Source organism: Drosophila miranda, chromosome 3 (genome assembly GCF_003369915.1).
Source record: "Drosophila miranda strain MSH22 chromosome 3, D.miranda_PacBio2.1, whole genome shotgun sequence".
In the NCBI taxonomy this organism is placed as follows: domain Eukaryota; kingdom Metazoa; phylum Arthropoda; class Insecta; order Diptera; family Drosophilidae; genus Drosophila; species Drosophila miranda.
Genome location: NC_046676.1, coordinates 4067771 through 4123960, shown reverse-complemented (window position 1 = coordinate 4123960; position 56190 = coordinate 4067771). Strand labels below are relative to the sequence as shown.

The 56190-nt window shown below is 47.8% G+C and overlaps 5 protein-coding genes across 17 annotated transcripts; 3 read left to right on the top strand and 2 right to left on the bottom strand.

The window, feature by feature from the left end:
• Positions 1-2099: 2099 nt before the first annotated feature.
• Positions 2100-18074, bottom strand: LOC117187884. Of its 9 annotated transcripts, none has more exons than XM_033390810.1 (6): positions 9578-9938; positions 9292-9525; positions 7017-7619; positions 6268-6453; positions 3366-3497; positions 2100-3307 (listed from the first exon to the last, which is right to left on the bottom strand). In XM_033390810.1, exons 3-5 carry the CDS (start codon positions 7591-7593, stop codon positions 3481-3483), a joined length of 780 nt encoding a protein of 259 aa, XP_033246701.1. In that variant the 5' UTR covers positions 7594-7619; positions 9292-9525; positions 9578-9938; the 3' UTR covers positions 2100-3307; positions 3366-3480. The 9 variants fall into 9 exon arrangements, with proteins under 9 accessions (XP_033246701.1, XP_033246700.1, XP_033246697.1 ...); XM_033390809.1 differs by having other exon boundaries at positions 9292-9519; XM_033390806.1 differs by having other exon boundaries at positions 9407-9685; positions 9726-9938.
• On the top strand, positions 10304-12952 carry LOC117187883. The gene is made up of 2 exons (XM_033390803.1): positions 10304-12388; positions 12446-12952. Exon 1 carries the CDS (start codon positions 10838-10840, stop codon positions 12149-12151), a length of 1314 nt encoding a protein of 437 aa, XP_033246694.1. The 5' UTR covers positions 10304-10837; the 3' UTR covers positions 12152-12388; positions 12446-12952.
• An 8114-nt stretch (positions 18075-26188) lies between the features above and the next one.
• LOC108159752 lies at positions 26189-41452 on the top strand. 4 transcript variants are annotated; one of them, XM_033390959.1, is made up of 8 exons: positions 26189-26742; positions 30743-31245; positions 31809-31994; positions 33991-35135; positions 35267-35405; positions 36689-36919; positions 40511-40629; positions 40693-41452. In XM_033390959.1, exons 2-8 carry the CDS (start codon positions 30747-30749, stop codon positions 40804-40806), a joined length of 2433 nt encoding a protein of 810 aa, XP_033246850.1. In that variant the 5' UTR covers positions 26189-26742; positions 30743-30746; the 3' UTR covers positions 40807-41452. The 4 variants fall into 4 exon arrangements, with proteins under 4 accessions (XP_033246850.1, XP_017148786.1, XP_017148785.1 ...); XM_017293297.2 differs by having other exon boundaries at positions 30643-31245; positions 35270-35405; XM_017293296.2 differs by having other exon boundaries at positions 30643-31245.
• Positions 41180-46422, bottom strand: LOC108159753 (angiogenic factor with G patch and FHA domains 1). Of its 2 annotated transcripts, none has more exons than XM_033390960.1 (9): positions 46090-46422; positions 45923-46034; positions 43565-43701; positions 43299-43394; positions 43147-43228; positions 42091-42576; positions 41879-42002; positions 41700-41805; positions 41180-41625 (listed from the first exon to the last, which is right to left on the bottom strand). In XM_033390960.1, exons 1-9 carry the CDS (start codon positions 46285-46287, stop codon positions 41464-41466), a joined length of 1503 nt encoding a protein of 500 aa, XP_033246851.1. In that variant the 5' UTR covers positions 46288-46422; the 3' UTR covers positions 41180-41463. The 2 variants fall into 2 exon arrangements, with proteins under 2 accessions (XP_033246851.1, XP_017148788.1); XM_017293299.2 differs by lacking the exon at positions 43147-43228 and adding an exon at positions 42682-43084.
• Positions 44452-45923, top strand: LOC108159754 (hexokinase type 2). Its single transcript, XM_017293300.2, has one exon. The coding sequence runs from the start codon at positions 44524-44526 to the stop codon at positions 45886-45888; it is 1365 nt and encodes a 454-aa protein (XP_017148789.1). The 5' UTR covers positions 44452-44523; the 3' UTR covers positions 45889-45923.
• Positions 46423-56190: the final 9768 nt, after the last annotated feature.

Below are 56190 nucleotides of genomic sequence, written 5' to 3'. Positions count from 1 at the left end.
CCAATAATTTACAAAAACGATGTTTGTGGCAGCCCGGATCGCAGCCCCTCAGCAACACTGATCTTAGAGTCGTTCGCTGGTGTGGCAGCACCGGCGACTCTGACAAGCGGTCTGGCATCTTGATCTCTGACTTCGACGCTAAGCACAACAAATGTAGTTTAAATAATAATTAATAAAGATCCATAATAAGAACTCAAGCGTACATTGGCCAATGCGCCAATGTTTTGTTTGTGTGGCGCCATCTATTGCTCAGAGAGAAAAGCGAACGATAAAAATTCATTAACATGAAAATTCTCTGTGGGAAATTCATCCTGACCTGTTAGAGGACTTTCCGCCCGAAGGCTGTCGTCCAAGAAAGAGCCAGGATAGAGCCAGGGGACCAGAAAGGAGCCCGAGAAGAGGGTCCAGGGAAGAGCAACTGGGGAAGGAAAAAAGGCGCAATGTATGTATTAAGAAATTATCGGTTTTATAGTATTCGGTTTATAGTTTTTGACAAGGGGCATGGTTAGAAGTTGCGAAAGCTCAGAAGCAGTCAGCTAATATCGCTGCCAAGCGAACAGCATCCAGAATCTGGGCTGTCTTCCTCCCACCTCGGAGAGAATTTAGTGTACAGATGGAATAGAAGAAAAAAATGCTCCAGTGAAAGGTGCTACTAATATTTGGTTAAGTAGGATTTAGCATAGTGTGAAGTGGATTGGGTAAAATTTTGTTTCCGGCAGTGTTTGCTCACAATTCTCGCCGAGCAGTGGCTATGATATTCCCGTCCCTATGCCCTTTTAATTATTTAACATCCACAGCATTGTTGTTATATTCAAGGGCTAATATATTTTTATTTATTCTTTTTTTTTTACTTATTTTATATATTCAATGTTTTTGTTTTGTTTCTGTACGCTTACAACCCATGGGAAATGGTATGTACTGGTATGTATTTTATAATGTTCTAAACAGCGTAGAGTTTGACATCGGCTAAGCCCAGGCCGTAGAACAGGGGCATTTGGATTCTGCCTGGGGGCAGACTGACCAATGGAAGGGAGGACAAGTCCGGCCTGAGATCGAGGCAGACTAACAGAACCAGCAGAGGCAAACGGATTGAGTTCTTCTCTTGTTTTTTTTGGGGATAACGAAATCAATGTTGAGTGGTATTCTCTATCCCGTGTAACGCTTGGATCAGCCGAGAGAGCTAGTTCGCAGCGCCATCTAGTGGTCGGCACCGTAATGTCCGTGGCAGAGCATACACCCTCTATGGGCTAGGTTTGGGAGGTCACGAAAAGGGGCATAGGAAAGGGTGATAGATTTAACAGCCTAGATTGTCAACTTTCTCTGGAATTTCCCTTGTTCTATGAGAGGGCCCGAGGGTTCTAGCATGTTGAGGGGCTTGGCTTCGGTCTCTTTCCGTTTTGGCGCTCGACCCGAGCATTCGTTTTCTTTTATCAGCAAAAAAAAAAAGAATATATATTTTAATCTAAGTGCTTCAGAAACGAGAAAAGGTTGAGTTAATCCGGCGTTAGTTTTTCCAAACTAGGTAAGATGGAGAAGGGGAGAAAGTAATTGGTCAAACTAGTTAGAACAGTCTGAGATTTGGCGGGGTCTTTCGAGTGGCGCCGCGAGTGATCGTCGGAAACAGTCCGATGGCGGAAGGTCGAGAAGAGATCCGGAAGGCAGAAATTTGAAAAAAAAATAATATGTGTGTTGTCGAGTGTTTAATGTTAATTTAAATAATTTTTTTTGCTAGTTTTTTTGTGAAAAAGACATCGGCAGTCGGCAAGGGGCGGCGCGAACGAGAAAAGAAAAGGGGCGAGAGTCTCCTCCGGAAAGCGCTTTCGTCGGTGGACATGCGGATCTGCGGGGGAGTGTGAAAGAGAAATGTAAAAAGACTCAACTCAAACGGTTTAACTCGAGTCCCACTGAAAAAGTAAAGAGAAGAGGGTCAAATAATTTATATGCTTCCCCCCTTACTGTTTCTGTTTCTTCCCCCCCTTTCGGTCTGGCCGTTGTTAGACTTTTTATATGTGAAATAATTATTCATTTTATTTATCATTATTATTAAGTCATTTTATAAATATTTTATTTTTGAAATTCCATCTATGTTATCTGTTTTATGCGTACCTTTTTTTGGGTTAGGTTTAGTTTTAGTTTAGAAATTGGTTTATGTAGGATTCAATAAATTTTATAATGTTCTAGAATATAGTTTTTTTTGCCTTCGGCTAGCCAGATGCCCCTGAGAGCCCCATGAGAACGCAGAGGGGTCATTCCATGAAAATTGTGACCTAGGGATGGCCAAGGAAGGGAGGGTCAATCCGCTTCAACAAGATCTGAGGCGAGGAAAAGCGTTCGGGGACAGGTCGAAGAAAGAGCCAATTATGTGTTCAGTCGAGTTTTAGGTCCAAATTAACTCTCGTCGTAGCACAGATTATAACCTTGTAATAATGAGAATGGGCATTAAGTGAGAGGAGGGCAAGATCACCACCCCAACTAGCCGACGAGCATCCCAGCCGGGAACAACTGCGTGCCCCCTTCTCACACTCCCCGACACCTGCCTAATTCGTTACACCCTGAAATCTAGCTTCTCCCTACCACGCAAATCATTCAGAAGTAATAATGAAGAAAGACGAGCCTCAGCCGGAATATCCCGAGTGCGCCCCTCGCCCATGCCCAAAAAACAAAAGTAATATTTTTACAAAATTGTTGACGGGTTAAATGCAATGCGGAACAACCAAATAAAAGAGCGCTGCCATTTCATCGTAAAATATAAGTTAAACAGCTTTATGAAACCTCCCATGATCAACAAGTACAATTTTTAACGGCCTATTTTTAGGAGGTAATTTCAAATTAACCGTTGAATTTTACAAATGAAATATGAGGAAATTAATTGCACAAGCGCTTGTGCAACCACAAGCGAATCTTTGTGGTTCCGGCTGCCTTCCTGCTGTTCTCCCGCCAGGAGCACATTGGCCGCATCACGATCGTGACTTTCTTAATGGCTCCTATGTGCAAAGGATCGTGGCTCCGGGTCTCGTTGGGCCGGATGGCATTGTTATTGCTATCGACTGGTTGGTCGACATCTAATGTTGTGCCGCTCCCGCTGTACGGCAAGAATATCTTTGCTGTTCCCGTTTCAATGGCCAGTTTGGCCATTCGCACTCCCGCTGGATCGTTTTGCAGGATTTCCCCGGCGAGCCTTTGAAGCTGCCGTGCGTATATCGCATGCCAAGGCCATTTTCCGACCACCACCCAAAGCAGCGCCATCCAATGCGGCGATTACGGGCATCGGAAATTGTTCAATGCTAATGAACTCAAACTCAAATGCCTGGAATCAGAATAACACTGTTGAAAATCTTTAAAATTACATTGAATGTAATTTGTACCTGTACGCTCCTTCAAATCAACGCCTGTACAGAAGATGCCCGGTGTGAGACCCAGTTAATTTCGTCTAAGATTTCGCCAAAGGCATCATTTGTGGAGGATCAAATGCCAATATTTCTATTTTTGTTTGTGCGCTGTACCAGACAAGATAAATATAAATATATAAAATTGATATTTTCTGGAACCGAATATTAAAAGCGATGAATATGATGGAATTTTTAAGAAGAATAGAAAATGTTATGTCTCAAATGTTATAGTATAGTAAAATTAAATAAGATTAACCTTTTAAAATTTAAAATCTTGTTCGATGTTAACGATCAAATTTACCACAAGAATTCCAGTAGAATTTTTAACAAGAATTCTTGTAGTAAATGAGCTCCAAAAGTGATGTGTCATGCACAAGCACACATATGTACAGCTAATCCTCAGCCGCATTCCAGAGCGTAAAACCAGGTGCTTACACAGGAATAGACATACATATGTACATATAGGTCATTTCCATATATGTAATAGGGAAAGTTATGGTCTGAATGACTATGAAATATGAACTATAGAAAACTCAAATAGGCGGCTAATATCTCAACAATATATTTAATGTATTTAATATATTCCAAAAATATTCAAAAAATTACCACTAAAATATACATATGTTATATGTATATATTAGTCTATAAAATCAATTTTTTTTGAGTTATATTATTGTTAAGTGTTTTGCCCAAAGTTCATCTATTTTACATAGGATAGGGTAAGGATTAACAGAGTCTGAGGAGATAAATGATTCATAATCCTTCTTTAATTCCAGATGGAAGGCAGTGAACGCCTCTTGGCCAACACTATACAGCCCTTCGACTTTACCATCGACATCTTGGGCGGCTGCTTTTCTGGACTTGCTCCTCCGCGTAAGAAGCGAGTATATCCGACCCCATTGAGTATATTTATTCCTGATCAGCATCAAAAGCGGATTTGATATACCCGTCCGGGCTTGGTGAAATACACCCCGCTCTAATGTTAATTTTGCACTTGTATATCCCCTTTTCAAGACTGTTTCCATTTTTCCTCTATTGGTAAGTTTTGGTATTGATATGTTTCTGGCAAACAAAAACTGCTAACCTGGTTACTTCGTAAATATACAGCATGATCTAAATGCCTTTATTTTTTCAATCGCTCAAAAGATCTTCTAAAAAGAAGCAAAACGACGCTAGAAAGTGCGCGAGTTAAGGAGATCAAAACATCTTAAAGGCAACACCTGTCTAGTTAACACATCTGACAAGCTATAACAGTTATATATATCAACGTTCCGATAACCGAATCGGGCATGTCATATAGTGTTAAATTTGTGTTAATGCAGCAATTATGATTTGTTTTGTTATATAAAAGGCGAGCAAAATGTATCCGTTTTGAAAACGGCGAATCTTGCTTTTTTTGAATACAAATCGGACCATTTTTGTGATCAAAGCCAGAGCCTACCTCTATGAGTAAAATGTTTAATTTTGAACAATCTTTATCTAATTTTACGTGTCAAATGGCCTTTAATAGCCTATTTTAAAACTCATTATTTTAGCCCAATACTATCGATGGATCGATTTTTTAGGTCAAACCTGTCGAATGGCGCTAGCATCGTTGGATTAACGCCTGTAGTATAAAGCTCACAACGTTCCCACTCGTATTTTGCATGTGAATTTAAATATATGAAATCTGTACAACTGGTTTTGCTTACTTTTTGTGGAACAAAAATCACTTTGATCAATTAAATTCCACAATTGTGGAAGTCGAGTCTCACTGACTGTAAGCTTTGTATTGAAAGCTTTTGGTTGATACAAATAAATTACTTGACATGGCTCTGTGGCTACATCTAACGACTACGATATAAACCAGAAATTCTACATTACCTATACATAATAATACACTAATACGAATACAAGAGTTATTCATTAGAAACATTAAATTTATTAGATATTACGTTCCATATGGATTATTATTTTACAGACTAGGCAAAAAAAGGTGCAGCGCAGTCATACATTCTCAACTCACAGGACATTGACAAATAGGCACCCACGCTCTCGATCTTTGTAAGAGCATCTGGATGGGATAATAGCTAACATTACGTCTCACGGCGCAGGAAAGGGAAGATCCCAAGAGGTATCACATCGGCCCGGAACAGTCGAGCGAGCCAGGCAGCCGCCTCTACATAATATACAGCTACATAATATACAGCTACATAATATACGCTATATACAGCGAAAATGACCATTAAACATTCCATATCGATCCGAAAAAATCAACATATTTTATATTATACACAAAAGTAAATATGCACCGGAACAAGGTTCAATTTTGACAATGTAACTTAAGTCTTCCTTCTTCATGAAAATATCCTATTTCGTTCAGAAGCTAATAATTTAGCGAGCTGAAATGGCCGAATGTCCCACTGTGCGTCGCGTGTCAGGTGTTTTTTTCTCGATTTGGGACTATAGTATATAGTATAGTCTATTCGTAAACACTTTTAGGGAGACTTGCAAGTATGGAATGGATGCCAGCAGAACTCAGACGCAGCTCTACGTATTCACAATGATTTTCGACCTAAGAGTTATAGTGCCGGATTTATCCGGAAGAGTCGGACACGAAAAGACCCTGTCCTTCGGGTACCTGCATAAGTACCTTATTTGGTATATTAGATTATCGTTTCTTTCGTTTTAATACTTTTTTCTAGCGACCCCCACCAGACAATTATCATAGCTGATTTAATCGCTGTATGATTTGCCTAATCTTTACTTCTCGTCCCACGAAGCTCGCTGCTACTGATCCCCATCTCTTCCAAAATATCGGCCATGTACATAAGGTAAATAGTATCTTACTGATATGTAAGGGCGCACCCTTACTGGTGGTACCTCGTTACGCACTTACCAATGCACGGAGCGCACTCGACGCCGCCTCCGATGGCCGTCGCAAAGAAGTACTCCACGCTGCTCAGCTCGCGATCGGTGTAGGAGAAGGTCTGGCTGGCGCCACAGCATTCCGACTTGGTGATGTTCGTGGAGAATATCTGGCTGCACTTGCCGCTGCCCAGGTGGGTCTGCCAGCAGGTGCCGGCTGCGGAGGAAGGAGAGCAAGATTTGGGCAGAATTTTATTAGAATTAGAACGAAACAGTCGACCTTAGCGATACGACATGCGCTGGGAGATTCCATTGAATCCTCCCCTCCAGATTTAGAAGGCCTGGAAATAGCCACCGTAAATATTGGCGTGTTTACTAAATGGAAGGCAGAAGTCGTTCCAACGATCCCAAATATCGCAGCATGCTGGAGGGAGAATTCGCGGGCCGGTCTTTCTGATCTGTTGATCTGTTTGTTTTGTTTTGATCGACCCGGCATGCCAAGCAGTGAATGCGATACCGCCGACCGTCGCCGTAAACAAACAACAGCTCTGCCGTGAGAAATTGCGTCATATTTGAATAAAATGTGTCACATTTGTCGTTCGATCCGCCGGGGCAAGGGCGAGCGACCGACGCACAGCTGCAGGCACGAAGGGAGAGGAGATACATTTGGAGACACAGATGGGATGCCATGAACGGATTCAGGGAAATATCTCGATATATGATTTTGGGTCATTCTCTCCTCAAGCAAGTGTGAGTCAGAAAAAGTATCTGGAAACTTACCCGCCGCCGGCCGCATATTCAGTAGCAGCAGTCCGAAAGCAAACAGAGCCATCGACCCCGCTTGAGAAGTGGCTCGCAGGCGGCTCCTCCTCCGATGTGGACTAGAACCAGATAGGGGTTTCTTTTTGCCTTGCTGCTTATGGTGTTCACGTGCCATTGACACCTCGTCACTTGGATCGCGAGTACCGGGCGTGCGTCTATGTCTCACTCGGTCCGCATTGACGTCACGACCATGGTCGCCAGCAGCCCTGACACAGCCATCGTCATTCCCGTCACTGGCCAATTCTTGCAGAGAGTTCCATGCGATTACTATAAATAAACTTAGAATTGATCTACTTTTGTGGCTAGTAGTTGTCGTCGATGTCGATGCCACTGCCACTGCCGTTGCGGCCGATTCTGATGCTGCTGACGTCTTTGACATTGTTGCCGCTAATTGGTTCGGTGGTGTACGCGCTTCCGCTGATGCCACAGGCACAGGAAGTGCGCGGATCGTCGGCATATCTCTGCGTTTGAATTTGTAATTTGATTTTAAAAATGTCAAATTGTTGTGGCTGTTCGTTTGATGGTGATGAGGCATGACCAGGCGATGGAGAACGGCCAAAGCTGAGGATAAAAGACGCACGCGCAAAAAAGAGGATGAGATGAGGCATGAGTTCAGTTGCAAGTTCCAGGTTTCATTATAAAATGCACAAAGTTCTTGGGATGGAGCTCTTGGGCATCGCTCTTGCAATGCAGGGAGGGAGTGCGAGTGCAGCCACTTGGCCGAAGAACTCGCTTCGGGCACACAATCTTTTGTACAAGAACGACAAAACGGCAGAGAGCCAACAATTAAGTCTCAAACGTTAAGTTGACATTGAGCAGGCGGTTTTCAAAATGCGACTACTAAAAATAAAGAACCTGTTGCTGTCGCCGCTTGTAGTTGTCGTGGCGTTGTTGCCTTGCCGCACATTATGCAGCCGCGTCCACCTCCGTCTGGCTCTGAGAGTCCGTCTCTGCCCCCACCTCGGTGTCTGTCTGTCTGTCTGCCTGTCTGTCTGTCTGTCTGCTTGGTTGTTTGTTTGTTTGTTTGGTTGTTTGCTTGGGTCGCTAGTTTGGCATTTGCTTTACTTTGGCTGCCATCGCGGTTGCCATTGCAATCGTCATGACACTAAGGACGTGCTCGAGACAACATATGCAGGGATGGGGCAGGCCGGAGCAGACATGCAACAATTTCTGCACAGAGAGGCCAATGAAACGTGACTGTAGTGTGGTTTTTCTCAAGAATCCTAATTTGGCCGACTCGCGAACGTCCTTGAGGCGATGACAACAACCGCCTCCTCGTCCTCACGGAGGCAGCGGCGAAGCCCTAATAGATTAGCCCACTTGAAGCGGTTCCCCCGAGTGCGGGCCGCCATTACCGAAAGTTCAGCAGCTCGAACGGCTCCTGCTGCGGATGTTGCCGTTGCATGCAGCTGCAGCAGGCACCACCAGCATGCAGGCAGTCGTGCTGCCTGCCCTTTTCAGGTGAACACTTAATGACCCACTGCGTCATGGTTCCTGTCCAAGCCGGTGTCCGTCGCTCGGACCGAAACTTATGGCGTTAGCATGCGCTGTGATATTTTGTAGGACGCTCCAACTGCAGTTTCCTCTCTGAGGAAACTGAGGCAGGAACATCCACACAGTTGCACTGGAGCTGGAGCTGGGGCTGGGGCTGGAGCTCAAGCTGCATTCCTGCGTTGGAGCGGAAAGACGCCTGCCCGGTGGCTATTTTTAGACCTGGTGCAGTCAATGGGTTTGCACTAGCATAACCCCTGCGGAAGCTATCGCAAATAACTTTTTTACTACTCGTACCGATGCACCGACACGTGCAGAGAGAGAGGGAGTCTCTCCTCAGGTGTCTAACGTTTAGATAGATCTGATATGATCTGGAATATGGGTCTTGGGGTCTCTTCATGGTCCTTCGAATGATCGGTATGTGTCAGCAGAGCTTTTGTTTGCGTGCGAGTCGAAATTTTGGGCCTTTACTGTACTCGGAGATATCGCGAATTCCTCAAAGCTTGCAGGCATTTCTTTCGGGGCCCATGGAGCCAACAGTGAGGAACGGAGCGGCCACGCCAGAGGCACAGCATCCAAAAATGCAAGGAGCGCCGCAGCAACAGAAAGCAGCAAGCAGCAAGAGCGGACAAGAAGGAGGGCATAAAATGCATTCTCGCCAGCAGCAACTGCATTGCCAAACACAATATCACGCATACACAACCGCAATCCCACAGATAAACACACACACACACACACACACAGAGTGTGAAAAAACCCGGGTCGGTCGCGCGCCTCCGTTGCTCCTGTGTTTGCGCCGCGCTCCGTGTGTCTGCGGAGCCGCCGCGGCTGGAATAGGCCCTGGGCTGACGAGGTACCGTTCTGGCTATCAGGGCTGGTCGAGCTCCTCCTCGTTGTGCCCGCCTCCGATCCAGGCTGGCGGTGCTTTTCTTCCGAGTCGGCGGTAGCAGCCACTGAGTGAAGTGACTGGCTATAACTCAAAGAGAGAGTGATCAACGGTAAGCGAGCGTACATCCACCCATACTTACCCTATGGGCGCGATGCCTACTGAGCTTTACTCTGGACTTCTGGCCCGAGCAGACCGTGTCCAAACCCAAGAAGGTCGTCAATCAGGATTTTAAAGCAATCTGCCATGGCTAAATTAATTTGGGGTTTGTCACTCAAACTCCAACTCACTCATAACACTCACGAAGCTCCCGGGGTGAGTTTCTCTCCTCCTCTCACCGGCCCAAGATGGATGGCGACGGAGTTGCCATGTCAGGCAACTGAGTTGCCTGCACCGCGCGAGTATGCGGTTGGCCGTTTTAAGGCCCGACATAATGCACCAGTTGCCTCAGCTTCTTTAGGATGAGCTCCACGTTTTTCTGTATGTCTATTTTCCTGATCAGAGCAACAGCTGCTGACCAGGGCTACAAGACGGCGATAGCCTACTCATCGCAGGCGTGTCCCACCGTCAGAGGGTGCTGCTACGTAGCACGTAGAGGAAGACGAGCACCGGCAGATGGCGCTGCATCATACATCCTAGAAGTATACCACGACTTTTCGGCCCCCTCACCGCGGGTCTATAGGATGTGGCAAAGTGGAACTGATGGGGATATTTAGAGGCTCACACTGCACATCGGCGCTTTCTGAGGCCATCGGGTACACAACGGGTCCCGGAGCTGTCCTCCTGCCAACCCCAGCGCTACGGCGGCGTACCCTTTAACGGGGCGCTGGATATCGAGAAGGGGCGGTATAACCCCAGCGACTATCGTCTGGATGAAATTCCCGGCCATCGCGGGATGCCCAGGATAAGCCTTTATAGTGGACCCATCGGTGCCATAGGCGCCTTGGTAGGTACTATACCGCCCGTAACACCGAGACCAGTAAGGTGTTACGTACGACCCACTGGAACCCCCCTTACGTACATTAGACTGTGGGCTGACGGCGTCGGCATTCTATGACCTGAGTAGGCAGGCTGAACCCCTGTTGAAATGGCTCATAGGTTAATGTCTCCACCGCCCCCGTCTCGTTAAAACCTTGGCAGGCCTCGTTTAACGCTTCCTGGCCGTCCCACTATGGTGGTTGCGTAGGCTTGGTTGATTCATATCCCAACTAGCACCGATCTGGCTCTGAACCCTGGTGCTCATAAGGCCCAGGGTCAACCCTCGCATGGACCTCACTCCACGGAAAGACACCCATGGGATCACCACGGTGACTACGTACTGCGGCCAGGAATAACGAACTCGAGTGGAGATTCTTTTTACCTGGACAACACCCCCCACACACCAAACACACAGATAGAGAAGATGACTGAGGAAGCAGTCTTTGGTAGGCGCAACGCCCTTACCAGATCCCCACCACCGTCAGCACCTGCGAAAGCTCAGGGCTCGAGCATGTTCAAGCCCGGCCCGGATGGCAAAGAGAAGGAGCGACCGCACTCTGACCCATTAGAGCTGCTAAAAAACCTGGGTACTCGGGCCAATGAGCTGGTCAAGAGGATGAACGACCAGCGGCATGTGGACAACGTGATGAAAGATTTAGCCCTGAGAGTGGTAACCCTTCAGGCCCTGGTGGTCAACAATTTCGAGAAGCTGCACACCAGGACAATTGAGACCGCCACTACTGGTACCCAAACAGCTGCGAAGGCGCCGCACACCGGCTCAAAGAGGCTGCGCGAGTCGCCTCAAATGGCTGCGGAGCCCACAAAGAGGCAGAGAGGCACAAAGCTTCAACAAGCGTCGACCCAGCTCAAACCGCCGGTGCAGTCCCAGGATGAACTAACCCGCTCGGGTACAGTGGACCATGGTGCCACCCCAGCCGCTAAGAAACAGCTCAAGTGGCAGCAGGTGGGCCCTAGGGTAAGGAAAAAAAGGGAGCCCCGTGAGCGCGAGCCAAGGCCAGACGCAATAATCATTCAACCCCAGGGCGAGCTTAGCTATAGCGACATCCTCCGTATGGTCACCAGGCGCCAGGATGGCAAGCTTCAGGAGGTAGGGGATAATGTTAACAGAATCCGGAGGACGGCAAAGGGCGAGCTGCTGCTCGAGCTCAACGGCGCGAGCAAAAGCAACACAGCTAAGCTCAAGGAGGATATCAGCGCGGCACTGGGACTGCAGACGGGCATCAGGGCGGTGTCAGAAGAACTCTGCGTGGAGGTCAGGGATCTCGACAGCCTGGTTGAGAAGGAGGACATCGCAGCAGCGATAGCTGCATCGATAGACGCCCCCAGCGTGGACACCAGCGCCATTAAAAGCCTGAGGCCATCGTTCGCTGGTACGCAACTGGCAGTTGTGTGCCTGCCGCCCGTGCAGGCAAGAGCCCTGCTCATGGTGGGGAAACTTAAAGTCGGATGGACAAGCTGTAGGATCCGGGAGCGGACAGCTCAACGACGATGCTACAGGTGTCTGGAGTTTGGGCATCTAGCAATCAGGTGCAAGAGCGCGGTGGATCGCACCGGATGCTGCCTCAGATGCGGCGTGAACGGGCACAAGGCGGCAACCTGTCAAAGCGATCCGCGGTGTTTCATCTGCACCGCTAACAACAGCAATGAGACGAACCATTATGCGGGTAGCAGGAGATGTCCAGCAGCCAGGAGCGTGCCCAGCTTGCCGGCCCAATAATGAAGGCTATGCAGCTCAACCTCAACCACTGCGCTGCGGCTCAAGACCTGCTGAGCCAATCCATAAGAGAATTGGCAATTGACCTCGCCATCCTCAGCGAGCCATATCAAACTAGGGAGTCCCCTGGGTTCATCTTGGATGCCACCAAAAAGGCCGCGATATGGCTATGCGGGGCCACGCCATTGCAGCTTTCCCTCTCAAGCGCTGCTGCTGGGTTTGTGCGCGCCAAGGTCGGAGGTGTGTGGATATACAGCGTCTACCTTGCCCCAAGCCTGACGCTCTCCGAGTTCGCAGGTACTCTAGACAACCTAGCGGCTGATGCTAGAGGACGTCACCCAATAGCCATTGGAGGGGACTTCAACGCGTGGGCTGAGGAGTGGGGAAGCGTGGCGACGAATGCGAGAGGTAGAGCTCTGCTGGAGATCATTGCGCCCCTGGACATCGCGCTCCTCAACGAGGGAAACCAGCATACCTTCTCCAGAGCAGGAACAGGATCGGTCATCGACCTTGCATTTGTCAGCAGCTCACTTTTTAATTGATCGGGCTGGAGCATCAGCAACATCTACACAGGGAGCGACCACAGGGCAATTATATGGGACACAGGCCAACAGACGTGTAGCGTAGAGACAGCTGCGCCCAGATGGAGATGCTATCGCGCCGAAACGCTCAATACGGCCCTGTTCATGGAGCTTATGTCCAACCTCACGGCGAATGGAAATGCTGAATGCATGGCCAACCATGTCATGGAGCATCTGGAGGCAGCATGCACTGCCACCATGGCGTAGAGGAAGCACTACGGTCGCCACCACCAACCTGTGTTCTTGTGGAACGAGGACATTGCCGCGCTACGCCGGGAATGCAACCAAGCTCGACGCCGCTACCAGCGCTCGCGCGGAAGCACTGCCTTTCCGCAATGGCAATCCACGTTTAGGGACTGCAGAAGGGCCCTCAAGGCGGCCATTAGGGATAGCAAGCGCCAGTGCTTTCTCAAGCTATGCGACTCTGCGGAGCAGGACCCATGGGGAAGGGCGTACAAGTTGGTGACGAACAAACTTTGCGCCAAGAGGCAGGCACCCCCATCGGACCCCGACACGACAAGATCTATCGTGGAGGAACTCTTTCCGCACAGGGCTGACCACATCGGGGATGTCCGTTGCCTCACACTGCAACCGCACAGTCAGGCACACATCGAGGAGGTGTCACTCGAGGAAGTCGAAAGCGCAGCCAGGAGCATCAGCCCGAACAAGGCTCCTGGGCCGGACTCTATCCCGAACAGAGCCCTCTTGCTCGCCCTCTCCACGCGTCCGGACATCTTTGCGAAGCTGCTAAATCAGTGCCTTCGGGAAGGAGTGTTCCCTGTGAGGCGGAAAATACAGAAGCTAGTGCTTATTCCCAAGCCAGGCAAGCCGCCGGGGACAGCGTCGTCGTATAGGCCTATCTGCCTGATCGACACCGCGGGTAAACTGCTTGAGAAGGTGGTCTGCGCGCGACTGGAACGCTCCATCGCGGAGGCTGGCGACCTCTCACCGCACCAATACGGCTTTCGCAAGGCCCGATCCACGATAGACGCCGTTCGTAAGGTGGTGGACATTGCCTCCGGTGCAATTGCCGGCACTCGGTGGAAAGGCGGCGGGAAAGAGTACTGCCTAGTAGTCACCCTAGACATTAAGAACGCGTTCAACACGGCGAGGTGGAGCTGCATCCTAAGGGCGCTGGAGAGTTTCGACACACCCAGGTACCTGCAGCGGATGGTACAAAGCGGATGGTACTTTGAGAGAAGGCTGCTTTTGTACGACACGCAGGCTGGCACGGAGGAATACGAGGTATCGGCAGGCGTCCCGCAGGGTTCAGTGCTTGGCCCCACTCTGTGGAACGCAATGTATGACGGCATCTTGCGACTCAGCCTCCCCCACGGAGTACACATGGTGGGTTTTGCAGACGATGTGGCTGTCCTAGTGGTGGCAAAAGACCTGTCCGTCGTGGAAACGACCTGCAACCAAACGATAGCGCGCATTCAACAGTGGCTAGACCTGGTCGGGCTCGAACTCGCACCCCACAAAACAGAGGCAGTGCTGGTATCCAGCCGGAAGAAACTCGAGACGGCCAACATCTCAGTGGCAGGTACCCTGGTTTCGTCTAAGCGCGCTATCAAATACCTTGGTGTCCTGGTGGACACACGTCTCTGCTTTCGGGAGCACTTGGCCTACATGGGCACGAAGGCGGCGACCACCAACGGTGCGCTCTCGAGGCTAATGCTGAACACCCGAGGACCAAAGCAATGGCGGCGACAACTGCTAACGAGTGTCACGAGATCGGTGATGCTATATGCGGCGCCAATCTGGGCAAAGGCCCTTCGAACAGCGAGCTACGCACGGGGTCTGGCAGCCACGCACCGCCTCTCTTCGATTCGGATCACCAGTGCCTTCCGAACGGTCTCGGACGAGGCAGCACACGTGATCGCGGGCATAGCACCCCTGGAATTCCTGGCGGATGAACGGTCCACATACTACCAGGAAACACATGGCAGAGAAATGGACGCGGCGGCGAAAAGGCAGGTACGCATGGCGTGCAAACAGGAGAGTCTCAGAAGGTGGCAACAGCGCTGGGACACGACCACTAAGGGGCGTTGGACCCACCAGCTTATCCCGTCCATCGACGCGTGGGTAAGCAGGAAGCACGGGCAGGTCAACTTTTACCTGACTCAGCTCCTCAGTGGTCACGGCTGCTTCCGAAGCTACCTTCATCGCTTCGGGCACGCGGACTCCGCAGAATGCTCTTGGTGCGGGCACTGTGGAGGAGGATGCCGAGCATGCGATATTTTCGTGTGGCAGGTTCGCAGCGCAGCGCCAGCGGCTAGAAGAAGCGCTGGGTGGAGCCGTAGTCAAGCAGAGCTTGGTGCCGTGCATGCTCCTGTCCCCGGAAAACTGGGAGGCGACGAGCTGCTTCGCGGCGACCATTATGAGGGAACTGCGCGCTGTTGAGCACCAGACAAGAGTCCAGTTAGTCTAAACGAAGCCTGCACATGTGTGAAGCATTGCTTCACGGCCGTACCACACATGTTGGGCTTGCATAGCCTAACCTTTAATATAGTTTGCTTTAAGTATAAAATAAGTTGTAAATACAAGCAATTAAATGGAATTTAAAAAAAAAAAAAACAAAAAAAAAAACACACACACACAGACAGACACACCACACATACAGTTTTGGAGAGTTTGGGGTTTGGGTCTGTCTGGATACAGCGAATGCCTTCTCGAGATGCAGTTTGACCGTTGGCCGCCGCTTCAAAAGACCTGTTTTTATGTTTTTGGGCATTTATTCTGGATCTTTTTTTTGCTCATTTCTGTTTGTATTGAATTGCATCTTTTGCTGCGCCGATCAGAGTCTGCTGATGCACTTGGGCAACAAGTGCATAATTTCAACCTTAAGACCGGAGCTGGCCAAAAAAAGCATCAAGCGTGGTGCTGAGTTTCACTGCGGTTCCAGAGCCTCCCTTGAAAGGTATTCCAGTATAGGAAACGTACCGCCTTTAGTTACATTTGCATTTTGTATTTTGCATACTCGTATTAGATTAGCCCGCTCGCATGTCAACTCTCAGCCCGGTCCACCACTGCCCAGTGCGTATCATGTTATGAGTCGCAAGGAGTCGGAGTCTAAGGCGGAGTCGGAGTCGCAGTCGCAAATGCATGCACTGAAGCACGTGCTATTCGTGTAGCCAGAAAACTGATCTCCCAGATAGAGCTCAGTACATTTGGGAAACAATGTTGCGCTGCCCAAAAAGCACAGCGAGGAAGTTGAACCCAGCTCCAAGCTGTTGAGGATGGGATAAGTTGGGATTAAGTTGGTCGACAGCTGCAGCACCCCGTCCCCCGTGAAGCCACTCAGCGAGTGACTTTGAGCCCCATTCCTGTGCCCCCATTCCATTCACGCTTTTCCCAGGCTAGGCGATTGCGCAATAGGGCGCGGGGGGGGGGGGGGGGGGGACTCAGGAATGATCCAGCTATTTAAAGCACTGTCCGTTCCGCGGAACGCCGAATGTCTTATGTTTACGAGTGTGTGCTCTTCTGTGTGCGTTTGCCCTGCCCTGCCACACTGACGTGTGGGCTCAAATCAGAAAAGGGTCAACATATTTGGTTTCATAAATAACAAACAGCCCGCCAAACCGATACCGTTCCAGACTCTCTGGAGTGGAGCTTCTAAGGAAACTGTTTGTCATCTGCCGGGGCGGACGCGGAGCCAGCAAAAACAGGAAACTCATTTCGACAAAGTCAGCAGTTTTGGCGCGAGATTAATGACTTCTGGACAGCGCCCCCACCCACGCGCCCTTTCAGCGCCTGCCCCTCATTCCACCATTTGCATATGACAACAGCAACAGCAGCAGCAACAACAACAGCAGCAGCAACAGCCATAGCGGCAGCAGCAGCAGTAGCAAAAGCAGGAGCTGGTCGTTTGTTATGCAAGCAGTAAATTTTCAATAAATATACATAGGATAGGCCCACAAACAAACCAAACCAAACCAAAACAAAAATTGAATTGATGGACTGCCGGCGCGGATGCCACAGCATCCCACCAGAACAGCAGCTGATACCCGGGACGGAGGGACAGGCGACTTTGAGCACTTTGAAGCCTAAGTATCCAAGAAGATGTTTGTTTTTGGTGAGCTCACGCATCACGTCACGCGTTTGTGGGCGCACTGCACATTGCACATACGCAGCGTTGGCCGAAAACCCGCCACTCGAGAGGGTCTTATTTGATGATGGTCCCGTGTCTGCACCGTGCACTGTTCGATCTGAGGCCAGTCGACTCATTTACAGGCATCAGCGGGAGTGGAAGCGGGAGCGGGATCGGTAGCCGCAAAAATACAAAAAGTAAACAGGAAATCGTCAGGATCGCAGAGCTGGAAGAGAGCGTGAAATTGCTGTTTGCTTTTTCTGGAATGGGATGCTATTGGTTTTTCCTCCCATTATTTTGTTGCCCTCTAATACTCCGTAGTACTCGTACTCGTTTCTGTCTCCGAGTCGGACAGGCAGAGGCAGGGCTTGCAGACACAGCAAACCGCACAGGCCCAGGCACAGGCATAAGACTGTAGGACCGTCTCGTCGGGCAAATAAAAATAAATATCGGCTCACATGAAATCCGAGCTCTTATTGAGTCTGTCGATCGCGCCCTTCCCTCTGTTGACAACTATGCAAGAATTTTGTTATTGTCTGAGACGTGCAATTATCGTAGAAGAGTTTTTCTGCCACTGCAGTGGTACCAATAAGTGGGAATGAAAATGGCGACCTACTCCGAAAGTTGTGCCCACGCAATGGTGTCAATGAATAATGAAAATTCCATCCCCGAGAGCGGACCTCCTCTGTCTCTTATCTCACCTTTTCAGCGTTTGTTTAGCGATGATTAGCCCCGCTCTGTGGCGGCTCACAGACAGGCTGCGACCACGCGAAAATTGTCGATGGGTTTTGGCTAGTGGCTAGTGGCTAATGGCTAGTAGTGGCTCTACTTTTACATCTTGTTTTATCAGCTCGTTGGCCTGTCTTCAACACTTGTGGCAAATGCAACTCAAAAAAATGATAAAACCGAATGAACCGAATACAACACAAAAATATTTCGTGGCCAGAACAGAAGTGAACAAGAAAACGTAACTGAAAATGGGTAATTGAAAATGGAAAACTGCAAGCTCGACAACGATTTGTGTTTTGCTTCCGCTAGCTGATCGCTCTTTTCGCCGAGCTTTCTGAAGCAAAAGATTATCGGAAGTTTTCGCGTGCTCCGCACTTGTCTGATTTGGAACACTACTCTAATATAACGTCTTTGCCGAATCACAGAGTACGGTAAGTACTGAACGTTTAACTTTAACGGCGTTAACTGTCCGCGGCGACACCAATTTCCGTTGTTTCCTTTTCCGCGGCCGTTAAAATTGTGCCACACAGTGCGGCAGTGCTAACATTAACATCCAATGAGTGGGAAAAAGTCTCTCAAGTCGGAGCTGGATTCGGGTTTGAGTTCGACGTGATTGCGTTTTGCATGGCAAAATCACTCAAAGTCAAAACGCATCGAACCGCATTGCTCAAACCAAGTGGTTGCGTTGCGTTTGAACAATCACGCTCAAACCAAACGCTCACACCACAGAGCGAGAGAGAAAAATGTAAGAGTCTTTAACATAAAATTTAACATTGGACGTGTTTAACTTAACATTGGCCATGCACTATGAATGAACTTAAAAACAACATATAGTGGCTGCCAGTATAAGAAGTATAACAATAAGATCGCTTTAAAAAAGTGCGATAGTTGAGGCAACCTTTACTATTTTTAAAGATTTTTAAACATTAACTATATTTGTGTATTGGTAGAGGTAAGGGATTAGTTTTGTGGTGGATTGAGTAGTACGCAGGAGAAATCGGCATCAATAGCCGACTCGAGTGACTGTCGGTCAGTCCGCTCTTCTTGTTCGACGCCTAGTCCTCTGAGACTAAGAGGAAAAGCAACAATTTTGTTTGTAGACACGTGAGATATCGCCGCCTACCCCACCCACAAAAGGCGAAATTCTGTGGCATCCACAATTTGCGTATTTCTATACTCATAATCATAACGAATGACCATATCTACCAGATGGCTGAGTCTGGCAGAGATGGCAGCGAGATATAAAGGCTGGTGTTGGTAGCGGAATACAGAACAGTATCGCAAAAATGGCCAGAGATAAAGTATTTTAAGACTCTAATCAAATAGGTCATTAGACGGAAAAAGGATTAACGAAGTGCAATAATTAACATTAGAGCAGATGTAGCTTGCGGTTTTATGTCTATAGCTATGTCTATCTCTCTATGTAATTCCCGCTCCTGACATGCCAAATTGAGATCGCGGTCTGCGTTGCCTTCCCTACCAATAATTCCCCTCCCCATTAACCCACATATCAATTAGTCCCTTTTGCGAACGGCGATACCAATATATGTAGATATATAGAGAGAGAGAGCATGTGGCAGTCTTGGGTTCCGATGCCAATTCTAGGCCTTTACGTGTAAAATAGATTGAATAGTTTACATAAATTCCTAGAAAAAATGGCCATAATACCTCCTGGTACGTCACCGAGCCATAACGCAGCATCACATCATATCGCTCAATATCCAAACGTGCAACTGACGATCTAATATGTTGTTAGCACATACATACCTTCCCAAATTCCGTGGTAGGAAAAACTCGCCCAAGCCATAGCGGAAGAGCCACGCTTTTCCTCCATTTTTCTAATCGTCTAAACTTAAACCGTAAGAATTGTTTTCTAAAGCTTCGTGTCAGTAAATTATAATTTCTTCGGCTTATTCTAACGGTTTCAATAATAGAGTCCAAGCTAACACTTTTTAAGGCTCCTGCAAGGACAGAAGCGGGGCTAACTTCATGGTTCATGATTGCGTAAAGGTAACAACAACAAAAAACGAACATGGCCCATATTAGTACTACTATTGTCTTGACCGCAACTGTATGTCCAAATCTCGTCCAAAGGTTCCCACAAGTGCCGGAGTGTCGACGCTCATTAAATCCAGCGAAATCATGCCGCGACTGTATAGAAAACATATCGCTGCTATCCTCAGCCTTAACTGTCTATTGTTTGGCCGTGCAAAGCGGCATGCAGCGCGAAAAACGATTTCTTTATGGTGCAAACAGCGTCATAAGTTAGATGTATTTGCCAGATACTCGCAGATGCGAGTCGCTGCCAAGATGCACCTCTGAGGGAAATAAAGACATTGAATGGCTTGGATGTCATTGCGGCGTGGAGCGTTTTATTAGGAAATGGCGTGCTGGTGCGTATTAAGCCAGCCGTTGATAACGGTGGCAACTCTTTACTCTACCCTGGCCACCATCCACCATCCACCATCCACCATCCTCCCGTTCCCACCTTCGACCCAGCTAATGATAGCCGCCAGGCAGTGCCTTGTGTGTGCCTGGTGCATGTCTGCCACATTGACGGGTATTTATTGAAAGTGCATCTGATGGGGAATAGGGACAGTGCTCGAATCTGTGAGACAGCGAGGCAGCGGCGGCATGCTCCCCAACCTTGCTCGTGCATGAGTGAATGGAATCACGTTCGCTTGAGTCATGCCGATGCACACATATTTATATTTGGCGGTGCATCCACCCCACCCCTCTGAAATGCCCATTGAAAATCAAAATTCAAAAATCGAAATTCCCACTAATTTCAGTTCTCTACGTGTTCTGCGTAGTAGTTCAATAAATTTGATTTTATGAATGAGATTTTTCTTTATGTCTTCTGTGCGGGCGTCACATCCAATCAAATCAAAATGTTAAATTCACTTCAAAGCAAACACATTTTTGCAACTTCCGTCCGTCATATTTGAGCTGCAGCCGGAAATGATGAGTGGGAAAAATATGTACGAGTATAAATCTTCATAACGTTTACCTATCAGTCACACAGATCGAATGTTGTCGTTCATTGCAGCGCAATTTCAGGATCTTTGGCGATTCAGTTTACGTTTCTCACGACAATTAGTACCAGCAAGTAGCGGGTGAGCAGGAGAGCAGGTGAGCAGCAAAGGACACTGTAGCTGGACTGGGGCGGCTCAAGTGACGGTAATTTGCGGTGCCTCAAGGATATTTGATGACAAAAGGAAATTGCTTTGTGCTAATCTGTCTGCCTGCTGGCCCGTCTAGACTATGAGTGATTTCTGCCGGCCTGATGTATGCCGGCCGTGTGTGGCACAGTCCGCTTAGGCTTTCTTGGCTGTCGGCACTTTACATCAAAGTAAAAGCCATTGCGATTGGCTAGACAGCGCTTTATAATCCTCTCCTCGTTAGTTGGATTACATTCGGTTTCCCCCACAAATGCTTGTGTGTTTGTTTATATTCATTCACACACACGCACACGACACAAGATTGCCAATGTAAATGAAATAAAGCAAAAATTAGCAAACGAAATAATATATCTTCTCACCAGGTAAAAACCATTTTAATACCCGATGCTCAAAACGAGTATGGGTGTATATTAGATTTGTGGGGAAAGTGGATGTGTGTAACGTCAAGAAAAAAAGCGTTTCCGACCCAAAAAAATCAGCATCAATAGCCGAGTCGATAGAGCCTTGTTTGTCCGTCCGTCCGTCGGTCCGCCTTGTCAGACGCCTAGTTCTCATAGACTATAAGAGCTGGAGCAACGAAATTTTGTGTCCAGACTCCTGTGATATCACACTGTTACAAGTGGATATCAAAATTTTGAACCGCATCCTTCCGCTCCAAAAGAACGAAAATTTAGGAATATTGACTTAGTATCGGGTATAAATATAGATTCGCGGCCGTAGCGTCGACTCACAACGTTACCCCATTTTTAAACCCGATACTCAAAATGAGTGTTGGGGTATATTAGATTTGTGGTAAAAGTGGATGTGTGTAACGTCCAGAAGGAATCGTTTCCGACCCCATAAAGTATATATATTCTTGATCAGCATCACTTCCGCCCCCACAAAGGGCGAAAATCTGTAGCATACACAATTTCAAAGATACAAGAAAACTAAAAAAAAACGAGGGGGAACGTTGTGAGTTGCTGCGGACACCGCAAATCTACAGTTATACCCGATACTAAGTCAGTATGGCTCCCCTCCGGCAGACGCCGCTAATATTAAACGACACGACAAAGAGTGCGTGCGAGAGAGACAGAAAATCAGTCTGAGCGTGACGTCGGGCGCTGCGTAGCCACTGCAAATTGATTTCTTGCTTTTGGCTACAAAAATGATTCGATCTGATCCAGATTCAGCAATCTGATATATATGATCATTATCTATGATTCTACGTTTTTAGTTTTCTCGTATTCTCAATATTTTGGATGCAACAGATTTTCGTCCTTTGTGGGGGCGGAAGGGGGTGGGGCGAAATTCTGAGATATACGTTTTATAGTGAGATCTAACAGAAGTGCGGATACCAAATTTGGTTACTCTAGCCTTAATAGTCTCTGAGATTTGTGGATGCCCCAGTTTTTCGTCCTTTGCGGGGGCGGAAGGGGGTGTGGCGAAATTTGGACACGAAACGGTCAAGGTCCGATATCACAGGAGTGTGGATACCAAATTTGGTTGCTCTGGCTCTTATAGGTTCTGAGATCCTTGAACTCATATTTTGCAATTGGCAAAGCCGACCATGAAACCTGTGTGTTAGAGAGAGACAAAGCGAGAAAGAATGAAATTGTTTTCTTGATTCTGGCTATAATAATTATACGATCTGGTTGAGATTTTACACTCTAGAACATATAGTCATCTTCTACGATTCTGCGTTTTTGGTTTTATCGTATCTTTAAAAATGTGGATGCCACAGATTTTCGTCCTTTGTGGGGGCGGAAGTGGGCGGGGCAAAGTTTTGAAATATTTTTGTAGCAGTGACATTTCACAGATGTCTGGATCCAAAACATCGTTGCTCTAGCTCTTATAGTTTTTGAGCACTAGGCGCTAATAGGGACGGACAGACGGACAGACGGACGGACGGACAGACGGACAGACAGACATGGCTCAATCGACTCGGCTATTGATGCTGATCAAGAATATATATACTTTATGGGGTCGGAAACGATTCCTTCTGGACGTTACACACATCCACTTTTACCACAAATCTAATATACCCCAATACTCATTTTGAGTATCGGGTTTAAAAATGGGGTAACGTTGTGAGTCGACGCTACGGCCGCGAATCTATATTTATACCCGATACTAAGTCAATATTCCTCAATTTTCGTTCTTTTGGAGCGGAAGGATGCGGTTCAAAATTTTGATATCCACTTGTAACAGTGTGATATCACAGGAGTCTGGACACAAAATTTCGTTGCTCCAGCTCTTATAGTCTATGAGAACTAGGCGTCTGACAAGGCGGACCGACGGACGGACGGACAAACAAGGCTCTATCGACTCGGCTATTGATGCTGATTTTTTTGGGTCGGAAACGCTTTTTTTCTTGACGTTACACACATCCACTTTCCCCACAAATCTAATATACACCCATACTCGTTTTGAGCATCGGGTATTAAAATGGTTTTTACCTGGTGAGAAGATATATTATTTCGTTTGCTAATTTTTGCTTTATTTCATTTACATTGGCAATCTTGTGTCGTGTGCGTGTGTGTGAATGAATATAAACAAACACACAAGCATTTGTGGGGGAAACCGAATGTAATCCAACTAACGAGGAGAGGATTATAAAGCGCTGTCTAGCCAATCGCAATGGCTTTTACTTTGATGTAAAGTGCCGACAGCCAAGAAAGCCTAAGCGGACTGTGCCACACACGGCCGGCATACATCAGGCCGGCAGAAATCACTCATAGTCTAGACGGGCCAGCAGGCAGACAGATTAGCACAAAGCAATTTCCTTTTGTCATCAAATATCCTTGAGGCACCGCAAATTACCGTCACTTGAGCCGCCCCAGTCCAGCTACAGTGTCCTTTGCTGCTCACCTGCTCTCCTGCTCACCCGCTACTTGCTGGTACTAATTGTCGTGAGAAACGTAAACTGAATCGCCAAAGATCCTGAAATTGCGCTGCAATGAACGACAACATTCGATCTGTGTGACTGATAGGTAAACGTTATGAAGATTTATACTCGTACATATTTTTCCCACTCATCATTTCCGGCTGCAGCTCAAATATGACGGACGGAAGTTGCAAAAATGTGTTTGCTTTGAAGTGAATTTAACATTTTGATTTGATTGGATGTGACGCCCGCACAGAAGACATAAAGAAAAATCTCATTCATAAAATCAAATTTATTGAACTACTACGCAGAACACGTAGAGAACTGAAATTAGTGGGAATTTCGATTTTTGAATTTTGATTTTCAATGGGCATTTCAGAGGGGTGGGGGTGGATGCACCGCCAAATATAAATATGTGTGCATCGGCATGACTCAAGCGAACGTGATTCCATTCACTCATGCACGAGCAAGGTTGGGGAGCATGCCGCCGCTGCCTCGCTGTCTCACAGATTCGAGCACTGTCCCTATTCCCCATCAGATGCACTTTCAATAAATACCCGTCAATGTGGCAGACATGCACCAGGCACACACAAGGCACTGCCTGGCGGCTATCATTAGCTGGGTCGAAGGTGGGAACGGGAGGATGGTGGATGGTGGATGGTGGATGGTGGCCAGGGTAGAGTAAAGAGTTGCCACCGTTATCAACGGCTGGCTTAATACGCACCAGCACGCCATTTCCTAATAAAACGCTCCACGCCGTAATGACATCCAAGCCATTCAATGTCTTTATTTCCCTCAGAGGTGCATCTTGGCAGCGAATCGCATCTGCGAGTATCTGGCAAATACATCTAACTTATGACGCTGTTTGCACCATAAAGAAATCGTTTTTCGCGCTGCATGCCGCTTTGCACGGCCAAACAATAGACAGTTAAGGCTGAGGATAGCAGCGATATGTTTTCTATACAGTCGCGGCATGATTTCGCTGGATTTAATGAGCGTCGACACTCCGGCACTTGTGGGAACCTTTGGACGAGATTTGGACATACAGTTGCGGTCAAGACAATAGTAGTACTAATATGGGCCATGTTCGTTTTTTGTTGTTGTTACCTTTACGCAATCATGAACCATGAAGTTAGCCCCGCTTCTGTCCTTGCAGGAGCCTTAAAAAGTGTTAGCTTGGACTCTATTATTGAAACCGTTAGAATAAGCCGAAGAAATTATAATTTACTGACACGAAGCTTTAGAAAACAATTCTTACGGTTTAAGTTTAGACGATTAGAAAAATGGAGGAAAAGCGTGGCTCTTCCGCTATGGCTTGGGCGAGTTTTTCCTACCACGGAATTTGGGAAGGTATGTATGTGCTAACAACATATTAGATCGTCAGTTGCACGTTTGGATATTGAGCGATATGATGTGATGCTGCGTTATGGCTCGGTGACGTACCAGGAGGTATTATGGCCATTTTTTCTAGGAATTTATGTAAACTATTCAATCTATTTTACACGTAAAGGCCTAGAATTGGCATCGGAACCCAAGACTGCCACATGCTCTCTCTCTCTATATATCTACATATATTGGTATCGCCGTTCGCAAAAGGGACTAATTGATATGTGGGTTAATGGGGAGGGGGAATTATTGGTAGGGAAGGCAACGCAGACCGCGATCTCAATTTGGCATGTCAGGAGCGGGAATTACATAGAGAGATAGACATAGCTATAGACATAAAACCGCAAGCTACATCTGCTCTAATGTTAATTATTGCACTTCGTTAATCCTTTTTCCGTCTAATGACCTATTTGATTAGAGTCTTAAAATACTTTATCTCTGGCCATTTTTGCGATACTGTTCTGTATTCCGCTACCAACACCAGCCTTTATATCTCGCTGCCATCTCTGCCAGACTCAGCCATCTGGTAGATATGGTCATTCGTTATGATTATGAGTATAGAAATACGCAAATTGTGGATGCCACAGAATTTCGCCTTTTGTGGGTGGGGTAGGCGGCGATATCTCACGTGTCTACAAACAAAATTGTTGCTTTTCCTCTTAGTCTCAGAGGACTAGGCGTCGAACAAGAAGAGCGGACTGACCGACAGTCACTCGAGTCGGCTATTGATGCCGATTTCTCCTGCGTACTACTCAATCCACCACAAAACTAATCCCTTACCTCTACCAATACACAAATATAGTTAATGTTTAAAAATCTTTAAAAATAGTAAAGGTTGCCTCAACTATCGCACTTTTTTAAAGCGATCTTATTGTTATACTTCTTATACTGGCAGCCACTATATGTTGTTTTTAAGTTCATTCATAGTGCATGGCCAATGTTAAGTTAAACACGTCCAATGTTAAATTTTATGTTAAAGACTCTTACATTTTTCTCTCTCGCTCTGTGGTGTGAGCGTTTGGTTTGAGCGTGATTGTTCAAACGCAACGCAACCACTTGGTTTGAGCAATGCGGTTCGATGCGTTTTGACTTTGAGTGATTTTGCCATGCAAAACGCAATCACGTCGAACTCAAACCCGAATCCAGCTCCGACTTGAGAGACTTTTTCCCACTCATTGGATGTTAATGTTAGCACTGCCGCACTGTGTGGCACAATTTTAACGGCCGCGGAAAAGGAAACAACGGAAATTGGTGTCGCCGCGGACAGTTAACGCCGTTAAAGTTAAACGTTCAGTACTTACCGTACTCTGTGATTCGGCAAAGACGTTATATTAGAGTAGTGTTCCAAATCAGACAAGTGCGGAGCACGCGAAAACTTCCGATAATCTTTTGCTTCAGAAAGCTCGGCGAAAAGAGCGATCAGCTAGCGGAAGCAAAACACAAATCGTTGTCGAGCTTGCAGTTTTCCATTTTCAATTACCCATTTTCAGTTACGTTTTCTTGTTCACTTCTGTTCTGGCCACGAAATATTTTTGTGTTGTATTCGGTTCATTCGGTTTTATCATTTTTTTGAGTTGCATTTGCCACAAGTGTTGAAGACAGGCCAACGAGCTGATAAAACAAGATGTAAAAGTAGAGCCACTACTAGCCATTAGCCACTAGCCACTAGCCAAAACCCATCGACAATTTTCGCGTGGTCGCAGCCTGTCTGTGAGCCGCCACAGAGCGGGGCTAATCATCGCTAAACAAACGCTGAAAAGGTGAGATAAGAGACAGAGGAGGTCCGCTCTCGGGGATGGAATTTTCATTATTCATTGACACCATTGCGTGGGCACAACTTTCGGAGTAGGTCGCCATTTTCATTCCCACTTATTGGTACCACTGCAGTGGCAGAAAAACTCTTCTACGATAATTGCACGTCTCAGACAATAACAAAATTCTTGCATAGTTGTCAACAGAGGGAAGGGCGCGATCGACAGACTCAATAAGAGCTCGGATTTCATGTGAGCCGATATTTATTTTTATTTGCCCGACGAGACGGTCCTACAGTCTTATGCCTGTGCCTGGGCCTGTGCGGTTTGCTGTGTCTGCAAGCCCTGCCTCTGCCTGTCCGACTCGGAGACAGAAACGAGTACGAGTACTACGGAGTATTAGAGGGCAACAAAATAATGGGAGGAAAAACCAATAGCATCCCATTCCAGAAAAAGCAAACAGCAATTTCACGCTCTCTTCCAGCTCTGCGATCCTGACGATTTCCTGTTTACTTTTTGTATTTTTGCGGCTACCGATCCCGCTCCCGCTTCCACTCCCGCTGATGCCTGTAAATGAGTCGACTGGCCTCAGATCGAACAGTGCACGGTGCAGACACGGGACCATCATCAAATAAGACCCTCTCGAGTGGCGGGTTTTCGGCCAACGCTGCGTATGTGCAATGTGCAGTGCGCCCACAAACGCGTGACGTGATGCGTGAGCTCACCAAAAACAAACATCTTCTTGGATACTTAGGCTTCAAAGTGCTCAAAGTCGCCTGTCCCTCCGTCCCGGGTATCAGCTGCTGTTCTGGTGGGATGCTGTGGCATCCGCGCCGGCAGTCCATCAATTCAATTTTTGTTTTGGTTTGGTTTGGTTTGTTTGTGGGCCTATCCTATGTATATTTATTGAAAATTTACTGCTTGCATAACAAACGACCAGCTCCTGCTTTTGCTACTGCTGCTGCTGCCGCTATGGCTGTTGCTGCTGCTGTTGTTGTTGCTGCTGCTGTTGCTGTTGTCATATGCAAATGGTGGAATGAGGGGCAGGCGCTGAAAGGGCGCGTGGGTGGGGGCGCTGTCCAGAAGTCATTAATCTCGCGCCAAAACTGCTGACTTTGTCGAAATGAGTTTCCTGTTTTTGCTGGCTCCGCGTCCGCCCCGGCAGATGACAAACAGTTTCCTTAGAAGCTCCACTCCAGAGAGTCTGGAACGGTATCGGTTTGGCGGGCTGTTTGTTATTTATGAAACCAAATATGTTGACCCTTTTCTGATTTGAGCCCACACGTCAGTGTGGCAGGGCAGGGCAAACGCACACAGAAGAGCACACACTCGTAAACATAAGACATTCGGCGTTCCGCGGAACGGACAGTGCTTTAAATAGCTGGATCATTCCTGAGTCCCCCCCCCCCCCCCCCCCCCCCCCCCCCCCGCCCTATTGCGCAATCGCCTAGCCTGGGAAAAGCGTGAATGGAATGGGGGCACAGGAATGGGGCTCAAAGTCACTCGCTGAGTGGCTTCACGGGGGACGGGGTGCTGCAGCTGTCGACCAACTTAATCCCAACTTATCCCATCCTCAACAGCTTCGGAGCTGGGTTCAACTTCCTCGCTGTGCTTTTTGGGCAGCGCAACATTGTTTCCCAAATGTACTGAGCTCTATCTGGGAGATCAGTTTTCTGGCTACACGAATAGCACGTGCTTCAGTGCATGCATTTGCGACTGCGACTCCGACTCCGCCTTAGACTCCGACTCCTTGCGACTCATAACATGATACGCACTGGGCAGTGGTGGACCGGGCTGAGAGTTGACATGCGAGCGGGCTAATCTAATACGAGTATGCAAAATACAAAATGCAAATGTAACTAAAGGCGGTACGTTTCCTATACTGGAATACCTTTCAAGGGAGGCTCTGGAACCGCAGTGAAACTCAGCACCACGCTTGATGCTTTTTTTGGCCAGCTCCGGTCTTAAGGTTGAAATTATGCACTTGTTGCCCAAGTGCATCAGCAGACTCTGATCGGCGCAGCAAAAGATGCAATTCAATACAAACAGAAATGAGCAAAAAAAAGATCCAGAATAAATGCCCAAAAACATAAAAACAGGTCTTTTGAAGCGGCGGCCAACGGTCAAACTGCATCTCGAGAAGGCATTCGCTGTATCCAGACAGACCCAAACCCCAAACTCTCCAAAACTGTATGTGTGGTGTGTCTGTCTGTGTGTGTGTGTGTGTGTGTGTGTTTATCTGTGGGATTGCGGTTGTGTATGCGTGATATTGTGTTTGGCAATGCAGTTGCTGCTGGCGAGAATGCATTTTATGCCCTCCTTCTTGTCCGCTCTTGCTGCTTGCTGCTTTCTGTTGCTGCGGCGCTCCTTGCATTTTTGGATGCTGTGCCTCTGGCGTGGCCGCTCCGTTCCTCACTGTTGGCTCCATGGGCCCCGAAAGAAATGCCTGCAAGCTTTGAGGAATTCGCGATATCTCCGAGTACAGTAAAGGCCCAAAATTTCGACTCGCACGCAAACAAAAGCTCTGCTGACACATACCGATCATTCGAAGGACCATGAAGAGACCCCAAGACCCATATTCCAGATCATATCAGATCTATCTAAACGTTAGACACCTGAGGAGAGACTCCCTCTCTCTCTGCACGTGTCGGTGCATCGGTACGAGTAGTAAAAAAGTTATTTGCGATAGCTTCCGCAGGGGTTATGCTAGTGCAAACCCATTGACTGCACCAGGTCTAAAAATAGCCACCGGGCAGGCGTCTTTCCGCTCCAACGCAGGAATGCAGCTTGAGCTCCAGCCCCAGCTCCAGCTCCAGTGCAACTGTGTGGATGTTCCTGCCTCAGTGTGCGTGTACGTGTGCGTGTGCGACGGCTGTGGACACAGACGGAGAGAGGAAACTGCAGTTGGAGCGTCCTACAAAATATCACAGCGCATGCTAACGCCATAAGTTTCGGTCCGAGCGACGGACACCGGCTTGGACAGGAACCATGACGCAGTGGGTCATTAAGTGTTCACCTGAAAAGGGCAGGCAGCACGACTGCCTGCATGCTGGTGGTGCGTGCTGCAGCTGCATGCAACGGCAACATCCGCAGCAGGAGCCGTTCGAGCTGCTGAACTTTCGGTAATGGCGGCCCGCACTCGGGGGGAACCGCTTCAAGTGGGCTAATCTATTAGGGCTCCGCCGCTGCCTCCGTGAGGACGAGGAGGCGGTTGTTGTCATCGCCTCAAGGACGTTCGCGAGTCGGCCAAATTAGGATACTTGAGAAAAACCACACTACAGTCACGTTTCATTGGCCTCTCTGTGCAGAAATTGTTGCATGTCTGCTCCGGCCTGCCCCATCCCTGCATATGTTGTCTCGAGCACGTCCTTAGTGTCATGACGATTGCAATGGCAACCGCGATGGCAGCCGAAGTAAAGCAAATGCCAAACTAGCGACCCAAGCAAACAACCAAACAAACAACCAAGCAGACAGACAGACAGACAGGCAGACAGACAGACAGACACCGAGGTGGGGGCAGAGACGGACTCTCAGAGCCAGACGGAGGTGGACGCGGCTGCATAATGTGCGGCAAGGCAACAACGCCACGACAACTACAAGCGGCGACAGCAACAGGTTCTTTATTTTTAGTAGTCGCATTTTGAAAACCGCCTGCTCAATGTCAACTTAACGTTTGAGACTTAATTGTTGGCTCTCTGCCGTTTTGTCGTTCTTGTACAAAAGATTGTGTGCCCGAAGCGAGTTCTTCGGCCAAGTGGCTGCACTCGCACTCCCTCCCTGCATTGCGAGAGCGATGCCCAAGAGCTCCATCCCAAGAACTTTGTGCATTTTATAATGAAACCTGGAACTTGCAACTGAACTCATGCCTCATCTCATCCTCTTTTTTGCGCGTGCGTCTTTTATCCTCAGCTTTGGCCGTTCTCCATCGCCTGGTCATGCCTCATCACCATCAAACGAACAGCCACAACAATTTGACATTTTTAAAATCAAATTACAAATTCAAACGCAGAGATATGCCGACGATCCGCGCACTTCCTGTGCCTGTGGCATCAGCGGAAGCGCGTACACCACCGAACCAATTAGCGGCAACAATGTCAAAGACGTCAGCAGCATCAGAATCGGCCGCAACGGCAGTGGCAGTGGCATCGACATCGACGACAACTACTAGCCACAAAAGTAGATCAATTCTAAGTTTATTTATAGTAATCGCATGGAACTCTCTGCAAGAATTGGCCAGTGACGGGAATGACGATGGCTGTGTCAGGGCTGCTGGCGACCATGGTCGTGACGTCAATGCGGACCGAGTGAGACATAGACGCACGCCCGGTACTCGCGATCCAAGTGACGAGGTGTCAATGGCACGTGAACACCATAAGCAGCAAGGCAAAAAGAAACCCCTATCTGGTTCTAGTCCACATCGGAGGAGGAGCCGCCTGCGAGCCACTTCTCAAGCGGGGTCGATGGCTCTGTTTGCTTTCGGACTGCTGCTACTGAATATGCGGCCGGCGGCGGGTAAGTTTCCAGATACTTTTTCTGACTCACACTTGCTTGAGGAGAGAATGACCCAAAATCATATATCGAGATATTTCCCTGAATCCGTTCATGGCATCCCATCTGTGTCTCCAAATGTATCTCCTCTCCCTTCGTGCCTGCAGCTGTGCGTCGGTCGCTCGCCCTTGCCCCGGCGGATCGAACGACAAATGTGACACATTTTATTCAAATATGACGCAATTTCTCACGGCAGAGCTGTTGTTTGTTTACGGCGACGGTCGGCGGTATCGCATTCACTGCTTGGCATGCCGGGTCGATCAAAACAAAACAAACAGATCAACAGATCAGAAAGACCGGCCCGCGAATTCTCCCTCCAGCATGCTGCGATATTTGGGATCGTTGGAACGACTTCTGCCTTCCATTTAGTAAACACGCCAATATTTACGGTGGCTATTTCCAGGCCTTCTAAATCTGGAGGGGAGGATTCAATGGAATCTCCCAGCGCATGTCGTATCGCTAAGGTCGACTGTTTCGTTCTAATTCTAATAAAATTCTGCCCAAATCTTGCTCTCCTTCCTCCGCAGCCGGCACCTGCTGGCAGACCCACCTGGGCAGCGGCAAGTGCAGCCAGATATTCTCCACGAACATCACCAAGTCGGAATGCTGTGGCGCCAGCCAGACCTTCTCCTACACCGATCGCGAGCTGAGCAGCGTGGAGTACTTCTTTGCGACGGCCATCGGAGGCGGCGTCGAGTGCGCTCCGTGCATTGGTAAGTGCGTAACGAGGTACCACCAGTAAGGGTGCGCCCTTACATATCAGTAAGATACTATTTACCTTATGTACATGGCCGATATTTTGGAAGAGATGGGGCTATAGACTGATCAGTAGCAGCGAGCTTCGTGGGACGAGAAGTAAAGATTAGGCAAATCATACAGCGATTAAATCAGCTATGATAATTGTCTGGTGGGGGTCGCTAGAAAAAAGTATTAAAACGAAAGAAACGATAATCTAATATACCAAATAAGGTACTTATGCAGGTACCCGAAGGACAGGGTCTTTTCGTGTCCGACTCTTCCGGATAAATCCGGCACTATAACTCTTAGGTCGAAAATCATTGTGAATACGTAGAGCTGCGTCTGAGTTCTGCTGGCATCCATTCCATACTTGCAAGTCTCCCTAAAAGTGTTTACGAATAGACTATACTATATACTATAGTCCCAAATCGAGAAAAAAAACACCTGACACGCGACGCACAGTGGGACATTCGGCCATTTCAGCTCGCTAAATTATTAGCTTCTGAACGAAATAGGATATTTTCATGAAGAAGGAAGACTTAAGTTACATTGTCAAAATTGAACCTTGTTCCGGTGCATATTTACTTTTGTGTATAATATAAAATATGTTGATTTTTTCGGATCGATATGGAATGTTTAATGGTCATTTTCGCTGTATATAGCGTATATTATGTAGCTGTATATTATGTAGCTGTATATTATGTAGAGGCGGCTGCCTGGCTCGCTCGCCGTTTTCGGGCCGATATAATACCGCTTGGGTATGCGCCTTTCCTGCGCCGTGAGACGTAATGTCAGCTATTATCCCATCCAGATGCTCTTACAAAGATCGCGATCTTCCTTTGAAATGTCGGTTAGGAAGGGCGCGCCCAAATGTTGTAGCCTTTATGTGGGGCACCCAACCCGTTAGCGTGGGTGCCTATTAACCAATGTCCTGTGAGGTGAGAACGTATGAATGCTCTGCACCTTTTTCTGCCTATTTGGCAGAGCTCGGAGGTGCGCCTCCTGTCTATGGTCGGCCATGTTTTCCGAGCTATGCGGTTACCGCTTACTGGCGGACATTGGCATACAAATATCCTCCATTTCTTGGAAAAGAGGTATTGTAGTAGCAGATCTGGCTAACTCGCCTACTGTACCGTTGCCCAGTTTGAATCAAATAAAAATTATAAAATTACAAAATTTCATTTTAATTATAAAACTTGGTCTAATTTTTTATTTTTGTGAATAATAATCCATATTGGAAGAATAGCTCTTGAATTCGTAATAGTGTATTACTATATGGATCTCATTTTTCATTCAGTTTTTTCGTATATTGTATGTTCTTTGAATATTCCTTGACCAAAATGACGCAACCTCGCACGAAAAACGGCCAAAGTATGATTTATATCCTTTTTAAACCCGATACTCAAAATAGGGGTATATTAGATTTGTGGTGAAAGTGGATGTGGATATAACGTCCAGAAGGAAGCGTTTGCGACCCCATAAAGTATATATATTCTTGGTCAGCACCAATAGCCGAGTCGATTGAGCCCTGTCTGTACGTCCGTCCGTCTGTCCGTCCCAGCAAAGGACGAAAATCTGTGGCATCCACAATTTTGAAGATACATACGAGAAAATTAACGCACAATCATAGAGAATGACCATATCTACCACATTGCCGAATCTGGAGCAGATCGAATCATTATTATAACCAAAAGAAACAAATGATTTTGCAGTGGCTAAGCAGCGCCTGACTGACTTTCTGCCCCTCTCTCACGCCCTCTTTGTCGCTCAATGTCGGGGCCGTCTGCCGGAGGAAAGCCATACTGCTTAAGGATCGGGTATAAATGTAGAGTTGCGGCCGCAGCAGCAACTCACAACGGTTTCGGCTGATGCCCCACTGTGCGACGGCCCACAGTTAATAATTGTTGCAATGCAAAGCCGCAAAAAAGTAATCTGTGTGTTTTGTTATATTTTGTTCTTGCCATTTTTTAGAGAACTGTAAGGGTTTCAAATGTGGGCCAAACAAAAAGTGCGTCAAGCGCAAGGGAAGGCCCAAGTGCGTCTGTGCCCCCGAGTGCGGGGCAGCGCTGCGTCGAAGACAACACCAGAAGCTATGGAAGATGTCGCCGACAGTGGCAGTGACAGTACCACCACCGCGCGGCTCACGTAGTCTAAGTGGCGAAATTTTCAACAACAACCCCATCGCTGACAACCAAAGAAAGCATCAACAGCGCCAGCGCCAGCGCCAGCGCCTGCACGAACACGAACACGAACAAACCCAAGAAATGCAACAGATGCTACGGCGCCAGAGTCACAAAAAGGCGCAGGGCGAGACGAAGTACAGAAGACTTTTGATTATAGACAGCAGCAGCAGCAGCAGCAACAGCAATTCGCAAGAGCTGCCCACGGCCAGGCGGAGCGGCGGCACAGTGGAAATGACGGGCTATGAGAGGCGCAGACACAGAAATAACCAAGGCAAACACTTTACAAGATCAATGACGACAGGAGCCAATGACTCGTCCAAAGCAGACAAGACGCCTGCACAAGCGACGCTCTCTGTCTCTGTCTCAGTCTCGACTCCAGCTCCAGCTCCGGCTTCGGCTTCGGCTCAGTCTAGACACAAGTTTGCAAATGCTAATGAACCCGCCAACGACAGTAATAGACAGTACCAGAAGCTAGACAATGCCCCGTTCAGACACCAGAAAGCCACTACCACCACCACCACCAGCACCAGCACCAGCACCAGACGCATTGAGCATGCCCCAAATCATGACAATGGGCAGCGGGAGCCGCGCAGGCACAGGCGGCCCAAACACAGGCCCGGCAAGGATCATGAACAGCACGAACAGCGCTTTGGAGCGGCAGTTAACCCGGCAGAAGTGGCTGAGACAGAAGCAGAAGCTGATACGAGCACCGCAGCAACATCTACGCTGGCAGCGAATACCACAATGTCTGGGGCACATGCGCAGCGTCGTCTGTACCTGGATGAACACGGAAGTGAAATGACTGCGTCATCGGCAGCGGCTGCGGCAGCGACTGCGGTTGCGGACAGCCATAGCATCAGCATCAGCCATGGCCACTTGGCTAATGCCGGTGACTTGGCTTTTCTGGGTGGAATTTATGAGCCTGTGCTGATGGTAAGTCCTCATCCCATCCCAGTCCCAGTCCCAGTCCCAGTCCCCGCCATTCTATCCATTCCATTCGCACTTTGCGTTGCATACTCCTTGGGGCAGTTTTTTGGGCGTTTTGTTAACTTGGTTACTTTCAGCAGCAGCACCAGCAGCAGCACAAGAATCCGGTTTGCGGCACCGACGGACGCACCTACAACACCGAATGCCAGCTGCGCAAGCGCGCCTGCCGCACAAGCAACGCCCAACTGGAGGTCGCCTATCGGGGGCACTGCAAGAGTAAGTCCACCCATATCCACACACACACACACACACACACACACACACACACACACACACACACACGCAGAGAGACATACATGTACTGTCCGGGCTGGGGAACGGGAACGGGCTGCTCGCGTGCCACAATTAGATTAGATGACAAATTATTGCACATTTCAATTACGGCCAACAACTTGTCGCCAGTGGTGAAATCAACCAGCCAGAGCCAGAGCCGGAGCCAGACGTTGAAGTTAAAGTTGGAGTTAGGGTAGCACCAATTGCATCGCCTATCCGATCCGATCCCAGACCCGATCCCGATCCCGGTCCCGGTCCCGGTCCCAATCCCCTCAAGAGCTCCGATCGAAATGTTGTGTAATAATTTAATGATACAGGAAGCACTCTCAAACATGCTCAAATTATCAATAAAACAGCGCAGCGCACAAGAACGATGATCCAAGAGTCCAAAGAACTTGTTGGATTAGCCGTGAGCACACGACATGGCTGCTACTGCCACTGCCACTGCCACTGCCACTGCCACTGATGCTGCTGTGGCCGTTTCGTGGCAATTTCTGTTGCAAGACATAAACGGCAATACTCGAATGAACAACAACACCAACAATGACAGCTATCTAACGTTGGCGCGTGCCGATATCCAATGGAATGCGCAATCGGCAACGCAACCGTTTGCCGATGCATGGAGCTGCTTGCCGCGGAAGATAGAAGGGGATGGATGGGACAGGATCCACATCTACGGCATCCACTCGCACTCGCACTCGCATTCGCATTCAATAGCACTCGTAATTTTGAGCAGAAAAATGAATGCAATTTCTTGCAAGTGTCATAGTTGGCGCCAACGCGTTGGGGCCTCGCATCAGCGGGCCCCATTGGCATGGCATGTACCATGATAAATTTCGACAGTTTATTGCTCGCCATATAAGCGAATATATCCACACTCACACACACACAAACACACACTTTTGTACACTGCGACGATCTGGCTAATCATAGAAATTGGCCAATAGTTTATTAATAGTCCCAATCAGCGCCAAAGCAACGAAGACAAAGTTGCCAGATTCGGCATGAGTTTACTCAGGAGACCAGTTCAGATGTGTTGACTGGTGGGGTTTCGACAGCGCGAATGGAGAATGGAGAAGAGCTACGTGGACAACGCCAGTTCTTTGTATTCTGAATACAATTTAATTTGTAAAATGAATGTATTTTGTTTGAATTTTAAACTAACAAATTATTAGGACTATGTACATGTGTGTGTATTGTATTGATGTACGCTCTCTTTTTCACAGGCAGCTGTAGAGGCGTCCAGTGCTTGAATGGCCTAACCTGCGTAGAGGATCAGTACCTGACCCCGCACTGCATTCCCTGCAAAATCGAGTGTCCCCGGGAAGAGGAGGAGGAGCAGCAGCAGGCAGTGTGCGGTGTCGACGGCAAGACATACAGGAGCCTTTGTGATATAAATCGAATGATTTGCAAAACTGGACGTTCCATCGCCGTGGCATATTCGGGACCCTGTCGTGGTATGTATGAGTATTTTGGCCAGTTTCTGGAGTCGGCTCTCCGACTGCCCGCGTGCCCGGCTGCCCGGCAGTCGGAGTTTGGCTGGAAAAGTCAATCAAATTAATTGGTATGGAGAGCCCTGCTGCTGTCGGCAAACTGTAGCCTGCAATTGCAGTGCATTGTTGCTGTTTTAGCTCTGAGGTTTTAGCTGGCTTGATGGTTGTTCCAGCGGGGCTGTGCAAATTTAACAACAATCAGCAAAGAACCGCAATTTTGCATTTGATTGACTTGGCTGACTGAGGCTTAGTACTCGCATAGGCGATTCGAGTCGAGTCGAGTCAAGTCAAGTCGATTGGTTACCTTGCTGCTCTGGCTCTGGCTGTGGCTCTGGCTCTGGCTGTGGCTGTGGCTGTGGCGATGGTCTGCAGCCAGGCCATATCGGGTTGCCGCTGCTCGGCGTTTGGCTGAAATTGCTGCATTTGCTTATACGGCTCCATGATTGCCAGCAATTCGATTAGGCCGCACTGTCGCACAGTCTGTCGGCTGCTCCACTTTGCTGGCGCGCATCCACAATTACAGCTTGCCCCGCTACCGCGTCGTCGGTGCTCGTATCATTCATGCTTATTAGTTTTGTGGTCGCACTCCGATTGATCGACTCCAATATCCAATTAATTACAATGCAGGCCGCAGTGGGAGCTGGACTGCCGGCTGCTGGCTGCTGGCTGCAATGGCCTGGTAATTGCTGTGTTTTGTTGCAAATTAATGCCGAAACAAACACTGCCAGCCCCGCGCCGACAACAACAGCTGACGCAATTCCCTCTACCAGCCGTACCACTCTGTTATTACTTATCAATGACCAATCATTCTGCATCCAGTACGATTATGATGTCGGTCCGCATTCGCCGAAGCAACCAGCACTACCATTACTCTCCTGAGAGTCGGTTGAGACCATTGCCGGTAGAGCTTGCCGGCTCCTGTACACTTCCAGCACGATCTTATGCCCACTCTGAACGGTAGCCGGACATTACAATAAGTTAAGATCATTAACTACTATTCACTTTTGCTTTTACCCCTTTCCTTTCCTTCCCTTCTCTTGCGTCCCCTTCCATTTCATTCCCTTCCTGCGAATGCGTGCGTGCATGCAGTTTCTTGATCTCGGCCAGACTGCTTTCTTCCTCTGGCACTTCCACTCACACCTAGTCGTACCCTTGCCATTGCAATTGCCATTGCCCCTTCCAACTGCTGGATTGTACGAATATGCGTCTGTTCCTCATTATGTTCTGTGTATCGTCCGTCGATAAGATAGTGCACCTGTGTGCGTTGGTCCCTGAGCTTTTTATCTTCATGGATAGTCAGTTTATGGCTTTCGTGTGTTTGCTTGTCTGCTTTCACATACTCGTAAATACTTGCAGCGATCCAGCGATCCAGCGAACCAGCAAGCCAGGCTCGGGTCCAAACAAAATAAAACAGGCACTAGCACTAGCAGGGACTCAGACTCAGACTCAGACTCAGACTCAGACTCAGGCCACTAAGAGTTCCCGCTGCCCCCAAGAAATATGACTACACGTTCAAACCATTAAAACGCCATTTTCGCAACGACTTCGGTGACGCAGGTTCTGTGATTGCAGCTGCCAGACTCGGCCGCAGCCACATCCCCATCCCCATCCCCATCTCCATCCCCATGCACATACACAGCCGTCTAGCTGTCCAGCTGTCCACGTCGTCGCGACGTCACTTATGTCTGGCTCAGCGTCTGGGCTCTTGCTCTTACTCTTGCTGTTGCTCTTCCCCTGCGCTGGCTGTAGTTTACGATCGTATTAAAATCACCTTAAACAACACGCAATGCCCGAATAGCCAGACAGCCAGAATGGTAACACAGACGCATACACACATTCACGCACACATGACATAGACACACAGACACATGACCCACGCCAAATTCCTGACCATGCCACACAATGTTGCAATAAGTTCCGCCAACGGACGTTGGGCAATAACCGACGGAGGGGAGACCCGGGACAGCCGCTGGCGTTGATTAAACCACGTCGACATTGCAAATTATAGTTGCCCTGCATTGTGACGGCATTATCAGCCATACCTGCAGCCACATCTGCAGATGTGCGATGTGTAGATATGCTGATGCAGGCGGTACGCGACGCAGCGAGGCCGTGGTCGTGGCCGTGCTCCCGACATATCCATCACAATCAACCAGTGTGGCCAGGGGGAGCCACGCAGGGAGGAGCCCAGTCGTTGCAAAGGACCTAAAGGCCTAAAGCTAAATTGGCAGTTGAAATTAATAAACTTTAACTGTTACGAATTGGTAGACGGGCGAGTTTCACGCACCGTCGCCGTCTTGTCCGCCCAGAGATGCAGACGTATGTATACTCTGCCCCGCCCCGCCAGCATGCAGCCCATCCCCCGTCCAGTCCATGCCCTGCTCCACCCGGTAAGCAATTGCCTTCTACAATGCTTCGGGGGCATGCAACATTGTTGCCAAGTCGGAGATCATGTTGACGATAAATACATATATTGCCTGGCGTTTGCGGCTGCGTGCCGCTTGGCTGACTCCCTTGCCTCTTGGCCGTCCAACTGGGCTGGATCTCCAGCTCGGTTCGGCTTGCTGCTACCCGTCTTGAGCATGCGCTCCAGTCGCCGCGTGCGGGGTAGGGCTGCTCTGTCCGTACCATTGCCTGCGGTGTGAATAATATGTCAGCGTAGAAAATGGTAGTTCTGGGACCCAACGACAGCCGAAGCCACAGCACCACAATAAAGCGGAAGGAAAGATAGGATAGTATTGGCATAAGTCAATGCTGCAGTAGATTTCTAAATCATTATGGTGGATATTGGATCCGAAGTAGTAGTTATAACACGAGGTTATATACATATATGCGGAGATTGGACTGAATTTAAGATGTCGACAGCTAAAAAAAAGAAAAAAACGAGGGGGAACGTTGGGAGTTGCTGCGGACACCGCAACTCTACATTTATACCCGATACTAAGTCAGTATGGCTCTCCTCCGGCAGACGCCGCTAATATTAAACGACACGACAAAGAGTGCGTGCGAGAGAGACAGAAAATCAGTCTGAGCGTGACGTCGGGCGCTGCGTAGCCACTGCAAATTGATTTGTTCCTTTTGGCTATAAAAATGATCTGATCTAATTCAGATTCAGCAATCTGATAGATATGATCATTATCTATGATTCTGCGTTTTTAGTTTTCTTGTATCCTCAATATTATGGATGCAACAGTTTTTCGTCCTTTGCGGTGGCGGAAGGGGGTGTGGCGAAATTTTGACATAAAACGGTCAATACTCATTTTGAGTATCGGGTATAAAATCAGCGCTTGAATCTTGTGGAGATTGCGATTAAATGATGATGACTTTTGCTTCCTGGTGCTAGAAAGTTTTTTTTGCATATTTCACGGAGGCTCTGGTTCGTAACGTCTCAAGTGCCGTGATTGGCAGCACCTGCTGTTGTTCTGTTCTCATGGGTAGCCGGATATGGGCCGGGGCCCTTCACATTGGCCATAAACTGAAATTGCAAACATAAAACCAAACAGAAACTTAACCACGGCCAACTGAATACGTCAAATCGTGAAATTTATTTTGCAGCGGACCGCGTGAGCTGCGCTGACATCATATGTGGCCCGAAGGATACTTGCTTGGTGGATCTGGAGACGCGTCTGCCGCGCTGCGTGTCCTGTCGGTACAATTGCCCGAAGCAGCGACCGGTGAGCCTCCGCTGGAGTGGAACGATGTGACACATTTTACTTAACGCCCTTTCCCACTTTCAGGTGCACAAAATATGCGGATTCAACAACCACACATACAGTTCATGGTGCGAGGTATATCAGCACTCCTGCAGCACCGGGTTCTTCATAGGTGTCAAGGCCGCGGGGAGCTGTTAGAGAGAAGCTGCTGCGAAGCATCTACGTATTAATATCATTAGCAAATGACATAGAAGGCGTTATGGGGGGAGGTAGCTGTCGCGCATTTCTGCGCTGTGTACTTCCACAGTTCCAGCATCCAAAGATTCTCGTTGAGCGTTTCGTGTTGTAAGCGGTGGATGGCCTAAGGTGGTTGGCAAACCGTCCAAACTGTCCACTAAATAATATCGAACACACTTTCATATGGCAAAGTATTATCAACCATACGACTTTACGTATTGCAAGCTCTCTTATCCGACATATGTATGTATATTGCAAGAGAAACCACATATCTTAAGAGGCTTTTGTATTTAACATTAACATAGGCTACTTCATAATTAATTTAAACGATTGATTTTCGTGCGCAATTCACTCGCATTTAGTTTAGCCACACGCGTAGCCGACCGACGTCATATTTATTTAACATTACCATTCTCTACTTTTTTTTTAAATCGAAGCTAATTTAATTAATTGACTGATAGCTTAACCGTATAGAAAGATTTTTAATTAATACTATACACATACATACATACATAAATGCAAATCAATAAGCATATGCACACATAATCCACACATACCTATGCATATGTTTGAGCAATTGTTAATTAAATGTGTTTCCATCTTAAAAGTAAAGGCCTTTCAATCGCTCTCGCCGGACAATTCGAATATGTCGTTGGCCCGCTGATAGCGAGCCTGGGTAATCTTTAAATTGGCCATCTTCCGTTTGTCCACGGGCCTGGAAGCGCTAATAGTTTCACCCCTCCCTAAGCCGCTGGTTCCCTCGTTGGCCACCACATTAATCTATCGAAGCAAATCAGAAAATATTAGGTAACTTAGTTGAATGACCATTATGTGGGCTGTAACATCATGTTTACCGGTGTCAGTAAGCCTGCACTGGCGTTGGTCTTTCCCAGGGTATTGCCCTTCTGCCACCCAAGCTTGCTCAACATCTTGAACCCTTTGTTTGAGCTGGCAATCTCCCTGCGAATGTAGGTTTTACGAAGCGTTAACGGTAACTACTGAGCAAGAAACTTTCGAGCTTTCGGGCACTTACGTATGCACACACGCCACCTCTGTCTTCTCCTTGTCCGTACTGCTTCCCACGTTGACGCGCCGCGTTGCCGCACGATCATTGTAGTTTGGTTTCTGCTGTCCATTGCCACTAGCTTCAACAAATTCTATAAACCGATAAGAGGATAAAGGAAATGCGTTCCTGGTAAGAAAACACACGTCGAAGCTAGTTACGTTACGACGGCTACTACTCACTCTCATTTTCCAGACCGTACTTCTTTTGCAGCTTCTTCAGCTGCTCCTTGTGAGACAATACCGTCGCAGTTGATGACAACGCTGTTGCTGCCACTGGCGCTTGCGTCTCTATCAACAGACCCGGCTCGCATAGTCCGCACGTGCTGTTACCCTCGTGCACATGACACAAGAGCTTAGTCTGTCCAATGGTGACAACACTCCCGTGTACCAGATCCATCGGATCGCTCGCCATGCGCATGCCATTGAGTACGGTGCCATTCCGGGAGCCAAGGTCACGACATCTATAAATTCCCGACTTGGCCTCGTAGTAGAATTCCAAATGACTCTTGCTCACGTTCACATCTGGTATGATGACATCATGCTCGCCCTCGCGACCTAGCGATCCACCCTTATATGTGATCAAATGAAGGCTTCCGACCAGTAACTCCTCCACGTTTGTCTCCTGAACAATGATGCGCAGCGAGGGCGGATACTTCTTGGCGATGTCTATACATGTTGGGAGAACAGAGGGAGAGGTGTATTGTATTAAAAGTCTGTAGAACGACCATTACAGAAGGCGAGATAAAAATGCGGATCGGATCTCTTAAACACCTTGAAAGCGTCCAGCAGCCTTGAAGACGGGAACACTGCCGTCGTCTTTACTGGCGCTACTGCTGCTATCGTTGTCGCTGGAGTTGGAGCTGGAACTGGAGTCGCTTGACTCGGACAGCTCGCCGTCTTCGGCGTCCCAGTTATCATCGGCATTGCGACGTTTCCTTTTCGGTTTGCGGCAACGCTCCTTCTTGTTCTTCTTCTTACTGTGCTTCTTGTTCTTCTTCTTCTTCGCCCTGCGCTTGGACTTTTCGGCTCGTTCTCTAAGCTTCTGCTTTTCGGTTTTAATCTTTTGCAGCGTTGCTGTGTCCGTTATGACGCCTCCGAGTTCGTCGAACTCCACCTCATCATCCTCGTCCTCGTGCGGCGCTGGCTCCGATCCGGGCTTAGCTGCGTCGTTCGCCTGCAACCAGTGAAGAAAAGAAATCCGCGTTTTTATCGAAAGTTCTGGGTCTTAGTTCTTACCTAATGCATTGCTACGCATTCGGTCTATGCTCAGTTTGTGAAAACCCTTTAAAAGTCTACTATATGCGCAGGGGTTCAAGTGCTGGGCACCGAGGAGAAGAAGAACATCGGTTAATTATGTGGGCGCCAGTGGGATGTCCACACCCGCTCACCTGCACCTGAGCCTGCGAATGAAACTCGTACGAGTCTTTGCCGTGATCGTAGCTGTAGTAGCAGCCCGTGTTGCCATCGTAGTACAGATCGTACTCCTGGGAGAAAGAGAAACAGAGAGCGGGTTAAAAAAAATTCGTGCCCACGATCTACTTAGGTCCATCAGAGCGATAACCTCTGAATGTCACAGCACAACTTGCTGCACACAACAGAACGCAGCGGAACGGGACGTCATAAAGATTACATTCGTTGTTTATTGCATATTTACCGCGTTGTAGTAGTAGCCTGTCTTCGGATCGTAGTACATGCCCGACGTCGGCTCATACACGAAGTTGTTTAGGTTCTCCGCATGCTTGGCCGCCTGGCGCATCTCGTCCACAAAGCTGAAGGCGTCTGTTGCCGAAACTGAAAATGACACAACAACCGCTATAACGCCATGTCACAACACATTGCAAGGGACACTGCGCCCTAGCTAACTTATCGCCCATAGCCACTAGGCCATAAATCGTACACACCCCCACATCCGCCCACTTGCGCAACTTTCAAGCAGCTTTGCAATAAACGGAAAAATGGGATCTCAGGGCAGCAGCGCTAATCTCAGGCACTAACAAGCTTGAATGTTTGACGCACGCTTTATGATCCGGCCTGGGGCCCCGTTGATAGCGGCAGCGGGTGGATGGATCGTGAAAATTGTACCTACTCCTTGGAAAAGCATACTGTGATAGCCCTAACCTCGTGCAGGCAGGTGGAGGAGCATGAAATGTCAAAAAGAGTGTTGATAAGGTCAACCAATGACCAGTCACATGTGTAAATCATTTGTTTTTTTACAGAAATTTAAGAGAAGGTGAAGTCTATCTTATAATATGCGTCATAAAGTCTGTTGCAACGTAGGTCGGCAAATCGGGAGCTATTGCCAGCAATTGATAGACAGTATTCCAGTCCGAGCGATTAGCATACATCGCGTAGTTGTAGTTTCAGATTCAGATTCAAATTCGGATTCAGCTGATCTTGCTACTTAAGTGTTTTTGTTTTTAATTTGCTACTAAACGCCTGCTGCAGATTGTGCAGTTATGTCTACGTCTGACGGAATTGCATTGCGAAAATTGAGCAACTCTTATCGGGGAATAGTGCGAATCGAGGTGTGCTGTCAAGGCGCCTGGTGGGTTAGTCGTTACTCATCGTTCGAGACAAGCGGTTGGACCCAGAGCCCAGATTAACCGAATCAAAATGATGGATGTGGACGTGCGAGAACTTATGCAAGCCTTTGTGCTGAGCGACTACCAGCTTCAAGAGGTGTACAGTCGATTCTGTGCGGAAATATCAAAGGGCTTGAAGCGGTCCACACATGCGCTAGCCAACACCAAGTGTTTTCCGACTTATGTGCAAGACTTGCCGACGGGCGACGAGATGGGGAAGTATCTCGCGCTGGACTTGGGTGGAACCAACTTCCGGGTGCTGCTTGTTTCTCTCAAAGGTCACCACGACGCCATGGTGGAGTCCCAGATATATGCAGTTCCGAAGGATTTGATGGTTGGCCCTGGCGTCGAGTTATTCGATCACATCGCTGACTGTCTGGCCAGATTTGTGGAAAAGCATGAAATGCGAAATTCCCATCTCCCACTAGGTTTCACCTTTTCGTTTCCCTGCGAACAGAAAGGTCTCAAGGAGGCCATTTTGACGCGCTGGACAAAGGGCTTTGGCTGTCCGGGTGTGGAAGGCGAAGACGTGGGTCGTTTGCTGCATGAGGCCATCCAGCGACGGGGCGATGCGGAAATTGCCGTCGTGGCCATACTCAACGATACCACAGGCACTCTCATGTCCTGCGCACACCGAAATGCTGACTGTCGTATAGGCGTTATCGTGGGAACTGGCTGCAACGCCTGCTACGTCGAAGACGTAGCGAACGTGGATCTTCTGCACGCGGACTTCAAACGAAACCAGAAAGAGGTCCTGGTCAATGCAGAGTGGGGAGCCTTTGGTGAGAGCGGCCAACTGGATTTTGTGCGCACCGAATATGACCGCGAGGTGGACGATACGTCAATCAACAAGTCGGAGCAATTATTTGAAAAAATGACTTCCGGCATGTATCTGGGAAGATTAGTTCGTTTAATACTGATGCGCGCCATGCAGACCAAAGTCCTATTCAAGTTAAGCAATCGACGGGAGCATTTTGCCACCGCGTTGCAAAAAAATGAAGACGTCTTCGAAACACGATTCATATCCGAGATTGAGTCGGATTCTTTTCCAGAATTTTCGAAAACAAGAACTATTATCACGGAGCTGTTTGGGCTGGAGAAGGCCTCAGTCGAAGACTGCCAGAAAATCAAGTACATCTGCGAGTGTGTGTCCAAGCGGGCGGCCACCTTGGTGGCCATTGGCGTCAGTGGCCTGATCAACAGAATTTCAGACCGCAGAGTTGTTGTTGGCATGGACGGCTCCGTGTACAGGTACCATCCTAAATTTGACGCCTACATGCGCAATACAATGCAGAAGCTGGTGAAGTCGGACAAGGAGTTTGATATTATGCTATCGGAGGATGGTTCGGGGCGTGGTGCGGCTCTTGTCGCCGCTGTCGCCAGTAAGACGAAGTGATAGAATAAAAAATTGGCTCATTCCTGGAACTTACATTCTGCGGCAGTCTCCTTTTTTTCACTTTTTCCAGGAACTTCTTCCTCGTCTGAATCGATGCTAGACTGTATGGCTGTATGACATAGTTTCTTCTCCTGGCTCAGCTGTGTCTGAAAATCATAATTATTAATACATACTATATGCAATATAAAATTTACTTTTTACTTGTTTCAGCTTTTGTTTGTTGGCCGCAAGCCTAGTGTCGTATTTTCGGATAATTCCATGTAGTTTTTCAATGTATTGGTATAATTGCCGCTGATCGCAGGCCTCAACATCCTGCATGCTCTTCAACTGTATAAAATCATGCTCTGAAGCAGCTTCACTAGAATCTTCCCCGGCCGCTGCCTCCGCCGCCACAGACATTTTCTGTTTTTATAACTTTTTTTGAGGGCTTCGCCTGATGAAGGTGTAAATTGCCAGGACAGAGAAGTATTCGATTTTGGTGCACTTGATATAACAAGTTATAACAAAACAAAACATAAATTTCGTCGATGAAGTCAAAATATACGGTCTGACTCAAAGAAATATACCAAAATATACCGTTCTATTTTTAAAATATACCGTAAATATATATATCTACATTCTATATACATATTCCTCGCTTTTGATATTCCATCGAATATTACTAGCTAGCCCCACATAATTTGATCCAATTAATGAACATATTTTTTACTTAACTGGTTTATTTTAACTACGTGCTATTATTGGATTAGCCTAAAAAAGGTTTTAGCAAAAAAGGTAAAACAAAATAAACCTAATAGTGTTCCAGTCCTACCTGAACGATAGGTGGCCAGGGCTGAGGGCGACGCGCCATCTACCGGAAGTCCAGGGAGGCTCGATGGTGTATTGGGACATCGGGGGGAGCTGGAGCCGTTACTGGGGATATAAGGAAGAGAATAGGATTAGTTATATGTATTAGTAAGGGAAAAAGGGATAAATAGGAGTGAAAAATATTAGAAAACGTGGATTGGATGATGGAAATCGTGGAGCGTGGACGGAGTAACGTCGAAATTTGAAATTGTGTGCTTAAAACAGAAAGTTTGAAGTGAGTACAGAAAAAGCGGGCGATAAAATATGTTGTAATGCAGAAAATTTTACTAACAGCCGGCAAGGAATATAGCCACCAGAACCGGGCCAGAAGGTTTCCTGGAGAGGAACACTGGAGTTCGAGAAAGTCGACTGCAGAGAAGAAGACTGTCCAACGTGAACCTGAGTGAGTTCGTTCCAGTTGCGCGTGTGTGAGCCAAGTAGCGCGGGACGTGTGAAGGGGGAGGGTGAAAGAGGACGATTTAGCTGCCAGGGCGATTCTAGCCACACCGCACGATCGTTGCATCGCCTTCCAGTGCGTGCCACACGTTTGGTCTCATTCACCAAGTAAAAACCCCGAAACCCTATTCACACACACACACACGCGCACACGTATAAACGGACCTATATAAATTTAGGGCTGACCGGCCACGGCCAGCGATCGCCCGCGTCGTTTGAACTTAAAGAAAAAAACATAATCCGCACTCCAAACACCGTTCCACATTAAATGTTATTTTGTTCCGTGTGTTGTCCTTTATTTAGTAATTAGTATTAGCTTAAACCGTTTAACGTAAAATCTTGGCCATTGAAAAAAAATATGTAAAAACACCAACACCTTTCACGAACCTAAATCTGCGATCAGCTGTTCAGTGCCAGAAGATTAACCCTTAGTGGGTGACGCGGGGGTCCCATCAGTCCACCGTATTTGGTCGAGCGATTTGTGGAAAAATATTGTTTATTGTTTATGTCCCGGGGACCCTTAACAAGATCTCTTGGTAGGTTAAGTCTCCGTAGGGGCCCGAGTTAAATTAACTCCCGTAAAACTGGATCCACTCATCTACACATATTCCATTACGTATGGGGGAGGGTATCCCTGTTGGTTGAACGAAATTTCAGCAGTTATTTCCTTGTTTGCCTTTGTGTCGAACGTGCTTGGATATATATTGAAGCATGATGCATTAAATTTAAAATAGAGGGAGGACGCGTGGCGTATGCCATGGATTAGGCCAGCCGTTACCGTACCAGCAGAGGGTGGCCAAAATGAACGTTGTGTTTGGTCACAGGTAGGGCGGGCGCGCGAAGTGATAACACCCAAGCTTCACCCACTTGATAGCCGTCTGTTTATGATTTTCTTTTTTGTTGTTAGGTTGTTGTTAGTTTTGATGTCCCGAGAAGTAGTATGTCTCCTTTTTTGTCTACATTTGGCGGGCAAGGGGAACTACCCAGCCCTGGGGTCGACAGCTAGCCGGCATTGCCCTCTGGGAAACAAGCCAAGTGTAACAAATGGCGCCCAATTTATTTTCGAATTCGCATGCATCTGGACTGACGCAGGTTCGGGTGGTATTACAACAAATGTCACTCGGGCTGGTAAAGGCAGATGCGGGGAATGAAAAAAAATAAATAAATGTTGTGGAGAAGACGACAGCTCGCGAAGTGCAGTTTAGCTGTCCCGGCAGAAGTCGCTGCTGCAGGCTTAAGGTGAGCGTAAAGCTGGTCCTTAATGGCGCGGGGTGATTGATGCTAGGGATGGATAGACGGAGGCAGTTAACGGATATATAAAATATGTGATAGGGACTTACGAATTACAGTTGAACATTTTGTCGCTATTCGATGTCGCAAGTGAACGTAAGTCACTGCCGTTCAACAAAAAAATGGACAGGGAGTTTGCGACGGACACATTGCCTGGTGGACTGTGATATCGAGTAAATCTGTGATGGAATGTGATATTGGAATAAGTTAGAGTAAGTCATGTAGGTAAATGTTCATTGTAGTTTCGCACCTGTTTGTTTAAAACAAAGCCGCTTTCGTGCTTTTGAACCTGTTGTCTGTCTGCCGAGAGGTGGTGAGGAGTAGGTGGCCCGGGAGTCGTAAAGACAACCCGCGATGCATCTGTTGTCATGGCAGATCGGTATGATGGATGACGGGAACAAATCACAAGCAAAGTGAGCTCATGCACCTTTGTGAGGCTTCTCGTTTATCGGCCATCGCCACACAAAGGTGGTGTTCGTAATTGTAGGATATCCGTAGGTCGATTGTCAAGTGGAGCGCAGAAACTGGAGCGGTTACTGGTCCCGGCTAGTCACGTGTCCCCCTCTTAATGAATCTTGTAAGAAGAAGAAGAACTGTTAGGAATTTTTGTTGTTAGGTTTTGTGTTGTGTTGAATGTGTTTGAAGTTTGAGTGTCTTAGGTGTCGATCGAATATACATGTATGTTATTATTTATTTATTCAAATATTTAATTGCATATGTATATCTCGTTAACGGCGCTAGTTGGCGCAATATTTATATCGGTATTTATTTATTTATTTATCGGAGTATTTATTGGTCCGAAGCGTGGTGTTATTTATTCTTACTAGTTATTTCTTTGGGTATTTATTTCTTTATTTATATATATTATCTTAGTTTAGGAGTTTCCCTTTTTATACCCGATACTCAAAATGAGTATTGGGGTATATTAGATTTGTGGTAAAAGTGAATGTGTGTAACGTCCACAAGGAATCGTTTCCGACCCCATAAAGTATATATATTCTTGATCAGCATCAATAGCCGAGTCGATTGAGCCATGTCTGTCTGTCCGTCTGTCGGTCTGTCCGTCCGTCCGTCTGTCCGTCTGTCCGTCTGTCTGTCCCCTTCAGCGCCTAGTGCTCAAAGACTATAAGCCCACTTCCGCCCCCACAAAGGACGAAAATCTGTGGCATCCACATTTTTAAAGATACGATAAAGCCAAAAACGCAGAATCGTAGAGGATGACTATATGTTCTAGAGTGTAAAATCTCAACCAGATCGTATAATTATTATAGCCAGAATCAAGAAAACAATTTCATTCTTTCTCGCTCTGTCTCATGTATGAGTTCAAGGATCTCAGAACCTATAAGAGCCAGAGCAACCAAATTTGGTATCCACACTCCTGTGATATCGGACCTTGACCGTTTCGTGTCCAAATTTCGCCACACCCCCTTCCGCCCCCGCAAAGGACGAAAATCTGGGGCATCCACAAATCTCAGAGACTATTAAGGCTAGAGTAACCAAATTTGGTATCCGCACTTCTGTTAGATCTCACTATAAAACGTATATCTCAGAATTTCGCCCCCCCCCCCTTCCGCCCCTACAAAGGACGAAAATCTGTTGCATCCACAATATTGAGGATCCGAGAAAACTAAAAACGTAGAATCATAGATAATGATCATATATATCAGATTGCTGAATCTGGATCAGATCAGATCATTTTTATAGCCAAAAGGAACAAATCAATTTGCACTGGCTACGCAGCACCCGACGTCACGCTGAATGACAATAAAAATGAATTAGATAGACGTAAATTGCATGCTAGGTTAAGGAACTTATCATATGAAGAGCGCTTAAGAAATTATTTAGAAACCAGAAATAGAATATTTTCTGAACTACGAGTGGATGGTATGCGAGCACTGTCGGTGCGGGTGAGAAAGGCGAGATCCCGGTTTAAGCAAAGGCGAGCTATGAGGCGGCAGGTGATTGCTTCAGTAAAGCGTTGTTGCAAGAAAGACCCGAGAGTTTTCGCAGAAATCTCTATAATGGGCGAGTCCGTGCGAGGCCTGTTGGATTCAGGCGCTACACACAGCATGCTAGGGTGTAATGGTCAGGAATTCCTGGACAAGCTGGGCGTGGAGGCTCGTCGATATTCTTCTATAGTGAAGGTAGCGAATGGGGAAGATCGCGCAATTGTTGGCCGAGTAGAATTACCGGTGAAATACAAGGGAGAGGTAAAAAGATTAACGTTTTTCGTATGCCCTTTCTTGGAACAGGAAATTTACTTGGGGGTAGACTTTTGGCGGGTATTCTCATTGGCTCCTGAGGTGATGGGAGAAGGTCCAGTAGGGGCATCTCACAGATTAGTGGAAGAATTGCTGGCTGATCAAGTCGCTCACTATGTGGAAGGCCCGGAGAAGGAGATAGTGCAGGAAGAATGGGAGTTGTCAGAAGAGCAAAGGGCAGCCTTGGATCAGGTGAAGGCAGAGTTTCTGACTTTCGAAGCCGTAGGCCTGGGGAGGACGTCGAGAGAGACTCACAAAATTCAGTTGGTGGAGAAGGCCGAGCCTGTGAAGGATCGACATTACCCGCTGTCGCCAGCGATGCAGGAAGTGGTGTGTGGTGAGGTGGACAAAATGTTGGCTTTGGGAGTCATCGAGTACAGTGATAGTCCGTGGAGCAACCGTACCACCGTGGTGCGAAGGCCGGGCAAAAATCGTTTCTGTCTCGATGCCCGAAAGCTCAACAAAGTAACCATCAAGGACGCTTACCCACTTCCTAGCATCGAGGGGATTTTGTCGCGTCTCGATCAGACGATATATATCTCCAGCGTCGACTTAAAATTCGCTTTTTGGCAAATCGAGCTGGACGAGCAGAGTCGACCATATACGGCGTTCACGGTGCCGGGACGGCCTCTGTACCAGTTCCGTATGATGCCCTTTGGCCTCTGCAACGCCGCACAACGCCTATGTAGACTGGTCGATAAGGTGATTCCGGTTGAGATGCGTTCAAACGTCTATGCGTATCTCGACGACTTGCTGATTATAGCTGAGGACTTCCAAACGCACGTGAAGATTTTGCGACAGGTTGCCGAGCGTCTACGAGAAGCAAATTTAACGATAGGGCTGAGCAAATCTCATTTTTGCTATAAAAACATTAAATACCTGGGATTTATAGTGGGAGGAGGAGCGCTGAAGATGGATCCGGATCGTGTGTCGGCCATTTTGCGCATTTCCGAGCCGCGATCTGTTCGAGAATCGCGTAGTTTCCTGGGAACTGCGGGCTGGTACCGGCGCTTTATGAAAAACTATGCTGAGATGGCCGGTCCGCTCACAGACGCCCTGAAAAAGTCGGGAAATGGAAAGTTTAAATTGACGGAGGAGGCAAAACGAGCCATGGGGGAGCTAAAAGCTGTACTCGCTGGTACACGCGGATTTCAAGCGGCACTTCTACATACAGTGCGACGCCTCACATTATGGAGTAGGAGCCGTACTCTTCCAAAGGGATGACGAGCAGAACGAGAGGCCCATAGCGTTTTTCTCTGCCAAACTGAATTGCCACCAAAAAAACTACTCGGTGACAGAGAAGGAGTGTCTGGCAGCCCTCATGGCGATCCTTAAGTTCCGTCCGTACGTAGAGCTTATGCCGTTTACAGTCATAACTGACCACGCCAGTCTCAAATGGCTCATGACCATGAAGAACCTGGATGGTCGCTTAGCTCGTTGGTCCCTTCAACTGCAGGCCTTCGATTTCGGCATAGAACACCGGAAAGGAGCGGACAATGTAGTGGCAGATACATTGTCACGCAGTATTGAAGAGCTGGAAGTGGATCCGAGTAGTATCCTGGGTTTTGAAACGGTGGAGTTTGAATCTGGAGAATATCAGGAGTTAAGGAAGGAAATAACAGAGAACCAAGACCGCTTACCTGATCTCCAGATTGTTGACGGCATGATATTCAAGCGCATGCGCTTTGAACGATTGGATGATCAACTGGAGGGCGCCGTCTGGAAATTGTGGGTTCCGAGTTCGCTGACGGCCGCGTTGATAGACAAAGCACATTCAGAAGAGAAGACAGCGCACGGAGGAATCGCGAAAACCTTGCACTTATCGCGTAGGCAGTTTTACTGGCCGAACATGGCGATAGAGGTGCGGGATTATATCCGACGGTGCACCGTGTGCAAGGAGTCGAAAGCGCCGAATTATCGGATGCAGGTCGGGATGGGGCAAGAAGTGGTCACTGAGCGCCCGTTCCAAAAACTTTATATTGATTTTTTGGGCAAATATCCGCGGTCAAAGAACGGTCAGGCGTGGATATTTATTGTAGTTGACCAGTTCTCTAAGTTCACATTCCTAAAGACCATGACCAAGGCCACAGCAAAGGAAGTTGTAAGATTCCTCGTTCACGAGGTGTTTTACAAGTTTGGAGTGCCGGAGATGATTCACTCGGACAATGGGGCTCAGTTCGTCTCGAAAACTTTTAAGGAGATGACCGATGCATTCGGAGTCACTCATATGAGGACGCCAGTGTATTCTCCGCAGAGTAACGCAGCCGAACGCGTGAATCGCACAGTACTCAGCGCGATTCGGGCGTATCTGGAAGACGATCACCGGGACTGGGATGTGCATCTGCCGGAGATAGAACTGGCTATTAGGAACTCGGTTCACGAGGCGACAGGCGTAACACCATTCTTTGCAGTCTTCGGGCAGCAAATGTATTTGCATGGGTCATGCTACAAGCTGGCAAAGCGACTGCGGTCAATCGGCGAGCATGACATATCGCTGCTGGAGGGTCAGGACAAGCGACAACTCATCCAAGAGAGGATTCGCGCTAGTTTACATCAGGCATACGAGCGTAGTAGGGTAAGGTACAACCAGCGAGCTCGGGTGTTTTACGCGAGGCCGGGACAAGAGGTATTCCGCCGAAATTTTGTCCTTAGTGACTTCGGAAAAGGCTTTAATGCCAAGCTCGCGCGCAAATTCATCCGATGCCGGGTAGTGAAGCCAGTAGGAGAGAACGCGTATGCTCTGGAGGACCTTAACGGCCGTCCCATAGGAGTGTACCACGCCAAAGACCTGAGAATGTAGTGAGGTGTGGGTGTGGCCTACATTGGGCGCGGAAGAAGAATGCAGGGCACGCCGGTGTGTGCTCAATAGTGTCCCGGAATCCGGTGGGCATTCCCCTCCTGGGACTGACGACATACTCGTGGTGGTGTTCCAGTCCCACCTGAACGATAGGTGGCCAGGGCTGAGGGCGACGCGGAAGTCCAGGGAGGCTCGATGGTGTATTGGGACATCGGGGGGAGCTGGAGCCGTTACTGGGGATATAAGGAAGAGAATAGGATTAGTTATATGTATTAGTAAGGGAAAAAGGGATAAATAGGAGTGAAAATATTAGAAAACGTGGATTGGATTATGGAAATCGTGGAGCGTGGACGGAGTAACGTCGAAATTTGAAATTGTGTGCTTAAAACAGAAAGTTTGAAGTGAGTACAGAAAAAGCGGGCGATAAAATATGTTGTAATGCAGAAAATTTTACTAACAGCCGGCAAGGAATATAGCCACCAGAACCGGGCCAGAAGGTTTCCTGGAGAGGAACACTGGAGTTCGAGAAAGTCGACTGCAGAGAAGAAGACTGTCCAACGTGAACCTGAGTGAGTTCGTTCCAGTTGCGCGTGTGTGAGCCAAGTAGCGCGGGACGTGTGAAGGGGGAGGGTGAAAGAGGACGATTTAGCTGCCAGGGCGATTCTAGCCACACCGCACGATCGTTGCATCGCCTTCCAGTGCGTGCCACACGTTTGGTCTCATTCACCAAGTAAAAACCCCGAAACCCTATTCACACACACACACACGCGCACACGTATAAACGGACCTATATAAATTTAGGGCTGACCGGCCACGGCCAGCGATCGCCCGCGTCGTTTGAACTTAAAGAAAAAAACATAATCCGCACTCCAAACACCGTTCCACATTAAATGTTATTTTGTTCCGTGTGTTGTCCTTTATTTAGTAATTAGTATTAGCTTAAACCGTTTAACGTAAAATCTTGGCCATTGAAAAAAAATATGTAAAAACACCAATACCTTTCACGAACCTAAATCTGCGATCAGCTGTTCAGTGCCAGAAGATTAACCCTTAGTGGGTGACGCGGGGGTCCCATCAGTCCACCGTATTTGGTCGAGCGATTTGTGGAAAAATATTGTTTATTGTTTATGTCCCGGGGACCCTTAACAAGATCTCTTGGTAGGTTAAGTCTCCGTAGGGGCCCGAGTTAAATTAACTCCCGTAAAACTGGATCCACTCATCTACACATATTCCATTACGTATGGGTGAGGGTATCCCTGTTGGTTGAACGAAATTTCAGCAGTTATTTCCTTGTTTGCCTTTGTGTCGAACGTTTTGGTGTTTCTTAGTGGTTAGTGATAATTTTGAGTATAGCTATTTATTAATGAGAAAGATGAAATTGTCAATTTACGATTATTAAAGCTTGGATATATATTGAAGCATGATGCATTAAATTTAAAATAGAGGGAGGACGCGTGGCGTAAGCCATGGATTAGGCCAGCCGTTACCGTACCAGCAGAGGGTGGCCAAAATGAACGTTGTGTTTGGTCACAGGTAGGGCGGGCGCGCGAAGTGATAACACCCAAGCTTCACCCACTTGATAGCCGTCTGTTTATGATTTTCTTTTTTGTTGTTAGGTTGTTGTTAGTTTTGATGTCCCGAGAAGTAGTATGTCTCCTTTTTTGTCTACATTTGGCGGGCAAGGGGAACTACCCAGCCCTGGGGTCGACTGCTAGCCGGCATTGCCCTCTGGGAAACAAGCCAAGTGTAACAAATGGCGCCCAATTTATTTTCGAATTCGCATGCATCTGGACTGACGCAGGTTCGGGTGGTATTACAACAAATGTCACTCGGGCTGGTAAAGGCAGATGCGGGGAATGAAAAAAAAAAAATTAATGTTGTGGAGAAGACGACAGCTCGCGAAGTGCAGTTTAGCTGTCCCGGCAGAAGTCGCTGCTGCAGGCTTAAGGTGAGCGTAAAGCTGGTCCTTAATGGCGCGGGGTGATTGATGCTAGGGATGGATAGACGGAGGCAGTTAACGGATATATAAAATATGTGATAGGGACTTATGAATTACAGTTGAACATTTTGTCGCTATTCGATGTCGCAAGTGAACGTAAGTCACTGCCGTTCAACAAAAAAATGGACAGGGAGTTTGCGACGGACACATTGCCTGGTGGACTGTGATATCGAGTAAATCTGTGATGGAATGTGATATTGGAATAAGTTAGAGTAAGTCATGTAGGTAAATGTTCATTGTAGTTTCGCACCTGTTTGTTTAAAACAAAGCCGCTTTCGTGCTTTTGAACCTGTTGTCTGTCTGCCGAGAGGTGGTGAGGAGTAGGTGGCCCGGGAGTCGTAAAGACAACCCGTGATGCATCTGTTGTCATGGAAGATCGGTATGATGGATGACGGGAACAAATCACAAGCAAAGTGAGCTCATGCACCTTTGTGAGGCTTCTCGTTTATCGGCCATCGCTTAGAGCGATGACTAGAGTAGATGACAGGCCACACAAAGGTGGTGTTCGTAATTGTAGGATATCCGTAGGTCGATTGTCAAGTGGAGCGCAGAAACTGGAGCGGTTACTGGTCCCGGCTAGTCACGTGTCCCCCTCTTAATGAATCTTGTAAGAAGAAGAAGAACTGTTAGGAATTTTTGTTGTTAGGTTTTGT

Excerpts from the sequence above, each read along its gene's own strand:
- LOC108159754 (XM_017293300.2), top strand. The coding sequence starts at position 44,524 with ATGATGGATGTGGACGTGCGAGAACTTATGCAAGCCTTTGTGCTGAGC.
- LOC108159753 (XM_017293299.2), bottom strand. The coding sequence starts at position 46,287 with ATGTCTGTGGCGGCGGAGGCAGCGGCCGGGGAAGATTCTAGTGAAGCT. Across the intron at positions 46,035-46,089 it reads ACAAACAAAAGCTGAAACAA|ACACAGCTGAGCCAGGAGAA; the intron begins GTAAAAAGTAAA and ends TATGATTTTCAG. Across the intron at positions 43,085-43,298 it reads ATTCGCAGGCTCAGGTGCAG|GCGAACGACGCAGCTAAGCC; the intron begins GTGAGCGGGTGT and ends CACTGGTTGCAG.
- LOC117187883 (XM_033390803.1), top strand. The coding sequence starts at position 10,838 with ATGACTGAGGAAGCAGTCTTTGGTAGGCGCAACGCCCTTACCAGATCC.
- LOC108159752 (XM_017293296.2), top strand. The coding sequence starts at position 30,669 with ATGCCTCATCACCATCAAACGAACAGCCACAACAATTTGACATTTTTA. Across the intron at positions 35,136-35,266 it reads TTTATGAGCCTGTGCTGATG|CAGCAGCACCAGCAGCAGCA; the intron begins GTAAGTCCTCAT and ends GGTTACTTTCAG. Across the intron at positions 40,630-40,692 it reads ATTGCCCGAAGCAGCGACCG|GTGCACAAAATATGCGGATT; the intron begins GTGAGCCTCCGC and ends TCCCACTTTCAG.
- LOC117187884 (XM_033390804.1), bottom strand. The coding sequence starts at position 9,563 with ATGTACGCTCGCTTACCGTTGATCACTCTCTCTTTGAGTTATAGCCAG. Across the intron at positions 7,620-9,406 it reads CAGCCCTGATAGCCAGAACG|CTTTGGCCGTTCTCCATCGC; the intron begins GTACCTCGTCAG and ends TTTTATCCTCAG. Across the intron at positions 6,454-7,016 it reads GAATATGCGGCCGGCGGCGG|CCGGCACCTGCTGGCAGACC; the intron begins GTAAGTTTCCAG and ends CTTCCTCCGCAG.